The 68,932-nt window shown below is 46.1% G+C and overlaps 4 protein-coding genes across 5 annotated transcripts in view; 2 read left to right on the top strand and 2 right to left on the bottom strand.

Moving 5' to 3' along the window:
* The window catches only part of LOC106592921 (calmodulin-regulated spectrin-associated protein 3), a 26,644-nt gene extending 26,016 nt beyond the window's left edge, over positions 1-628 (top strand). For both annotated transcript variants that reach the window (XM_045710039.2, XM_045710036.2), the window contains one exon: positions 1-628. This exon is cut by the window's left edge and continues 914 nt beyond it. The gene's annotated coding sequence lies outside the window, so the exon portion shown is untranslated.
* A 12,141-nt stretch (positions 629-12,769) lies between these two features.
* LOC106592691 (uncharacterized) lies at positions 12,770-29,850 on the top strand. The gene is made up of 9 exons (XM_045710023.2): positions 12,770-13,462; positions 19,357-19,439; positions 21,395-21,551; positions 22,083-22,244; positions 22,401-22,517; positions 23,420-23,563; positions 24,679-24,862; positions 27,541-29,376; positions 29,689-29,850. Exons 1-9 carry the CDS (start codon positions 12,953-12,955, stop codon positions 29,727-29,729), a joined length of 3,234 nt encoding a protein of 1,077 aa, XP_045565979.2. The 5' UTR covers positions 12,770-12,952; the 3' UTR covers positions 29,730-29,850.
* Positions 29,851-32,392: 2,542 nt separating this feature from the next.
* Positions 32,393-40,380, bottom strand: LOC106594696 (heme-binding protein 1). Its single transcript, XM_045710019.2, has 7 exons — positions 40,241-40,380; positions 38,970-39,032; positions 38,803-38,884; positions 38,411-38,531; positions 37,756-37,895; positions 35,151-35,314; positions 32,393-34,748 (listed from the first exon to the last, which is right to left on the bottom strand). Coding segments are annotated over exons 1-7 (987 nt in total). The 5' UTR covers positions 40,243-40,380; the 3' UTR covers positions 32,393-34,333.
* A 9,864-nt stretch (positions 40,381-50,244) lies between these two features.
* LOC106592812 (protein GPR108) overlaps positions 50,245-68,932 on the bottom strand; it is a 21,282-nt gene continuing 2,594 nt past the window's right edge. Inside the window, exons 4-18 of the mRNA XM_082967261.1 lie at positions 68,516-68,601; positions 68,328-68,407; positions 64,615-64,991; positions 64,329-64,391; positions 64,018-64,119; positions 63,741-63,874; positions 61,193-61,268; positions 60,921-60,994; positions 60,243-60,360; positions 53,771-53,901; positions 51,281-51,324; positions 51,065-51,114; positions 50,800-50,883; positions 50,551-50,672; positions 50,245-50,444 (exon numbers count right to left, since the gene is read on the bottom strand). Of these exons, the coding sequence (XP_082823387.1) occupies positions 50,369-50,444; positions 50,551-50,672; positions 50,800-50,883; positions 51,065-51,114; positions 51,281-51,324; positions 53,771-53,901; positions 60,243-60,360; positions 60,921-60,994; positions 61,193-61,268; positions 63,741-63,874; positions 64,018-64,119; positions 64,329-64,391; positions 64,615-64,991; positions 68,328-68,407; positions 68,516-68,601 (1,617 nt within the window). The 3' untranslated portion in view covers positions 50,245-50,368. The remainder of the gene's footprint in view (positions 50,445-50,550; positions 50,673-50,799; positions 50,884-51,064; positions 51,115-51,280; positions 51,325-53,770; positions 53,902-60,242; positions 60,361-60,920; positions 60,995-61,192; positions 61,269-63,740; positions 63,875-64,017; positions 64,120-64,328; positions 64,392-64,614; positions 64,992-68,327; positions 68,408-68,515; positions 68,602-68,932) is intronic.

The following is a 68,932-nucleotide window of genomic DNA, read 5'->3' as shown; positions in this document are numbered from 1 at the left end:
CACGAGATGTGTGTTCACCAAATAGCACAAAATCAAAGATTGTACATAGTTGTGACGGACGGGCCATCGCTGGCAGACTAAGGCCTAGATTCAATCCGATTCTGCGCTATAGCTCGACTGAAATTTAAAAGCACTGTTCCCGCATTCGCCGAGACTGCATTCTCGATAAACGCAGAACATGTTGGCCAAATCGGAAATTACCTTTAAATTTCAATCACGCTATATGGTGGATGGATGTTCTGCGCTATGGATTGAATCTATCCCTAGCCTGCCATAACTGATTTGTACAAAGACGCTGCAGCATGGACATGTGGCCTCACGGTGCTTGACTTGGGCAGGAGCTCACCGGAACTGAGTACCAAACGGCACCTCAAATGTTCTACTGCTTGACTTCCTGTACCTCTTACAGAATATTAGCTCTAAACTATTGCAGAGTTCCTGCACCTAAATATAAACAGTACCGATACTCAAATTGAGTACTGGCACCTATTTCAGTCCAAGTCAAGCACTGGTTCTTATGGGTTGTCAGCCAATAGAAATGTAAAACCCTGAAAGTTAAAGGTCAGGGGACAGGGGTTATGACCCACCCACGGTACAGTAGGGTTAATAAAGTAGATGTGTTTTAAAACCTGACTCTGTCAATCTGAACTAAACAGTCGTCTGAACCAAACTAACTGGTGTGCTTCTTACCTCCTCTGAACCTGATGAACTGGTCTGGTCTTACCTCTCTCTCTCTCTGTCTCTCTCGCTCCCTCCCTAACACCATGTCTCCATCTCTCTCTGTCTCTCTTTCTGTCTCTCTCGCTCCCTCCCTAACACCATGTCTCCATCTCTCTCTGTCTCTCTCTCTGTCTCTCCCTCTCCCTCCCTAACACCCTTTCTTCATCTCTCTTTCTCTCCTTTCTCTCTCTCTCGCTCTCTCTCCCTCCCTAACACCATGTCTCCATCTCTCTCTCTCCTCTCTCTCGCTCGCTCGCTCACAAACTCTCTTTCCCCTCCCATCCTCCCTGTCTTATTTCATCAACAGTGTTTCTCTCTCTCTTATTTGAGGGTTATATCATTATGATAATCACAACCCAACTGCATATAGTTGAATTATACTATATATAATGTCACTGTAAATGCCCTGCGGCAGCTAACTGACTGAGAAGACCTCAAGTAGTATTTACTAAACAACATAGAAAAGAAATGTAGAGAGGAACTACTGTATAGAATAAATAAATATACCGAAATATATGTACATTCTACTAGAGTATGTATAGTGGTAGTTATAATATATGTACATTCTACTAGGGTATAGTGGTAGTTATAATATAGGTACATTCTACTAGAGTATAGTGGTAGTTATAATATATGTACATTCTACTAAGGTATAGTGGTAGTTATATATACATTCTACTAAGGTATAGTGGTAGTTATAATATATGTACATTCTACTAGGGTATAGTGGTAGTTATAATATATGTACATTCTACTAGGGTATAGTGGTAGTTATAATATATGTACATTCTACTAGGGTATAGTGGTAGTTATAATATATGTACATTCTACTAGAGTATGTATAGTAGTAGTTATAATATATGTACATTCTACTAGGGTATAGTGGTAGTTATAATATATGTACATTCTACTAGGGTATAGTGGTAGTTATACTATATATACATTCTACTAGAGTATAGTGGTAGTTATAATATATGTACATTCTACTAAGGTATAGTGGTAGTTATAATATATGTACATTCTACTAGGGTATAGTGGTAGTTATACTATATATACATTCTACTAGAGTATAGTGGTAGTTATAATATATGTACATTCTACTAAGGTATAGTGGTAGTTATAATATATGTACATTCTACTAAGGTATAGTAGTAGTTATAATATATGTACATTCTACAAGGGTATAGTGATAGTTATAATATATATACATTCTACTAGGGTATAGTGGTAGTTATACTATATATACATTCTACTAGAGTATGTATAGTGGTAGTTATAATATATGTACATTCTACTAGAGTATGTATAGTGGTAGTTATAATATATGTTCATTCTACTAGGGTATAGTGGTAGTTATAATATATGTACATTCTACTAGGGTATAGTGGTAGTTATAATATATGTACATTCTACAAGGGTATAGTGATAGTTATAATATATATACATTCTACTAGGGTATAGTGGTAGTTATACTATATATACATTCTACTAGAGTATGTATAGTGGTAGTTATAATATATGTACATTCTACTAGAGTATGTATAGTGGTAGTTATAATATATGTACATTCTACTAGGGTATAGTGGTAGTTATACTATATATACATTCTACTAGAGTATGTATAGTGGTAGTTATAATATATGTACATTCTACTAGAGTATGTATAGTGGTAGTTATAATATATGTACATTCTACTAGGGTATAGTGGTAGTTATAATATATGTACATTCTACTAGGGTATAGTGGTAGTTATAATATATATACATTCTACTAGGGTATAGTGGTAGTTATAATATATGTACATTCTACTAGAGTATGTATAGTGGTAGTTATAATATATGTACATTCTACTAGGGTATAGTGGTAGTTATAATATATGTACATTCTACTAGGGTGTAGTGGTAGTTATAATATATGTACATTCTACTAGGGTATAGTGGTAGTTATAATATATATACATTCTACTAGGGTATAGTGGTAGTTATAATATATATACATTCTACTAGGGTATAGTGTGTAGTTATAATATATGTACATTCTACTAGGGTCCTCAAACTCAACTCTGGACCTCTTAGCCAGTTCCACTGCATTGTTTCATTGTTCCCCTTTAATGAGGGACGGGTTTAGACCTGGGACACCAGGTGGGTGTAGTTAATGATCAGAACAGAAACCCAGCCGGCTCCGGACCTCGTAGGGTCACAGTGGAAATGCCTGTACTAGGATATGTATCGTGATAGAGTTATGTCTGTGTTCTGTAGGTTAAACAGGGAGTGGTATATTTATATAATTGAGATGCAACACACAAACGCATACAAACAAACACACAACATGCACGCACGTACACACAACATGCACTTTTTTTCTTTCTGAAAGATGGACACACATACGTGTGCACAAAGGCTTTCTCTTGGGTGCACACAGACACAAACACACAGACACAAACACACAGACACAAATACAACACACAGACACAAACACACAGACACAAACACACACACACACACACACACACACACACACACACACACACACACACACACACACACACACACACACACACACACACACACACGGTGTTGTTAGTGATTCCTGCTGTGTAATTGCTTTAGCCATGTGAATGGAGAATAAAGGGTGTGATGAGAGATCTGATGACACCCTGATAAACACTCATTATTACCCAAGATGCACCACTTCACTGTCTTACAATACATCATCCCTCCCCCCCCCCTCTCTCTCTCTCTCTCTCTCTCTCTCTCTCTCTCTCTCTCTCTCTCTCTCTCTCTCTCTCTTCTGTCTCTGTTTCTCTCCCCCGTCCCCTTTCTCTCTCTGCCTCTACCTGTTTCTCTCTCTCTGGCTCTCTCTCCCTGTTAGGGAGGAGCTAGGGGACATAGGAGGTAGGGAAAGTAGACATAGGCTAGGAGGTAGGGTAAGTAGACAGGCTAGGAGCTAGGGGACATAGGAGCTAGGGTAAGTAGACAGGCTAGGAGCTAGGGGACATAGGAGCTAGGGTAAGGAGACATAGGCTAGGAGCTAGGGGACATAGGAGGTAGGGTAAGTAGACAGGCTAGGAGCTAGGGGACATAGGAGCTAGAGTAAGGAGACAGGCTAGGAGCTAGGTGACATAGGAGCTAGGGTAAGGAGACATCGTCTAGGAGCTAGGGGACGTAGGGAAAGTAGACATAGGCTAGGAGCTAGGGGACATAGGAGGTAGGGTAAGTAGACAGGCTAGGAGCTAGGGGACATAGGAGGTAGGGTAAGTAGACAGGCTAGGAGCTAGGGGACATAGGAGCTAGAGTAAGGAGACAGGCTAGGAGCTAGGGGACATAGGAGCTAAGGTAAGGAGACATAGGCTAGGAGCTAGGGGACATAGAAGCTAGGGTAAGGAGACAGGCTAGGAGCAAGTGGACATAGGAGCTAGGGTAAGGAGATGTAGGCTAGGAGCTAGGGGACATAGAAGGCTAGGAGCTTGGGTAAGGAGACATAGGCTAGGGGACATAGGAGCTAGGAGCTAGGGTAAGGAGACAGGCTAGGAGCTAGGGGACATAGAAGGCTAGGGGCTAGGGTAAGGAGACATAGGCTAGGAGCTAGTGGACATAGAAGGCTAGGCGCTAGGGTAAGGAGATAGGCTAGGAGCTAGGGGACATAGAAGGCTAGGAGCTGGGGTAAGGAGACACAGGCTAGGAGCTAGGGGATATAGAAGGCTAGGAGCTAGGGTAAGGAGATGTAGGTTAGGAGCTAGGATAAGGAGATACAGACTAGGAGCTAGGGGATATAGAAGGTTAGTAGCTAGGATAAGGAGACAAATGCTAGGCAGACAGATTGTACACTGTGTTCTAGTACTACTCCTCCAGCAGTCCTCCCATCACAGGGTTGGGCTTGGGCTGGGGAAAACCACACAGGACGAACATAAACATTAGATTAACCATTAGACACCACACAACGTGGGCCGCTGCCAGCCATTGTCTCAGAGGTGAGAAGAAGAACGTCAGATAGGCGTTTAACAAATGAAGTTATTATAAAACTCCATTGCTTGTTGTTATCAAAATGATTCTACAGTTGTAGGCCCTGTGTGTTTAACCATACAGTATTTCACAAAAGTGAGTACACCCCTCACATTTTTGTAAATATTTGAGTATATCTTTTCATGTGACAACACTGAAGAAATGACACTTTGCTACAATTTAAAGTAGTGAGTGTACAGCTTGTATAACAGTGTAAATTTGCTGTCCCCTCAAAATAACTCAACACACAGCCATTAATGTCTAAACCGCTGGCAACAAAAGTGAGTACACCCCTAAGTGAAAATGTCCAAATTGGGCCCAATTAGCCATTTTCCCTCCCTGGTGTCATGTGACTCGTTAGTGTTACAAGGTCTCAGGTGTGAATGGGGAGCAGGTGTGTTAAATTTTGTGTCATCGCTCTCACACTCCCTCATACTGACTGGTCACTGGAAGTTCAACATGGCACCTCATGGCAAAGAACTCTCTGAGGATCTGAAAAAAAGAATTGTTGCTCTACATAAAGATGGCCTGGGCTATAAGAAGATTGCCAAGACCCTGAAACTGAGCTGCAGCATGGTGGCCAAGACCATACAGCGGTTTAACAGGACAGGTTCCACTCAGAACAGGCCTCGCCATGGTCGACCAAAGAAGTTGAGTGCACGTGCTCAGCGTCATATCCAGAGGTTGTCTTTGGGAAATAGACGTATGAGTGCTGCCAGCATTGCTGCAGAGGTTGAAGGGGTGGGGGGGGGTCAGCCTGTCAGTGCTTAGACCATACACTGCATGAAATTGGTCTGCATGGCTGTCATCCCAGAAGGAAGCCTCTTCTAAAGATGATGCACAAGAAAGCCCGCAAACAGTTTGCTGAAGACAAGCAGACTAAGGACATGGATTACTGGAACCATGTCCTGTGGTCTGATGACACCAAGATAAACGTATTTGGTTCAGATGGTGTCAAGCGTGTGTGGCGGAACCAGGTGAGGAGTACAAAGACAAGTGTGTCTTGCCTACAGTCAAGCATGGTGGTGGGAGTGTCATGGTCTGGGGCTGCATGAGTGCTGCCGGCACTGGGGAGCTACAGTTCATTGAGGGAACCATGAATGCCAACATGTACTGTGACATACTGAAGCAGAGCATGATCCCCTCCCTTCGGAGACTGGGCCACAGGGCAGTATTCCAACATGATAATGACCCCAAACACACCTCCAAGACGACCACTGCCTTGCTAAAGAAGCTGAGGGTAAAGGTGATGGACTGACCAAGCATGTCTCCAGACCTAAACCCTATTGAGCATCTGTGGGGCATCCTCAAACGGAAGGTGGAGGAGTGCAAGATCTCTAACATCCACCAGCTCCGTGATGTCATCATGGAGGAGTGGAAGAGGACTCCAGTGGCAACCTGTGAAGCTCTGGTGAACTCCATGCCCAAGAGGGTTAAGGCAGTGCTGGAAAATGATGGTGGCCACACAAAATATTGACACTTTGGGCCCAATTTGGATATTTTCACTTAGGGGTGTATTCAGTTTTGTTGCCAGCGGTTTAGACATTAATGGCTGTGTGTTGAGTTATTTTGAGGGGACAGCAAATTTACAATGTTATACAAGCTGTACACTCACTACTTTACATTGTAGCAAAGTGTCATTTCTTCAGTGTTTTCACATGAAAAGATATACTCAAATATTTACAAATGTGAGGGGTGTACTAACTTTTGTGAGATACTGTATGTGTAAAAGTTCTTTGCTTAGGTGTACACATACACGTTTTATATCTCCATAGTTACACAAGCTTTAAATACGTTTTATATCTCTACAGTTACATTACTTTTATATCTCCATAGTTGCATAAGCTTTAAATACGTTTTATATCGCCACAGTTACACAAGCTTTAAATACGTTTTATATCGCCACAGTTACACAAGCTTTAAATACGTTTTATATCGCCACAGTTACACAAGCTTTAAATACGTTTTATATCGCCACAGTTACACAAGCTTTAAATACGTTTTATATCTCCACAGTTACACAAGCTTTAAATACGTTTTATATCTCCACAGTTACACAAGCTTTAAATACGTTTTATATCGCCACAGTTACACAAGCTTTAAATACGTTTTATATCGCCACAGTTACACAAGCTTTAAATACGTTTTATATCGCCACAGTTACACAAGCTTTAAATACGTTTTATATCTCCACAGTTACACAAGCTTTAAATACGTTTTATATCTCCACAGTTACACAAGCTTTAAATACGTTTTATATCGCCACAGTTACACAAGCTTTAAATACGTTTTATATCTCCGCAGTTACACAAGCTTTAAATACGTTTTATATCTCCACAGTTACACAAGCTTTAAATACGTTTTATATCGCCACAGTTACACAAGCTTTAAATATGTTTTATATCGCCACAGTTACACAAGCTTTATATACGTTTTTATTCTCCAAATTACTACACACTTTCCCACTCAAGGTGTTGTGTCCCCCTCCCCCTTCTTAATCTCCCACACCACCCACCCTCTCCCCCTCCTTAATAATAAGGCCTATAATTGTACCCAGGACTCCCGGGGCGACAGATGAGCAGAACACCTGAGCATCCTGACAGGTTCAATCACGACACCCTGACTGCTGTGCCAAGAGTCAATGTCTTTCTTTATCTCGCCGTTTCTCTCTCTATTCTCCCACTATCATTCTCTCTTTATCTCTTTCTCTCTATCTCCTCACTTTCTTCTCTCCCCCTTTCTCTCTCCGTTCTCCCACTATCATTCTCTCTTTCTCTCTATCTCCTCACTTTCTTCTCTCTCACACACTCTCCCCCTTTCTCTCTCCATTCTCCCACTATCATTCTCTCTTTCTCTCTATCTCCTCACTTTCTTCTCTCTCACACACTCTCCCCCTTTCTCTCTCCATTCTCCCACTATCATTCTCTCTTTATCTCTTTCTCTCTATCTCCTCACTCTCTTCTCTCTCACACACTCTCCCCCTTTCTCTCTCCATTCTCCCACTATCATTCTCTCTTTCTCTCAATCTCCTCACTCTCTTCTCTCTCACACACTCTCCCCATTTCTCTCTCCAGTGTCTCCCTCACCACTCTTCCTCTCTCCAACAATCCATAAATCAATCTTAAATGTGTATCAAAAGTTTAGGCACAGGGCTCGCGGTTGGGAGGCCTTGAGCTGTGCACTGCGCACACGGACAACACTTCAAATAAACCTATCTTTGATATGTGCATTTAAACCATTCCTTCCCTTCGAAGCTACATGTAAATGTCGTTATGCTTCATTTGATTACTTTCGCTGTGATGAACAACAACAACAACACCCTACCCCTTTGGTCTTGGTAAAGAAATGCAACCGGGCCACTTTTTTTGCACACCGCTGCAGGCAGTGTGAATGTGCTGGCTGCAAACCGTGGGATCGCAAAAGGAGAGAATCGAAGAAGGGATTTGTCCTGAAGGGTGTCTTCTCTATTCTGTTTATTTGTTTTTATTACTTTTAATTTGTGAAGATCAAAATCTGTTGCAAACTTTTGGAATCAGTCAGAAAGTCTAAAAGAGAGGCCATCATCTGGGAGGATTTTGATTGGGTTACATAAATTCAAGTGTGGCTTCCATTGAATCACTTTCTGTGCCATGCATCTGTCATTATGTTGGGTGTTAAATCAACAATCAATCACAAACTGTCATGATCATCACTTACACAAACTGGCACACCCAATGGTTAACACAAACTGACTGACACACACACCCAATGGTACACACAAACTGGCTGACACACACACCCAATGGTACACACACACACGCACGCACACACAAATTCAGAATTTTCGCTTAATGAGAAGCGCCCTAATGGACTGTTATGTAAAAGTAATAGAAAAACACTTGTAAATATTTCCCAAATGGCACCCTATTCCCTACATAGTACACTACTTTACCCTAATATACATCCCTAATGGCACCCTATTCTCTACATAGTGCACCAGGCCAAAAAGATCACCAAGGACAACAACCACCCGAGCCACTGCCTGTTCACCCCGCTATCATCCAGAAGGCAAGGTCAGTACAGGTGCATCAAAGCGGGACCGAGAGACTGAAAAACAGCTTCTATCTCAAGGCCATCAGACTGTTAAATAGCCATCACTAACATTGACTGGCTGCTGCCAACATACTGACTCAAATCTCCAGCCACTTTAATAATTAAAAATTGGATGTAATAAATGTACCACTACTCACTTTAAACTATGCCACTTTATATAATGTTTACATAGCCTCATCTCATATGTATATACTGTACTCTATACCATCTACTGCATCTTGCCACCTTGATGTAATTAAATGTATCACTAGCCACTTCAAACAATGCCACTTTATATAAATCAATCAAATCAAATGTATTTTTATATAGCCCTTCGTACATCAGCTGATATTCTCAAAGTGCTGTACAGAAACCCAGCCTAAAACCCCAAACAGCAAGCAAAGCATGTGAAAGAAGCACGGTGGCTAGGAAAAACTCCCTAGGAAAAACTCCCTAGAAAGGCCAAAAACCTAGGAAGAAACCTAGAGAGGAACCAGGCTATGAGGGGTGGCCAGTCCTCTTCTGGCTGTGCAGGGTGGATATTATAACAGAACATGGTCAAGATGTTAAAATGTTAAAATGTTCATAAATGACCAGCATGGTCAAATAATAATAATCATAGTAGTTGTCGAGGGTGCAACAAGCACGTCCGGTGAACAGGTCAGGGTTCCATAGCCGCAGGCAGAACAGTTGAAACTGGAGCAGCAGCACGGCCAGGTGGACTGGGGACAGCAAGGAGTCATCATACCAGGTAGTCCTGAGGCATGGTCCTAGGGCTCAGGTCCTCCGAGAGAAAGACAGAAAGAGAGAAAGAGAGAATTAGAGAGAGCATATTTAAATACACACAGGACACCGGATAAGACAAGAGAAATACTCCAGATGTAACAGACTGACCCTAGCCCCCCGACACATAAACTACTGCAGCATAAATACTGGAGGCTGAGACAGGAGGGATCAGAAGACACTGTGGCCCCATCCGATGATACCCCCGGACAGGGCCAAACAGGCAGGATATAACCCCACCCACTTTGCCAAAGCACAGCCCCCACACCACTAGAGGGATGTCTCCAACCACCAACTTACCGTCCTAAGACAAGGCCGAGTATAGCCCACAACGATCTCCGCCATGGCACAACCCAAGGGGGGGGGCGCCAACCCAGACAGGAAGACCACGTCAGTGACTCAACCCACTCAAGTGACGCACCCCTCCCATGGACGGCATGGAAGAACACCAGTAGGCCAGTGACTCAGCCCCTGTAAAAGGGTTAGAGGCAGAGAATCCCAGTGGAAAGAGGGGAACCGGCAAGGCAGAGACAGCAAGGGCGGTTCGTTGCTCCAGCCTTTCCGTTCACCTTCACACTCCTGGGCCAGACTATACTTAATCATAGGACCTACTGAAGAGATAAGTCTTCAGTAAAGACTTAAAGGTTGAGACTGAGTCTGCGTCTCTCACATTGGTAGGCAGACCATTCCATAAAAATGGAGCTCTATAGGAGAAAGCCCTACCTCCAGCCGTTTGCTTAGAAATTCTAGGGACAATTAGGAGGCCTGCGTCTTGTGACCGTAGCGTACGTGTAGGTATGTACGGCAGGACCAAATCAGAAAGATAGGTAGGAGCAAGCCCATGTAATGCTTTGTAGGTTAGCAGTAAAACCTTGAAATCAGCCCTTGCCTTAACGGAAGCCAGTGTAGGGAGGCTAGCACTGGAGTAATATGATCAAATTTTTTGGTTCTAGTCAGGATTCTAGCAGCCGTATTTAGCACTAACTGAAGTTTATTTAGTGCTTTATCCGGGTAGCCGGAAAGTAGAGCATTGCAGTAGTCCAGCCTAGAAGTAACAAAAGCATGGATTAATTTTTCTGCGTCATTTTTGGACAGAAAATTTCTGATTTTTGCAATGTTACGTAGATGGAAAAAAGCTGTCCTTGAAACAGTCTTGATATGTTCTTCAAAAGAGAGATCAGGGTCCAGAGTAACGCCGAGGTCCTTCACAGTTTTATTTGAGACGACTGTACAACCATCCAGATTAATTGTCAGATTCAACAGAAGATCTCTTTGTTTCTTGGGACCTAGAACAAGCATCTCTGTTTTGTCCGAGTTTAAAAGTAGAAAGTTTGCAGCCATCCACTTCTTTATGTCTGAAACACAGGCTTCTAGCGAGGGCAATTTTGGGGCTTCACCATGTTTCATTGAAATGTACAGCTGTGTGTCGTCCGCATAGCAGTGAAATTTAACATTATGTTTTCGAATGACATCCCCAAGAGGTAAAATATATAGTGAAAACAATAGTGGTCCTAAAACGGAACCTTGAGGAACACCGAAATTTACAATTGATTTGTCAGAGGACAAACCATTCACAGAGACAAACTGATATCTTTCCGACAGATAAGATCTAAACCAGGCCAGAACTTGTCCATGTAGACCAATTTGGGTTTCCAATCTCTCCAAAAGAATGTGGTGATCGATGGTATCAAAAGCGGCACTAAGATCTAGGAGCACGAGGACAGATGCAGAGCCTCGGTCTGACGTCATTAAAAGGTCATTTACCACCTTCACAAGTGCAGTCTCAGTGCTATGATGGGGTCGAAAAACCAGACTGAAGCGTTTAGTATACATTGTTTGTCTTCAGGAAGGCAGTGAGTTGCTGTGCAACAGCTTTTTCTAAAATTTTTGAGAGGAATGGAAGATTCTATATTTGCCGATAGTTTTTTATAATTTCTGGATCAAGATTCGGCTTTTTCAAGAGAGGCTTTATTACTGCCACTTTTAGTGAGCTTGGTACACATCCGGTGGATAGAGAGCCGTTTATTATGTTCAACATAGGAGGGCCAAGCACAGGAAGCAGCTCTTTCAGTAGTTTAGTTGGAATAGGGTCCAGTATGCAGCTTGAGGGTTTGGAGGCCATGATTATTTTCATCATTGCGTCAAGAGATATAGTACTAAAACACTTTAGTATCTCCCTTGATCCTAGGTCCTGGCAGAGTTGTGTAGACTCAGGACAATGGAGCTTTGGAGGAATACCCAGATTTAAAGAGGAGTCTGTAATTTGCTTTCTAATGATCATGATCTTTTCCTCAAAGAAGTTCATAAATTTATATAATGTTCTCATACCCTACATTACTCATCTCATATGTAAATACTGTACTCTATACGATCAACTGCATCTTGCCTATGCCGTTCGGGCATCACTCATCCATATATATTTATATGTACATATTCTTATTCATTCCTTTACACTTGTGTGTATAAGGTAGTTGTTGTGAAATTGTGAGATTACTTGCTAGATATTACTGCATGGTCGGAACTAGAAGCACAAGCATTTCACTACACTCGCATTAACATCTGCTAACCATGTGTATGTGACAAATAACATTTGATTTGATTTGACTTTACCCTAAGATACATCCCTAATGGCACCCTATTCCCTACATAGTGCACTACTTTACCTTAAGATACATCCCTAATGGCACCCTATTCCCTACATAATGCACTACTTTACCTTAAGATACATCCCTAATTGCACCCTATTCCCTACATAATGCACTACTTTACCTTAAGATACATCCCTAATGGCACCCTATTCCCTACATAGTGCACTACTTTACCTTAAGATACATCCCTAATGGCACCCTATTCCCTACATAATGCACTACTTTCCAGTGGTGGTTAAAGTACCCAATTGTAAGTAGTACTTTAAAGTATTTTTACTTAAGTACTTTACATCCCTGCATAGTGCACTACTTTTCCACAGAGCCCTGTGGGCTGACCTGTGTGCAATGTGTGCAGTGCCACGCCCTTAGCCACGTGACAGTCACATTAATACACAGTTCACCTCCCTGTACCTTCAGCTCCACCCAAAAGATCAAGGAACATTGGCCCGGGGCTGGGGGGTTCGGCTACCAGTGGCCAATTGCGCTTTACCGGGGCGTGGAGAGCAAGCCAGTGCCGCTGTATATATATATCCATCACTTAATACTCTGGATATTAACACTTGAAGCTCGGTGACAGTAGCCGCGGTCACAGGCTCTCTCAGCCGCTTCAGACCCTCGCCACCTCAGCAGCAGCAGCAAAAGCAGCAGTAGCAGTAGAGGACAGAAGACTGAAAGATAGGCAGTCTCTTTCTCTCGGCTAGGCCGTAGTCACTGTTGGAGTCGTGATCGATGAGTCTGTCCGGGAAGCAGCGGTTCTCCGCCAACTCTTTCTCCGGGTTCGGGAGCCAGAAGATGGCATTGTCCTCCGCCGGGGGGTCGTCAATGCGCTCCAGCTTCAGGAGCAGAATGGGCATTGGGGCCGGAGGAGGAGGCGCTAGTCTGGGCTTCGGGAAGGGCTTTGGAGATGGTGGAGGAGGAGGGTTCAGGATGTCATCCTCCAGCCACATGGCAGGTCTGGGGAGTGGGATGTTCGGTGGCGGTGGAGGCGGTGGAGGCGGTGGAGGAGGAGGTTTCGGGTACGGTGGAGGTGTTGAGGACACGTCGCTCGGCTTCGCCGGTAACGAGAAGCAGCACATGCACAACCTGAATGACCGCCTGGCAACCTACATGGAGAAGGTTCGCCAGCTGGAGGCCACCAACCACCAGCTGGAGGAGAAGCTGAAGACCTTCACCTTCAACAAGGTGGAGGCGCACGACCTGACCATCTACGATGCAACACTCAAACCACTCATGGAGCAGGTAGGGTTAAAACTATCTCTCTCCGTCTCTCTCCCTGAGCGAGCTTGCCATTTGTAAAAGTTGTGCGTAAAAGCGCACAAGAACTATCCCACTGGGCACACACTGGTTCAATCAACTTTGTTCCCACATCATTTCATTGAAATTACGTTGAACCAATGTGGGACAGACGTTGAATTGACATACAGTATGTGCCCAGTGGGAGCCTACTGCTAAATGTCTTGGGATGTTTTTGCTAAAATAATATCCAGTATTGTAGATGATCTTATCTATATTTGCAATAATCATATATGTTATTGATTGCATTATGGGCTATGTTGTTGAGTGCGTTATGGGCTATGTTATTGAGTGCATTATGGGCTATGTTGTTGAGTACATTATGGGGTATGTTATTAAGAACATTGTGGGGTATGTTATTGAGTACATTATGGTTATTGAGTACATTATGAGGTATGTTATTAAGAACATTGTGGGGTATGTTATTGAGTGCATTATGGGCTATATTATTGAGTGCATTATGGGCTATGTTATTGAGTACATTATGGGGTATGTTATTAAGAACATTGTGGGGTATGTTATTGAGTACATTATGGTTATTGAGTACATTATGAGGTATGTTATTAAGAACATTGTGGGGTATGTTATTGAGTGCATTATGGGCTATATTATTGAGTGCATTATGGGGTATGTTATTGAGTACATTATGGGGTATGTTATTGAGTACATTATGGTTATTGAGTACATTATGAGGTATGTTATTGAGAACATTGTGGGGTATGTTATTGAGTGATTTATGGGGTATGTTATTGAGTACATTATGGTTATTGAGTACATTATGAGGTACGGTTATTGAGTACATTATGGGGTATGTTATTGAGAACATTATGGGGTATGTTATTGAGTACATTATGGGTATGTTATTGAGTACATTATGGTTATTGAGTACATTATGAGGTATGTTATTGAGAACATTGTGGGGTATGATATTGAGTACATTATGGTTATTGAGTACATTATGAGGTACGGTTATTGAGTACATTATGGGGTATGTTATTGAGAACATTGTGGGGTATGTTATTGAGTGATTTATGGGGTATGTTATTGAGTACATTATGGTTATTGAGTACATTATGAGGTACGGTTATTGAGTACATTATGGGGTATGTTATTGAGAACATTATGGGGTATGTTATTGAGTACATTATGGGGTATGTTATTGAGTACATCTATGGTGTATGTCGAGTGCATTATGGGGTGTGTTATTGAGAGCATTATGGGGTATGTTATTGAGTGCATTATGGGTATGTTGTTGAGTACATTATGGGTTGATTGAGTACATTATGGGGTGTGTTATTGAGAGCATTATGGGGTATGTTATTGAGTGCATTATGGGGTATGTTATTGAGTACATTAAGGGGTATGTTATTGAGTGCATTATGGGGTATGTTATTGAGTGCATTATGGGGTATGTTATTGAGTGGATTATAGGGTATGTAATTGAGTACATTATGGGGTATGTAATTGAGTACTCTATGGGGTATGTTACTGAGTGCATCATGGGGTATGTTACTGAGTGCATCATGGGGTATGTTACTGAGTGCATCATGGGGTATGTTGTTGAGTACATTATGAGGTATGTTATTGAGAACATTATGGGGTATGTTATTGAGTGCATTATGGGGTATGTTATTGAGTGCATTATGGGGTATGTTATTAAGTACATTATGGGATATGTTATTAAGTACATTATGGGGTATGTTATTGAATGCATTATGGGGTATGTTATTGAGTGCATTATGGGGTATGTTGTTGAGTGCATTATGGGGTATGTTGTTGAGTGCATTATGGGGTATGTTGTTGAGTGCATTATGGGGTATGTTGTTGAGTGCATTATGGGGTATGTTGTTGAGTGCATTATGGGGTATGTTATTGAGTACATTATGGTTATTGAGTACATTATGAGGTATGATATCGAGAACATTATGGGGTATGTTGTTGAGTGCATTATGGGGTATGTTATTGAGTACATTATGGTTATTGAGTACATTATGATGTATGTTATTGAGAACATTATGGGGTATGTTATTGAGTGCGTTATGGGGTATGTTATTGAGTGCATTATGGGGTATGTAATTGAGTACTCTATGGGGTATGTTACTGAGTGCATCATGGGGTATGTTACTGAGTGCATCATGGGGTATGTTACTGAGTGCATTATGGGGTATGTTGTTGATTGCATTACGGGGTATGTTGTTGAGTGCATTATGGAGTATGTTGTTGAGTGCATTATGGGGTATGTTATTGAGTGCATTATGGGGTATGTTGTTGAGTGCATTATGGGGTATGTTATTGAGTACATTATGGTTATTGAGTACATTATGAGGTATGTTATTGAGAACATTATGGGGTATGTTATTGAGTGCGTTATGGGGTATGTTATTGAGTGCATTATGGGGTATGTTGTTGAGTGCATTATGGGGTATGTTGTTGAGTGCATTATGGGGTATGTTGTTGAGTGCATTATGGGGTATGTTGTTGAGTGCATTATGGGGTATGTTGTTGAGTGCATTATGGGGTATGTTATTGAGTACATTATGGTTATTGAGTACATTATGAGGTATGATATCGAGAACATTATGGGGTATGTTGTTGAGTGCATTATGGGGTATGTTATTGAGTACATTATGGTTATTGAGTACATTATGAGGTATGTTATTGAGAACATTATGGGGTATGTTATTGAGTGCGTTATGGGGTATGTTATTGAGTGCATTATGGGGTATGTAATTGAGTACTCTATGGGGTATGTTACTGAGTGCATCATGGGGTATGTTGTTGAGTGCATTATGGGGTATGTTGTTGAGTGCATTATGGAGTATGTTGTTGAGTGCATTATGAGGTATGTTATTGAGTGCATTATGGGGTATGTAATTGAGTACTCTATGGGGTATGTTACTGAGTGCATCATGGGGTATGTTACTGAGTGCATCATGGGGTGTGTTACTGAGTGCATTACGGGGTATGTTGTTGATTGCATTACGGGGTATGTTGTTGAGTGCATTATGGAGTATGTTGTTGAGTGCATTATGGGGTATGTTATTGAGTGCATTATGGGGTATGTTGTTGAGTGCATTATGGGGTATGTTGTTGAGTGCATTATGGGGTATGTTGTTGAGTGCATTATGGGGTATGTTATTGAGTACATTATGAGGTATGATATTGAGAACATTATGGGGTATGTTGTTGAGTGCATTATGGGGTATGTTATTGAGTACAATATGGTTATTGAGTACATTATGAGGTATGTTATTGAGAACATTATGGGGTATGTTATTGAGTGCATTATGGGGTATGTAATTGAGTACTCTATGGGGTATGTTACTGAGTGCATCATGGGGTATGTTACTGAGTGCATCATGGGGTATGTTACTGAGTGCATTATGGGGTATGTTGTTGATTGCATTACGGGGTATGTTGTTGAGTGCATTATGGAGTATGTTGTTGAGTGCATTATGGGGTATGTTATTGAGTGCATTATGGGGTATGTTGTTGAGTGCATTATGGGGTATGTTGTTGAGTGCATTATGGGGTATGTTGTTGAGTGCATTATGGGGTATGTTATTGAGTACATTATGACGTATGATATTGAGAACATTATGGGGTATGTTGTTGAGTGCATTATGGGGTATGTTATTGAGTACATTATGGTTATTGAGTACATTATGAGGTATGTTATTGAGAACATTATGGGGTATGTTATTGAGTGCGTTATGGGGTATGTTATTGAGTGCATTATGGGGTATGTAATTGAGTACTCTATGGGGTATGTTACTGAGTGCATCATGGGGTATGTTACTGAGTGCATTATGGGGTATGTTGTTGAGTGCATTATGGGGTATGTTGTTGAGTACATTATGAGGTATGTTATTGAGTGCATTATGGGGTGTTGAGGAGTGCATTATGGGGTATGTTATTGAGTACATTATGGGGTATGTTATTGAGTACATTAGGGTTATTGAGTACGTTATGAGGTATGCTATTGAGTGCATTATGGGGTATGTTGTTGAGTGCATTATGGGGTATGTTGTTGAGTGCATTATGGGGTATTTTGTTGAGTGCAATATGGTTATTGAGTACATTATGAGGTATGTTATTGAGAACATTGTGGGGTATGTTATTGAGTGATTTATGGGGTATGTTATTGAGTACATTATGGTTATTGAGTACATTATGAGGTACGGTTATTGAGTACATTATGGGGTATGTTATTGAGAACATTATGGGGTATGTTATTGAGTACATTATGGGGTATGTTATTGAGTACATTATGGGTATGTTATTGAGTACATTATGGTTATTGAGTACATTATGAGGTATGTTATTGAGAACATTGTGGGGTATGATATTGAGTACATTATGGTTATAGAGTACATTATGAGGTGTGTTATTGAGAACATTATGGGGTATGTTATTGAGTACATTAAGAGGTATGATATTGAGAACATTATGGGGTATGTTGTTGAGTGCATTATGGGGTATGTTATTGAGTACATTATGGTTATTGAGTACATTATGAGGTATGTTATTGAGAACATTATGGGGTATGTTATTGAGTGCGTTATGGGGTATGTTATTGAGTGCATTATGGGATATGTAATTGAGTACTCTATGGGGTATGTTACTGAGTGCATCATGGGGTATGTTACTGAGTGCATTATGGGGTATGTTACTGAGTGCATTATGGGGTATGTTACTGAGTGCATTATGGGGTATGTTACTGAGTGCATCATGGGGTATGTTGTTGAGTGCATTATGGGGTATGTTGTTGAGTGCATTATGGGGTATGTTGTTGAGTGCATTATGGAGTATGTTGTTGAGTGCATTATGGAGTATGTTGTTGAGTGCATTATGGGATATGTTATTGAGTGCATTATGGGGTATGTTGTTGAGTGCATTATGGGGTATGTTGTTGAGTGCATTATGGGGTATGTTGTTGAGTGCATTATGGGGTATGTTATTGAGTACATTATGAGGTATGATATTGAGAACATTATGAGGTATGTTATTGAGAACATTATGGGGTATTTTATTGAGTGCGTTATGGGGTATGTTATTGAGTGCATTATGGGGTATGTAATTGAGTACTCTATGGGGTATGTTACTGAGTGCATCATGGGGTATGTTACCGAGTGCATTATGGGGTATGTTGTTGAGTGCATTATGGGGTATGTTGTTGAGTGCATTATGGAGTATGTTGTTGAGTGCATTATGAGGTATGTTATTGAGTGCATTATGGGGTATGTTGTTGAGTGCATTATGGGGTATGTTGTTGAGTGCATTATGGGGTATGTTGTTGAGTGCATTATGGGGTATGTTGTTGAGTGCATTATGGGGTATGTTATTGAGTACATTATGGGGTATGTTATTGAGTACATTAGGGTTATTGAGTACGTTATGAGGTATGCTATTGAGTGCATTATGGGGTATGTTGTTGAGTGCATTATGGGGTATTTTGTTGAGTGCATTATGGGGTATTTTGTTGAGTACATTATGGGGTATGATGTTGAGTACATTATGGGGTATGTTGTTGAGTACATTATGGGGTATGTTGTTGAGTGCATTATGGGGTATGTTGTTGAGTACATTATGGGGTATGTTATTGAGTACATCATTTGAATACCTTACTACATGCCCTAAAAACGTCTTTGGAAGTTATTTCTCAAAAAATGACATGATATTTTTGAAAAGCATCATAATTTTTTTAATGAATTGGGACACACACCACACACACACACACACACACACACACACACACACACACACACACACACACACACACACACACACACACACACACACACACACACACAGTGTCTGACTCCTGTCTCTGTCTGCAGCTCATGGGTTTCCTGATACAGAACACTCATATTGCTGTGGAGATCGACAACGCCAAGCTGACCGCTGACGACTTCAGAGTCAAGTAGGATGGATGGATGAATGATTGGATGGATGGATGGATGGATGAATGATTGGATGGATGGATGGATGATTGGATGGATGATTGGATGGATGGATAAATGGATGGATGGATGAATACTTTAGTGTCCTTGGCAACATTTTGAGTAGATTGTCATGGAAACTTGATTGAATTATTTTCTTCATTAAGGTATCTCATTGATACATAGTGGACATATCCTGAACAGGTTTTAAGTCCTGGAGGAGAATGTTTATTTATGCATCACTCCCACACAGTTGTTACCTATATAATTAATCAACAATATATATACTATGTCTCAATGAAGTAGGTACCAGTTGTTACCTATATAATTAATCAACAATATATACACTGTCTCAATGAAGTAGATACCAGTTGTTACATATATAATTAATCAACAATATGCACACTGTCTCAATTAAGTAGATACCAGTTGTTACCTATATAATTAATCAACAATATATACACAACAATATATACACTGTCTCAATGAAGTAGGTACCTATAAAACCAGTTTTACCCTATAGAATTAATCAACAATATATACACTATGTCTCAATGAAGTAGATACCAATAAAGAAAATAATTCAATCAGCTGTAGCCTTTAGATAGTCCAAACAACTCAATTCATTACTTAATCCTCATCTTCTCCTACAGACCAAGTCTATTGGGCAATTTGTTGTCAGGAAATGGCAAGGACGTGAATTAGAAGACACAGCTGTTAGCCTGGTACCAGTCTGTTTGTGCTAACATTCCACTCATTTTTACGTCCTGTCACATTCCAAACAGGGAGTGGCAAGGAGTGGAACGATAGCACTAACAGACAGGTGCCCAGGCTAACAGCTTTGGTTCGGGAGATGAAATGCTCACCGTTATCATAGGCTACTTCTATAGGGTCTTTCCTTGTAGTTGGAACCCCACTGATTTTCTTAATTATCTATCACTCTCAGATTACAAAACATATATTTCTTATAACAAAACCATGGCAGTTATCGAATTCACCTGACCCGGTGTTGAAATAATAGAACTAGAATGATTCTGTTTCTATGGTTGAAATGCTCACTGTGTGTAGCGTGTAGGCTATGAACTAATTATATTGGTCCTTATCTTGCAGTTGTCAATCAATCACAGTCATTTCTTAAACAACCTCTTAAGGATCTGCCCCTTTTTTCAATTTTCACCTAAAATGACATACCCAAATCTAATTGCCTGTAGCTCAGGACCTGAAGCAAGCATATGCATATTCTTAATAACATTTGAAAGGAAACACTTTGAAGTTTGTGGAAATGTTAAATTAATGTAGGAGAATATAAAACATTAGATCTGGCAAAAGATAGTACAAAGAAAAAAACATGCGTTTTTTGTATTATTTTTTTGTACCATCATCTTTGAAACGCAAGAGAAAAGCCATAATGTATTATTCCAGCCCAGGCGCAATTTAGATTTTGGCCAGTAGATGGCAGCAGTGCATGCGCAACCTTTTAGACTGACCCAATGAACCCTTGCATTTCTGTTCAAAATGTTGCATCAAGACTGCCCAAATGTGCCTAATTGGTTTATTAATACAAAATACAAGTTCATAATTGTGCACTCTCAAACAATAGCATGGTATTCTTTCACTGTAATAGCTACTGTAAATTGGACAGTGCAGTTAGATTAATAAGAATGTAAGATTTCTGCCCATATCAGATATGTCTATGTCCTGGGATATGTTCTTGTTACTTACAACCTCATGCTAATCACATTAGCCTACGTTAGCTCAACCGTCCCGCGGGGGGACCCACCAATCCTGTAGAGTTAAAGCCCTTTTTACATCAGCAGTTGTCACAAAAGGGCTTTACAGATACCTAGCCTAAAACCCCACAGAGCTAACGGATCTGTCACTCAACTCTCTGGGCCTGTTATTATGCTGTCATCTTTATTCATTGTATTTCTGCCAGGTGGGAGAATGAGCTGTCTTCGCGCCAGTGTGTGGAGGGGGACATTGGGGGTCTAAGGAACCTGCAGCGGGAGTTTGAGATGAACATCACAGCCATGATGCAGGACTTGCAGGGGTACGAGAACGAACGGGTCTCCATGGCGAAGAGCCATGAAGAGGTGAGGGCACACCTGTCTTGGTCTCTTTTTCTCTCGCTCTCTCTTTCTCTGTTTCTCTCTCTGTCTATCTCTCTCTCCCTCTCTGTTTCTCTCTCTGTCCATCTCTCTCTCCCTCTCTGTTTCTCTCTCTGTCCATCTCTCTCTCTCTCTCTGTTTCTCTCTCTGTCTATCTCTCTCTCCCTTTCTGTTTCTCTCTCTGTCCATCTCTCTCTCCCTCTCTGTTTCTCTCTCTGTCCATCTCTCTCTCTCTCTGTTTCTCTCTCTGTCCATCTCTCTCTCCCTCTCTGTTTCTCTCTCTGTCCATCTCTCTCTCCCTCTCTGTTTCTCTCTCTGTCCATCTCTCTCTCTCTCTCTGTTTCTCTCTCTGTCCATCTCTCTCTCCCTCTCTGTTTCTCTCTCTGTCCATCTCTCTCTCCCTCTCTGTTTCTCTCTCTGTCCATCTCTCTCTCCCGCTGTGTTTCTCTCAGTCTATCTCTCTCTTCCTCTGTGTTTCTCTCTCACCCTCTGACCCCTAACCTGTGACCTCTCTAGGAGCTGTTGTCCATGCGTGGGGGGATGACAGGCCAGGTGAACGTGGATGTCCAGGCTGCTAAGAGCCAGGACCTGTCTCTGATGCTGGCTGAAGTCAGGTCGGAGTACGAGGCGGCCGTGGAGAAAAACCGCAGACAGGCCGAGGCCTGGTACATGAAACAGGTCTGTTACCACGCCAACGCAGGCACGACCGCAGGCCAACATTAAAACATGTATCAGAGGTGTGTGTGTGTGTGTGTGTGTGTGTGTGTGTGCGTGCGTGCGTGCGTGCGTGTGTGTGTGTGTGACATGTGTCTCTCTGTGTGGTGTGTGTATCAGGTGGAGATGAAGCAGGCAGAGTCGGCGGTGCTGATCACGACGACCACGTCGGAGATGACAGAGTTACGGAACCGCTACCAGACCCTACAGATGGAATACCAGGGACTACGTATGGGGGTGGGTCACACACACACACACACACACACACACACACACACACACACCCTACAGATGGAATATCAGGGACTACGTATGGAGGTGGGTCACACACACACACACACACACACACACACACACACACACACACACACACACACACACACACACACACACACACACCCTACAGATGGAATACCAGGGACTACGTATGGGGGTGGGTCTCACACACACACACACACACACACACACACACACACACACACACACACACACACACACACACACACACACACACACACACACACCCTACAGATGGAATACCAGGGACTACGTATGGGGGTGGGTCACACACACACACACACACACACACACACACACACACACACACACACACACACACACGCACACACACACACCCTACAGATGGAATACCAGGGACTACGTATGGAGGTGGGTCACACACACACACACACACACACACACACACACCCTACAGATGGAATACCAGGGACTACGTATGGGGGTGGGTCACACACACACACACACACACACACACACACACACACACACACACACACACACACACACACACACACACACACACACACACACACACACACACACACACACACACACACACACTATACAAACCCTACAGATGGAATACCAGGGACTACGTATGGGGGTGGGTCTCACACACACACACACACACACACACACACACACACACACACACACACACACACACACTATACAAACCCTACCATGCCCACTCACTCACTATACCCCCCAATTGTCCCCACTTCAAATCCCTTCCAATCATGCTAAATGTGTGTGTCTTCCGTGTGTGTATGTGCACCTGTGTGTGTGTTTCCTTCGTGTCTCTCTCTCTGTTTGTCCCCCACCCTGCCCTCCTCCAGATGGCTAACCTAGAGGCCAGGCTGTTGGAGGTTCACTCCCAGTTCCAGCAACGTCTGTCTGGGTATAGTGGCAAGGTGATGGGCCTGGAGGGAGAACTGACCTCTATAAGGGCCAGCACCACTGAGCAGAGCCAGGACTATCAGGTACAGTAACCATACCTCTATACTGAATCACTCAAAATCACTGATTAGGGATTCAATCCAAGGCGCGTTACAGAGTAGCGTTACAGAGGAGCGTTACAGAACAGCGTTACAGAACAGTGTTACAGAGCAGTGTTACAGAGCAGCGTTACAGAGTAGCGTTACAGAGCAGCGTTACAGAGCAGCGTTACAGAACAGCGTTACAGAACAGTGTTACAGAGCAGTGTTACAGAGCAGCGTTACAGAGCAGCGTTACAGAGTAGCGTTACAGAGCAGCGTTACAGAGCAGCGTTACAGAGTAGCGTTACAGAGCAGCGTTACAGAGCAGCGTTACAGAGCAGCGTTACAGAACAGCGTTACAGAGTAGCGTTACAGTGCAGCGTTACAGAGCAGCGTTACAGAGCGGCGTTACAGAGCGGCGTTACAGAGCGGCGTTACAGAGGGGCGTTACAGAGCGGCGTTACAGAGCGGCGTTACAGAGCGGCGTTACAGAACGGCGTTACAGAGGGGCGTTACAGAGCGGCGTTACAGAGCAGCGTTACAGAGCAGCGTTACAGACAGCTCACAATGCGTAATTTCTCCAGCATTCACGGATATCGCATTCATGGTAAGCGCTGCGAATGCCGACTCAATCATAAATTACCTTTCCACTTCTCTCCCTCGCTCCCTCTCTCCCCCTTCCCTCTCTCTACCACCCTCTCTCTCCCCTCTCTCCCCCTCTCTCTCTACCACTCTCTCTCCCTCCCCTCTCTCCCCCCTCTCTCTCTACCACCCTCTCTCCCCCTCTCTCCCCCTTCCCTCTCTCTACCACCCTCTCTCTACCACCCTCTCTCCCCCCTCTCTCCCCCTCTCTCCCTCCCCTCTCTCCCCCTATCTTTCTACCACCCTCTCTCCCCCTTCCCTCTCTCTACCACCCTCTCTCTCTCCCCTCTCTCCCCCTCTCTCCCCCTCTCTCTCTACCACCCTCTCTCTATACCACCCTCCCTCCCTCCTCTCTCTCTACCACCCTCTCTCCCTCCTTTCCCCCTCTTTCTTTCTCTCTCTCCCTCTACCCACCCCCCGCTCTCTACCTCCCCTCTCTCGCTCTCTACCTCCCCCTCTCTCACTCGCTCTCCCAGATCCTTCTGAACATCAAGAGTCGTCTAGAAATGGAGATCCAGCAGTATAAGCATCTGCTGGAGGGAGCCGGCCTGGGAGGGGGCATGATCTCTGGAGGGGCTGACCTGGGAGGGGGCATGATCTCTGGAGGGGCTGACCTGGGAGGAGGAATGGTGGTCTCTGGAGGGGCCAGGAGGTCGGCAGGTAAAACTTGTTAGTTAGGATCACTCTCAGCCCATGCATGAAAGGCTGATCTTTCAAGAGTCTGTAAAATACAAAAATACACAAAGAAAACATTTGAAGTACAAAGTTATGGAATCACAGCTCTTATCATTTACATTTTAGTCATTTAGCAGACGCTCTTATCCAGAGCGACTTACAGTAGTGAATACATATATTTCATTGTCATTTCATGCATTTTTTTTTGTACTGGCCCCCTGTGGGAATCGAACCCACAACCCTGGCGTTGCACACACCATGCTCTACCAACTGAGCCACAGGGAAGGCTTATCAAGTATTGAGTACGACAGTATGAGTCATAAAACCCAGAAATGGTTCCAATCGTTTTTTCACCATTCATTTTTCCATCTGGGATTTTGGAACTACTTTTATTCAAGGTCTGTGTCTGGTGTAGGCTTACACTGGTGTGACGTGTTGATAACCTGGTCTGTGTCTGGTGTAGGCTTACACTGGCGTGAAGTTCTGATTACCGCACAAATCTCTCCCGCCGGACAAGGTAACTTTTGTCAACAATTAGCATGTCCAATTTTTTGGAGTAAATTTAGGCAAATATATTGGTAAAACTCACACTGTCCGAGAGAATTACACGGCTATCAAAACATCACGACAAGGTACAGTGCATTCGGAAAGTATTCAGACCCCTTGACTTTTTTTCAGATTTTGTTACGTTATATCCTAATTCTTAAAATTGATTAAATCGTTTTTTTCCCTCATGAATATACACACAATACCCCATAATGACAATGCATTGTAGCAAAAAAATACAAAATATAAAACGGAAACATCACATTTACATAAATATTCAGATCCTTTACTCAGTACTTTGTTGAAGCACCTTTGGCAGAGATTACAGCCTAGAGTCTTCCTGGGTATGACGCTATAACCGTGGCACACCTGTATTTGGGGAATTTCTCCCATTCTTCTCTGCAGATCCTCTAAAGCTCTGTCAGGTTGGATGGAAAGCGTCGCTGCACAGCTATTTTCAGGTCTCTCCAGAGATGTTCTATCGGGTTCAAGTCTGCGCTCTGGCTGGGCCACTCAAAGACATTCAGAGACTTGTTCCGAAGCCACTCCTGTGTTGTCTTGGCTGTGTGCTAAGGGTCGTTGCTTAGGGTACTGAGCGCTCTGGAGCAGGTTTTCATCAAGGGTCTCTCTGTACTTTGCTCCGTTCATCTTTCCCTCGATCCTGACTAGTCTACCAGTCCCTGTTGCTGAAAAACATCCCCACAGCATGATGCTGCCACCACCATGCTTCACTGTAGGAATGGTGCCAGGTTTCCTCCAGCGTGACGCTTGGCATTCAGGCCAAAGAGTTCAATCTTGGTTTCATCCGACCAGAGAATCTTGTTTGTCATGTTCTGAGAGTCCTTTAGTTGCCTCTTGGAAAAATCCAAGCGGGCTGTCATGTGACTTTTACTAAGGAGTGTCTTCCGTCTGGCCACTCTACAATAAAGGCCTGATTGATGGAGTGCTGCAGAGATGGCAGTCCTTCTGGAAGGTTCTCCACAGAGGAACTCTGGTGCTCTGTCAGAGTGACGATCAGGTTCTTGGTCACCTCTCTGACCAAGGCCCTTCTCCCCCGATTGCTCAGTTTGGCCAGGCGGCCAGCTCTAGGAAGAGTCTTGGTGGTTCCAAACTTCTTCCATTTAAGAATGATGGAGGCCACTGTGTTCTTGGGGACCTTCAATGCTGCAGAAATTCCCCAGATCTGTGCCTCGACACAATCCTGTCTCGGAGCTCTACGGACAATTCCTTTGACCTCATGACTTGGTTTTTGCTCTGACATGCACTGTCAACTTTGGGACCTTATATACACAGGTGTGTGCCTTTCCCAATCATGTCCAATCAATTGAATTTACCGCAGGTGGACTCCAATCAAGTTGTAGAAACATCTCAAGGATAATCAATGGAAACAGGATGCACCTGAACTCAATTTTGAGTCTCATAGCAAAGGGTCTGAATACTTATGTAAATAAAGTATTTCTGTTTTTAAATTTTTAATACATTTGCAAACATTTCTAAAAACCTGTTTTCGCTTTGTCATTATGGGGTATTGGGTGTAGATTGAGGAAAAACATTTATTTAATCAATTTTATAATTAGGCTGTAACGTAACAAATGTGGAAAAAAGGAAGGGGTCTGAATGCTTTCCGAATCACAGTAACCTACACCAAACACACGCTTCATTTGAAGTGTTTGTAAAATTCACGACGTGAAATATTAATGGCATGAAAAATCATTGGAACCATTTCTGGTGTTCAATCGTAAATTACCTCTCCATTTCTCTCCCTCGCTCCCTCTCTTCCCCTTCCCTTCCCTCTCCTCTCCCCCTCTCTCTACCTCCCTCCCCTCTCTCTACCACACTCTCTCCCCCGCTCTCTCTACCACCCTCCTCTCCCCCTCTCTCTCTACCACCCTCTCTCCCCCTCTCTCTCTCTACCATCCTCTCTCCCCCTCTCTCTCTACCACCCTCTCTCTCTACCACCCTTTCTCCACCCTCTCTCTACCACCCTCTCTCCCTCTCTCTCTCTACCACCATTTCTGGTGTTTTTATGGGTAATATGACTCGTCCACTGGGGTGGACTATTGCTTTATATGTACATGTTTTAAACGTCTTATTAACACGTTTGTCTATGTACTCAGGTAAGACTGTTGTGACCAGAACCACTGTGCTGGAGGTGAAATCCTCGGGAGGAGGAGTGGGGACGGGAGGAAGTTCCATGCATTCCACTAGCTCTACCTCCAGCAGTTCTGGGGGCGGGGCAGCCATGATGTCATCAGGAGGCGCCGCAATGGTGTCCGGTGGGGGACCAGCCATGATGTCATCAGGAAGCCCCGCGGTGGTGTCCGGCGGCGGATCAGCCACAGCGCCATCAGGAGGAGGCACGGCGCGATTAGGAGGAGGTACGGCGCCATCAGCAGGCGGCACGGCGCCATCAGGAGGAGGCACGGCGCCATCAGGAGTAGGCACGGCGCCATCAGGAGGAGGCACGGCGCCATCAGCAGGAGGCACGGCGCCATCAGCAGGAGGCACGGCGCCATCAGGAGGAGGCACGGCGCCATCAGGAGGAGGCACGGCGCCATCAGCAGGCGGCACGGTGCCATCAGCAGGCGGCACGGCGCCATCAGCTGGCGGCACGGCGCCATCAGGAGGAGGCACGGCGCCATCAGGAGGAGTCACGGCGCCATCAGGAGGAGGCACGGGGCCATCAGGAGGAGGCACGGCGCCATCAGGAGGAGGCACGGCGCCATCAGCTGGCGGCACGGTGCCATCAGGAGGCACGGCGCCATCAGCAGGCGGCACGGCGCCATCAGCTGGCGGCACGGCGCCATCAGGAGGAGGCACGGCGCCATCAGGAGGAGTCACGGCGCCATCAGGAGGAGGCACGGCGCCATCAGGAGGAGGCACGGCGCCATCAGGAGGAGGCACGGCGCCATCAGCAGGAGGCACGGCGCCATCAGCAGGCGGCACGGCGCCATCAGGAGGCGGCACGGCGCCATCAGCAGGCGGCACGGCGCCAGCAGCAGGAGGCACGGCGCCAGCAGCAGGCGGCACGGCGCCATCAGGAGGAGGCACGGCGCCATCAGCAGGAGGCACGGCGCCATCAGCAGGGGGCACGGCGCCATCATCAGGAGGCGGCACGGCGCCATCAGGAGGCGGCACGGCGCCATCAGGAGGCGGCACGGCGCCATCAGCAGGCGGCACGGCGCCATCAGCAGGCGGCACGGCGCCATCAGCAGGCGGCACGGCGCCAGCAGCAGGCGGCACGGCGCCAGCAGCAGGCGGCACGGCGCCATCAGGAGGCGGCACGGCGCCATCAGCAGGCGGCACGGCGCCAGCAGCAGGAGGCACGGCGCCAGCAGCAGGCGGCACGGCGCCATCAGGAGGAGGCACGGCGCCATCAGCAGGAGGCACGGCGCCATCAGCAGGGGGCACGGCGCCATCAGCAGGTGGCACGGCGCCATCAGGAGGCGGCACGGCGCCATCATCAGGAGGCGGCACGGCGCCATCAGGAGGCGGCACGGCGCCATCAGGAGGCGGCACGGCGCCATCAGCAGGCGGCACGGCGCCATCAGCAGGCGGCACGGCGCCATCAGCAGGAGGCACGGCGCCAGCAGCAGGAGGCACGGCGCCATCAGGAGGCACGGCGCCATCAGCAGCCGGCACTGCGCCATCAGCAGCCGGCACGGCGCCATCAGGAGGAGGCACGGCGCCATCAGCAGCCGGCACGGCGCCATCAGCAGCCGGCACGATGCCATCAGGCGGAGGCGTCGCAATGGTGTCCGGCGGTGGACCAGCTCTCATGTCATCAGGAGGCGTCGCGATAGTGTCCGGTGGGGGACCAGCCACGGTGTCATCAGGAGGTGCCGCGACGGTGTCCGGCGGAGGTTCCATCATGATGTCATCGGGCGGGGGCATGACCGTGTCCGGTAGCAACTCGTCTTCCACCAGCTTGTCGACCAGCTCCACCATGGAAGGTGAACATAGAGATATAATAACTAGACCAGCTCCACCATGGAAGGTGAACATAGAGATATAATAACTAGACCAGCTCCAACATGGAAGGTGAGCATAGAGATATAATAACTAGACCAGCTCCACCATGGAAGGTGAGCATAGAGATATAATAACTAGACCAGCTCCACCATGGAAGGTGAACATAGAGATATAATAACTAGACCAGCTCCACCATGGAAGGTGAGGATAGAGATATTACAACATTGAAAAAAAGATTTTGCTACTCAATGTCTCTCTCTCTCTCTCTCTCTCTCCGTCTCTCTCTCTCTCAGGTAAAGTCTCTACTGGTGATATTACCAAAGTTCCCGTATAGTGATTCCCTCCACGTCACAACACTCTCCAGGACCACGGAACCCCATACCCCCCCCCCTGGGTATACAGGAAATAATTAAGTTCAAAAAGTGGATGAACCAATTGTAGACTAACACACACACACACACCACACACACACACACACACACACACACACACACACACACACACACACACACACACACACACACACACACACACACACACACACACACACACACACACACACACACACACACACACACACACACACACACACACACACACACACACACACACACACACACACACACACGACGTGTAGCCTCTCTCTTCTACTAACACACAGCTCACCTGGCAGAACACACACAGTCCACATTCTGACCTGAACATCATGACCTGTAGCCTCTCTCTCTTCTGTTTTATTTAAATTACATTTGACGTTTCCATTTATAATAAAAACCTGACCCTACAATGAGATGTTTTTGTTTGTGTTTTACTGAGTATTTCATTGTTTAAGATGACGCTGCATTGATCGTGTGCTAAATCAAAGGATTATGATCTATGATACATGTCTTTTAGATTAGAATGAATGGAATTCAATGGGCAGGGGAACCTGATCCTAGCAGGGGTGGAAATCCCGGGGGGGACGGGGGGGACACGACCCCCCCCATCCTGTGAAAAATATGATTTGTCCCTCCCAATATATCACTGAAACATTACTATGTAATTTAAATAATATTAATAATACGCAATGAAAGCAATTGTGCTGATTATAGACACTTAATAGCGCGTTTTTAAGTTTCAAAAGATTGCGACCCTCCCACCCTTTGCCTCACAATGGTTTGATCCACTGCCAGTTCCTTAGTTGGCAAGGTAACAGAGGGGTCGTATCCACTGTCTGAAAGGCACTCAATGAACGTAACTGACGTGAGGTTAATCCAGTCAATCGCACACACACACTAGCTGAATATGCAGACCTAGCGCGCAAATATTAACTATTAAGCTAGCTAGTACCTATTCCATTTATGTGGCCTCGTCAAAGATGGAATCTTTGCTATAGTCAATTTATTCCAAGATCAGCATGCAGATGATGTAAGTTAGTGCTTCAAAGTCCCTGTGAAAAGGTTAGCGATAAACTGGAGTTCAAACTGAACAGAACTACACTCTCTTCTACCATTGTCTTAAATATATTTAATGGTCTCGTTGCAAAGCTAAATTGTCGCAAGGGAACTTTTATTTATTTATTTTATTTCACCTTTATTTAACCCGGGTAGCAAAGATTATAGCAAACACCACTGAAACGGAATTGTTGCTCGCTAGCTTTGCAAATTCAGCTATTGTTGGAAGCCAGCCAATATGAAATAAACTATTAAAATTACAAAAGGTTGCAGCATATGTTGTGTAAATGGTGAACTCATACAGCTGTCAACTCTTGTCATTTTAATCCGTTTCACATTTGCTAGCTACCTTTTAGATCTAAGCCCAAATAGAATGATAAAAGATAAGATGATAGAAGCCCATCTCCTACTGTAAATAACCTACACACTGTGTGTGTGTAGCCAGCCAGCCAGCCAGCCAGGTAGAAAAATGGCAGAAAAATAAAAGACGGACATCAGAGTATTTTTCAGTACACCAAAACGCAAAGTAAGAACCCTAGTAGCCTAATATCTCAAAGTCTAGTTGATAAAATGTTCATAAGAAAGAAATGAAATCCTAATGGAAATGTTTCACAATGATGTCATTAGGCAGAGCAGGCAACAGATGGCACACAGACAGCAGAGTTGGGGACAGATATGCAGGGACAGACTGGCAGAGACAGGGAGTCTCAGGTAAGTTTGTTGAGTCTTTGTTTGGCAACATTATGAAATGTTCTCAATTTTTTTTACTTGTAAAATAGGAGCATAATTGGAAAATGCCATGGATACCCCCACTCTCAACTTAAACTGGTGACTGAACTAAGATTTGTTAAAGGCAATGGTATTGCTGTTGTGATTAGTTGTGTAGTTAGGAGTACGGCAAACACCTTATTTCTTTGGTTCCTCAATATACATTTACCATATTACAATGTAGGCTATGTGTTACAGCACTACTTTTGGTGTCCCCCTCTGGAATTGCTCTTGAGAAAATTTCATGTAATTGTCCCCTCCAAAGTTGATATCAGATTTTCGCCCCTGGATCCTAGATCAGCACTCTGACACGCTTCATGAAGCCCAGGAGTAGAGGCGTAATCTGGGGCTGAGAAACTAGCTTTGTGGGCTGTTTTCACAGATTAGATTAATCCAGGAGTAGGTTTAATCCTGACTAGGGTTAATTGAGTCAAAATGTGGTTGAATGAACAGCAACTGACCTCAGTCTATATGCTCCCTCCTGATCTTTTATTTTGATTTAACTAGGCAAGTCAGTTAAGAACAAATTCTTATTCACAACGACGGCCTACCTCGGCCAAACCCGGACAACGCTGGGCCAATTGTGCGCCGCCCGATGGGACTCCCAATCACGGCCGGATGTGATGCAGCCTGGATCTGTGACTTTACATTTGGAAACTGGTGTCCCAGACACACATTAAACCTAGTCCTGGAAGAAACACCAATCTCCATTCAAAGGGTGTTGAAGCCATATAAATATATGAACCCTGGTTTAGTGAAGTCCAAATCCACACAGTAATAATTCTGACTCAGTACGTTTGTTTTAGTGGTTTATTTCGCCATCCTCAGGACTTGACAGGTATTACAACCAGACTAACAGAAACCCTCTCAGGTACATTACAGATGAAACATCAGTCTATCACTTTTAAATTGTTACATTTCGACTATTTTACTAATGATACAAGTTAAGCATTTTCACACACACCATAGAGTCATACAGACAACATGGTGAGTAATTATACACTACCGACTGATATCAAGCTGAATGTAAAGGCTGCTCGCAAACTACACAAAATACATTTATAAATAATGACAAATAAATACACAACGGAGATGACAATGAGTGGAGAACCTTCTAGTCAGTGTGACAGAAATAAAACTGTTTCTCTGTAAACAATGAATAATGATAAAGGAGAATAAAATTACCATACTGCTACAGCGCTGCCATTGGCCAGGGTGAGATCTACAGCACTGCCATTGGCCAGGGTGAGATCTACAGCACTGCCATTGGCCAGGGTGAGATCTACAGCACTGCCATTGGCCAGGGTTAGATCTACAGCGCTGCCATTGGCCAGGGTGAGATCTACAGCACTGCCATTGGCCAGGGTTAGATCTACAGCGCTGCCATTGGTCAGGGTTAGAGCTACAGCGCTGCCATTGGCCAGGGTGAGATCTACAGCGCTGCCATTGGCCAGGGTTAGATCTACAGCGCTCCCATTGGTCAGGGTTAGATCTACAGCACTGCTATTGGCCAGGGTGAGATCTACAGCACTGCCATTGGCCAGGGTTAGATCTACAGCGCTGCCATTGGTCAGGGTTAGATCTACAGCACTGCCATTGGCCAGGGTGAGATCTACAGCGCTGCCATTGGCCAGGGTTAGATCTACAGCGCTCCCATTGGTCAGGCTTAGATCTACAGCGCTGCCATTGGCCAGGGTTAGATCTTGAGTTGTTACGTAGGGCTGACTCAAACCAACACAGTTGTGATGTAGGGCTGAGTCAAACCAACACAGTTGTTATGTAGGGCTGACTCAAGCCAACACAGTTGTTATGTAGGGCTGACTCAAACCAACACAGTTGTTATGTAGGGCTGACTCAAACCAACACAGTTGTTATGTAGGGCTGACTCAAACCAACACAGTTGTTATGTAGGGCTGACTCAAACCAACACAGTTGTTATGTAGGGCTGACTCAAACCAACACAGTTGTTATGTAGGGCTGACTCAAACCAACACAGTTGTTATGTAGGGCTGACATTCATTATGGAAAGAGGGATATGGTAAGCAGCTCCAAGTCTGTTGTTGATTGGTCGATTGATTAATTAATTGATATGATACATGGATAACAGGTCAGTGTGGTAACATGGATAACAGGTCAGTGTGGTAACGTGGATAACAGGTCAGTGTGGTAACGTGGATAACAGGTCAGTGTGGTAACGTGGATAACAGGTCAGTGTGGTAACGTGGATAACAGGTCAGTGTGGTAACGTGGATAACAGGTCAGTGTGGTAACGTGGATAACAGGTCAGTGTGGTAACGTGGATAACAGATCAGTGTGGTAACGTGGATAACAGATCAGTGTGGTAACGTGGATAACAGATCAGTGTGGTAACATGGATAACAGATCAGTGTGGTAACATGGATAACAGGTCAGTGTGGTAACATGGATAACAGGTCAGTGTGGTAACATGGATAACAGATCAGTGTGGTAACATGGATAACAGATCAGTGTGGTAACATGGATAACAGGTCAGCGTGGTAACATGGAGAGCAGGTGAGCGGCAGGTGAATAAAGCTAATATGTGTAGTAACAATATGACACCAGTAGGGGGCGGTGGTGTATTACAGTAAATACTGAGGCAAGGGCCCAATCCCAAATGGACATCTAACTGAAGGAGCTCAATCACCGAAGGAGCTCAATCACCACAGCAGCCCTCCGTACCCCTCTACTGTTCAGGGTCATATATAATATTCCAGGGCTAGGCCAGGTTGAGGTCAGTGGGGTCGGCTACAGAGTTATCAGAAGGGGTGTCCTCCAGGGAGGCCTCGACAGTGTTGTTCCAGGGGCCGTCCACCTGGGGGTCAGAGCTGTTGGCCGAGGGGCTCTCCCCGACCACCGGGCCCTGAGAGGGGGTCACCTCGGGGGCCTGGGAGGGGGTGGGTGGCCGGTTGGCTGGGAGATCTGAGGGGGAGTCAGCGATGGTGCTGGAGGGGATGTGTGTGGCATTGGGTGTGTGTGAGGTGTTGGGTGTGTGTGTGGCGTTGGGTGTGGCGTTGGGTGTGTGTGTGGGGGTAGGTGTGTGTGGTGGGGTTGGTTCCTGGGGGTCAGAGCAGACGGCCTCTCCCTCAGCTACGTACCACACCTCATTGTGTCTGTTCAGCAGCTTCAGAGGACTGGAGAGAAACACAGGAAAGAATCAACACACACACACACACACACACACACACACACACAGACACAGACACAGACACAGACAGAGAGAGAGAGCGAGACAGAGAGAGAGAGTTCATATAGCAATTGGGATAGATAGAGACAGACAGAGACAGAAACACAGGACAGAATGAATACTAAGAGGGAGAGAGAGAGGGGTGTGTATGTGTATTTATGAGATCATAGTGTGTGTGTGTGTATCTGAGATTAGTCTGTGTGTGTGTGTATCTGAGATTAGTCTGTGTGTGTGTTTGTGTATCTGAGATTAGTTTGTGTGTGTGCGTGTGTGTGTATCTGAGATTAGTTTGTGTGTGTGTGTGTACATGCAAAAATGTGTTTGTGCATATGTGTGTGTCCAGGCCTACCTGTCGTAACCCACTCCATAGTGGTAGGTGTGGTTGTAGTCAGCCTGGACTCTGACCAGCTCCTTGGTCAGTAGGTGAGCATGAAGCCTGGAGGTCACTGATAACATCCAGCCTCCGTAGCTACGCACGTACACATCCATAGAGGGCATCTCAGTAAAGTAGAGCTAGAGAGAAACATCCCAACAACAATAACACATTATAACATCACTGATAACATCCGGCCTAGATTAGTTCCCACAGACATAATGACATGGCACAATTCCTTAGAATTCAAGTCATTATCCCCTCTGATAGAAATAACTCCAGAACCATAGAGCATTATCCCCACAGATATATAGATCGTAGAGCATTATCCCCACAGATATATAGATCATTATCCCCACAGATATATATATATCATAGAGCATTATCCTCACAGATATATAGATCATAGCACAATATTCCCACAGATATATAGATCATAGAACATTATGCCCACAGATATATAGATCATAGAACATTATCCCCACAGATATATAGATCATAGAACAATATCCCCACAGATATATAGGTCATAGAACATTATCACCACAGACAGATAGATCATTATCCCCACAGATATATAGATCATAGAACATTATCCCCACAGATATATAGATCATTATCTCCACAGATATATAGATCATAGAGCATTATCCCCACAGATTTATAGATCATAGAACAATATCTCCACCCATTTTTCCCTCAGAACAGCCACAATTTGTTGGGGCATGGACTCTACAAAGTGTCAAAAGCGTTCCACAGGGATGCTGGCCTATGATGATTCCAATACTTCCCATGCTTGATACACACGGGAAACTGTTGAGCGTGAAAAACCCAGCAGCGTTGCAGTTCTTGACACAAACCGGTGTGCCTGGCACCTACTACCATACCCTGTTCAAAGGCACTTAAATATTTTGTATGTAACATCTCATTCCAAAATTATGGGCATTAATATGAAGTTGGTCCCCCCCTTTGCTGCTATAACAGCCTCCACTCTTCTGGGAAGGCTTTCCACTAGATGTTGGAACATTGCGGGGACTTGCTTCCATTCAACCACAAGAGTATTAGTGAGGTCGGGTACTGATGTTGGGCGACTAGGCCTGGCTCACAGTCGGCATTCCAATTCATCCCAAAGGTGTCCGATGGGGTTGAGGTCAGGGCTCTGTGCAGGCCAGTCAAGTTCTTCCACATCGATCTCTATGGCCCTCGCTTGTGCACAGGGGCATTGTCATGCTGAAACAGGAAAGGGCCTTCCCCAAACTGTTGCCACAAAGTTGGAAACACAGAATAGTCTAGAATGTCATTGTATGCTGTAGCATTAACATTTCCCTTCACTGGAACAAAGGGGCCTAGCCCGAACCACAAAAAACAGCCCCAAACCCTTATTCCTCCTCCACCAAACTTTACAGTTGGCGCTATGCATAGGGGCAGGTAGCGTATTCATGGGAACCGCCAAACCCAGATTTGTCCGTCAGACTGCCAGATGGTGAAGCATGATTCATCACTCCAGAGAATGCGTTTCCACTGCTCCAGAGTCCAATGATGGCGAGCTTTACAAATCAAATTGAATTTTATTGGTCACATACACATGGTTAGCAGATGTTATTGCGGGTGTAGCGGAATGCTTATGCTTCTAGTTCCGACAGTGCAGCAATATCTAATAAGTAATATCTAACAATTCCACAACAATACCTAATACACACACATCTAAAGGGATGGAATAAGAATATATACATATGTATTTATATGCACACCACTCCAGTCGACGCTTGGCATTGCACATGGTGATGTTAGGCTTGTGTGCAGCTGCTCAGCCATGGAAACCCATTTCATGAAGCTCCCAATGAACAATGCCCCTTGTGCTGACGTTGCTTCCAGAGGCAGTTTGTAACTCAGTAGTGAGTGTTGCAACTGAGGACAGATAATTTTTCCACGCTTCAGCACTCGGTGGTCCCGTTCTGTGAGCTTGTGTGGTCTACCACTTCGCAGCTTTGCCGTTTTTGCTCCTAGACGTTTCCACTTCACAATAACAGCACTTCCAGTTGACCGTGGCAGCTCTAGCAGGGCAGAAATTTGACGAATTGACTCCTATGACGGTGCCACGTTGAAAGTCACTGAGCTCGTCAGTACGGGCCATTCTACCGCCAATGTTTGTGTATGGACATCGCATGGCTGTGTGCTCGATTTTATACACCTGTCAGCAACGGGTGTGGCTGAAACAGCCGAATCGACTAATTTGAAGGGGTGTCCACATACTTTTGTAGCACTGCAGACCGGTCCCAGCTCCATAGCTGTCTACTGTACAGCAGAAGAGAACATCTTGATTCATCATCTGTTGAGAACATCACTGTGTATACCTGCGTAGTGTAACGCTAGGAACGCCAAGTTCCTGGGTTCAAATCCCGCAGGGGGTCGGACACACTCACATGCTAGAAATATATATAAATATACACACACTCACTACTACTGTAATACACTACTACTGGATAAACACCTCTGCTAAAATGGCAAACATCATAATATTAACTGTGTGATGTGTTCGTTCCACCTGTTTCTGATTGGAGGGTTGACCAGCCAGACTCACCTTGTCATTTGTGGGTGTGGGAGGCCTCTCCTGATAGGCTGCTGGAAGCAGGAAACTAAGGGTGTAGATGGCTGGTTCCCACATCCTGGTCTCCTCAGGGATCCTCACCAGGACTGGGGCAGTCATCTCCATCTGGAGACCTGTGGGACACGCAGACATGTTCACACGCAGACACGCAGACACGCAGACACGCAGACATGTCCACACGCAGACATGTCCACACGCAGACACACAGACACGCAGACATGTCCACACGCAGACATGTCCACACACAGACACGCAGACATGTCCACACGCAGACATGCAGACACGCAGACACGCAGACATGTCCACACGCAGACACAGAGACACACAGACAGGTGTCCACACGCAGACACGCAGACACGCAGACATGTCCACACGCAGACACACAGACATGTCCACACGCAGACACGCAGACATGTCCACACAGATGTACACACATATCCATTTAGAGGTGTATAGTATTCAGACACACAGTGCATTGTGTAGAGGTACAATGTCCTAGAATGGGTAAATTCAGACACACAGGACTAAACACTCTCTCTCTTACCTCTGTTGTTGTCTCCAGTGATGTACTGGAACAGTCTCTTACCTCTGTTGTTGTCTCCAGTGATGTACTGGAACAGTCTCTTACCTCTGTTGTTGTCTCCAGTGATGTACTGGAACAGTCTCCTGAAGGCCATGGCTGCTCCCACCCCCATGAAGTAGGCCTCCGCATCCGTAGACACCCAACGAGTAGGACTGTAGTGACGGACCTGACAAACACACACACAAATATTATTGAAGGAGACGTTTTTAACATGTAGGTGCAGGTATCCGTCTATCTCTGTGTGTGTGTGTGTGTATGTGTGTGTGTGTGTGTGTGTGTGTGTGTGTGTGTGTGTGTGTGTGTGTGTGTGTGTGTGTGTGTATGTGTGAGATGGTGGGTGTGTGTGTATGTGATGGTGTGTGTATGTGTGTGCATGTGTGTGTGATGGTGTGTGTGTGTGTGTGATGGTGCGTGTGATGGTGTGTGTGTCCACTCGCCTCATATTCATCTGTTTTGCACACCAGCTCATACTCCAGACATTCCTTTGACTCGGAGCAGAAACTGGAGTTGTTGCTGGGGCTAGAGGACAGAAGATACAATGAGACACTATTAACACACACACACACAGTAAAGGTGTGTCATTGAAAATGAGAGATTGTCTTACCCGACGCCGCCTTCAACTGAAACCATTAGAGCCACCAGCACCACCAGCCCTGGGAACAACTCCCTGAGGACGGACACACACACACACACACACACACACACACACACACACACACACACACACACACACACACACACACACACACACACACACACACACACACACCATCACACACACAACACACACACACACACCATCACACACACACACACCATCACACACACACACACACACACACACACACACACACACACACACACACACACACACACACACACACACACACACACACACACACACACACACACACACACACACACACACACACACACACACACACACACACACTTGTTCATATCCACTGTCTAGTGGTGTGTGTGTGTGAGTTGGTGTGTGTGATGGTGTGATGGTGTGTGTGTGTGTGTGTGTGTGTGTGGTGTGTGTGTGTGTGTGTGTGATGGTGTGTGTGTGTGTGTTGTGTGTGTGATGGTGTGTGTGTGATGGTGTGTGTGCGTGTGCGTGTGTGTGATGGTGTTTTCTGCAGAGGTACAATGGGGCACATTATCCTCTGAGAGGGAGAGAGAGAGCAGGGAGGGGTGTGTGAGAGAGAAAGAGAGAGAGATAAATAGGGAGAGAGATTTTGCTGCATCGTCATACTCTCTCTGCACTAGTCCCAGCATCAGCAGCAGGACAGGCGATCTGAGGTCACGGTGGAAAAGATAATGATGCCAATGGTCTTAACTAGATCCTTATCAACCACTGACCTACTGCAGGGCAGAAACAATCCCGTTACTCAACTCAGCTAACAGCCGTTATTTAACGGTTGGAAGCGAGCCAACGGTGGCGTTTCAATGCGGAAGACACACTGTGCTTGCCTTTCCTCCGCCAGGACCCGGTTAATATTGATGCAGCGGACCGAAACATGAGAGGGGGTGGCTCAGAAACAGACTCTCCCACCCTCTGTCTCTCTCTCGCTCTCTTTCTACCGCTCTCTCTCCGTGAGATGCGCAAGCAATGCGTCATTTTGCTGCTCAGGTCAATGTCACACCCACTTTACACTTTCTTTCTCCTATTTTGTTATACAACTACAAAAATGATTTCAAAAACCTTACCCATAGAATTACTCTCGTCCCACACACACGTTGAAGTAAAACAAATAAACCTAACAAAAATGGTCCCATTTGCTTTAAGAAAACAATATGCAATAATGAAAACGCACTTGCCCAACATAGTCCACTAAACAGCAGCAAACATGCAGTATGAGAACTCACATTGTGACGAGGAGTGTCCTGTCCCGTGTCCGTTATCCGCCGGTGAAATATGACTAGGCTACTGCGTGCTTTGTGCGCTCTGGAGGACGACGACAGTCACCCAGCTAGATCAGCAGTAGCTTTATAGTCTACTGCAGCTCGCGCTGCTTACGACACCACAGCCAGGTCTGGGCTGGCCCACTAACGGCCGACCGGAGGGGCGCAGGTGTGTCTGTGTGTGTTAATAATGCATCGGCGTGGGGTTAGCCGCGGGAAGTAGTTTAAGGGATGCAGAATGAATGCATATTTTTGGCTGCACTGAAGACATCAATACTGGTCCGCTGATACTGAACTAGTGAAGGTCCAGTGCAATCCTTTAGTGAATAACATTTAACTAAATGTATTTGAGTGTTTACCAGCATTTGTAACTTGAGTCTGATAATTATCTGTACAAAACAGTTAATCTGATAATACTTGTGAAATATAAAAAATGATTGCTTAACTCTTGTGTTGTTTTAAGGGTAAAAAATGACCCCCAGTATGTTCAACAGCAAAGAAAACCCCCTAAATGATCTTTTTTCAACTTGAAATTTGATGACTTTTCCTAGAGTGACCCCAACAGAAGAAGTGAAACATCGCCTTTGTTCATATTTCCATTAAAGCTGGACACCACCAGGGTATAAAGATTGTCTTAGGGTCATTTCACCCTGAGGAAGGCACCGTGATGCCCAAACATTGGTAAATACCCATTCAATTGCTGGGAGTTTATATATGGAGTGTGCGACTTTCTTTTTGACCCGGCAGTTATAAACTAATTCATACATCACAAAACCACACACAAAACCACACACACACACACACACACACACACACACACACACACACACACACACACACACACACACACACACACACACACACACACACATATTGAGAAATTGAGATTAAGTGTGCTACTGATTGAACTCAGCCAGCAGCTCCTGAAGAGGAAGATCCCCATGGTTGACACAGTTAGAAAGAACAAGCCTGATCTCCCCCTTGCACTCCTCGCAACAAGGGGGAGAGAGGCCTTCTCATCAAAGTTTGCCTTCACCCCCACCGCCACTCTAGTTTCTTACCTCCCAAAGAGGAACAAGAATGTGGTCCTCCTGAGCACACTGCACAAAACGGCTAAGATCAGTGATCGTGAGGACAGGAAGCCAGTCATTATCCTGGACTACAACCACAACAAAGGAGGTGTGGACAACCTGGACAAGGTGATTGGAACTTACAGCTGCAGGAGGATGACTGCCCGCTGGCCCCTGGTCATCTTCCATAACATCATTGATGTGTCCTCATACAATGCCTTTGTGATATGGAACAAGATCAACCCTACCTGGATGCCTGAAAAGCGGAACAAGATGAGGGTGTTCCTGGAGCAGCTGGGAAAGGCACTTGTAACCCCACACATTCAAAGAAGGGAGCGCCTCCCCCGCACAGCAGCCTCTGCAGCACTTGTGAAAGCTGTTCAGCTGAATCTTGTCCTGATCCACCTGAGGCTGCAGCTGGGGCAGGCAAGAGGAGGAGATGCCAATTCTGCCCCGCAAAGAAGGACTGTAAAACAAATACTATGTGCTGCACATGTGAGAAATATACTGCTTAAAAAAATAAAGGGAACACTTAAACAACACAATGTAACTCCAAGTCAATCACACTTCTGTGAAATCAAACTGTCCAGTTAGGAAGCAACACTGATTGACAATACATTTCACATGCTGTTGTGCAAATGGAATAGACAACAGGTGGAAATTATAGGCAATTAGCAAGACACCCCCAATAAAGGAGTGGTTCTGCAGGTGGTGACCACAGACCACTTCTCAGTTCCTATGCTCCCTGGCTGATGTTTTGGTCACTTTTGAATGCTGGCGGTGCTTTCACTGTAGTGGTAACATGAGACGGAGTCTACAACCCACACAAGTGGCTCAGGTAGTGCAGCTCATCCGGGATGGCACATCAATGCGAGCTGTGGCAAGAAGGTTTGCTGTGTCTGTCAGCGTAGTGTTCAGAGCATGGAGGCGCTACCAGGAGACAGGCCAGTACATCAGGAGACGTGGAGGAGGCCGTAGGAGGGCAACAACCCAGCAGCAGGACCGCTACCTCCGCCTTTGTGCAAGGAGGAGCACTACCAGAGCCCTGCAAAATGACCTCCAGCAGGCCACAAATGTGCATGTGTCTGCTCAAACGGTGAGAAACAGACTCCATGAGGGTGGTAAGAGGGCCCGACGTCCACAGGTGGGGGTTGTGCTTACAGCCCAACACCGTGCAGGACGTTTGGCATTTGCCAGAGAACACCAAGGTTGGCAAATTCGCCACTGGCGCCCTGTGCTCTTCACAGATGAAAGCAGGTTCACACTGAGCACATGTGACAGACGTGACAGTCTGGAGATGCGGTGAACGTTCTGCTGCCTGCAACATCCTCCAGCATGACCGGTTTGGCGGTGGGTCAGTCATGGTGTGGGGTGGCATTTCTTTGGGGGGCCACACAGCCCTCCATGTGCTCACCAGAGGTAGCCTGACTGCCATTAGGTACCGAGATGAGATCCTCAGACCCCTTGTGAGACCATATGCTGGTGCGGTTGGCCCTGGGTTCCTCCTAATGCAAGACAATGCTAGACCTCATGTGGCTGGAGTGTGTCAGCAGTTCCTGCAAGAGGAAGGCATTGATGCTATGGACTGGCCCGCCCGTTCCCCAGACCTGAATCCAATTGAGCACATCTGGGACATCATGTCTTGCTCCATCCACCAACGCCACGTTGCACCACAGACTGTCCAGGAGTTGGCGGATGCTTTAGTCCAGGTCTGGGAGGAGATCCCTCAGGAGACCATCCGCCACCTCATCAGGAGCATGCCCAGGCGTTGTAGGGAGGTCATACAGGCACGTGGAGGCCACACACACTACTGAGCCTCATTTTGACTTGTTTTAAGGACATTACATCAAAGTTGGATCAGCCTGTAGTGTGGTTTTCCACTTTAATTTTGAGTGTGACTCCAAATCCAGACCTCCATGGGTTGACCAATTGGATTTCCATTGATTATTTTTGTGTGATTTTGTTGTCAGCACATTCAACTATGTAAAGATAAAAGTATTTAATAAGATTATTTCTTTCATTCAGATCTAGGATGTGTTATTTTAGTGTTCCCTTTATTTTTTTGAGCAGTGTACATCTGCAAAGTCCATGCACACACACTTGCATACTGTCCTGCATGTGCCAATTAGAGATGATTGATTTATGTTCTTCACCCTTTTGTTTTGTATCTATTATCTTATTTTATTCTTATTTATTTATTGTTGTTGTTTATACACCTTGTGGGTGGGGGCAATGGTTAAAAAAATGGGAGAAGACTAGTATTTTGTAGTCGAATTCTTCATTGTACAGTATATAAGAATATATCACTATGTTGACAAAAAAATGCAAGACTTATTGTTTCCCTTCAATAAAATGCATTCAAAACTACTTTCTGCACATTTCTGCTACTTTCTTAGGCTATACAAGTGCTATCTCTTGCTAAAAAATGAATTTTACACCTATGCAGTACCGTTAGCAATAACAATAATAATAAACCTCTACTTTAGTAAAGAAAACAACTATGACAGGTGTGTTGTAATAAAAACGAGTGGTGTCCACTGATTAAATGCAGTCTTTCTGCATTGTGAAGAGAGAAAACCCAGATATTCACAAAGTTTGTGATGAATGACAGGTTGTTTCTTCATGCAGAATAGATTTGGGGTTTAAAATTCCATTAAGCTGCTTTATTTTAGGGGTTAAGTGACGGCGGGTCATTTTTGACCCTTAGGAGTATACAGAATGTTAAGACTACACAAGGATTAATATATGTTTCCCAGTTTCTTGAAATACTTCGCAAATGCAATGTGAAAGCTGAAACGGTTTATTCATTCCTTTTCCATTTTAGCAGACACGCTTATCCAGAGCAACTTACAACAGTGAGTGCATACATTTTCATACTGGTCCCGCATAGGAGTCAAACCTACAACCCTAGTGTTGCAAGCACCATGCTCTACCACCTGAGTCACATCATGGCATCACATCACAAACCTCTTGATGTCTCAATGTAGTCAATTACTGTAGTGGTCATTGTTTTTCTACATGCTGATAGAAAGCCTACAGGTATAGATCCAGATGACCTGCCTATGTACAATATCAAATCAAATCAAATGTATTTATATAGCCCTTCTTACATTAGCTGATATATCAAAGTGCTGTACAGAAACCCAGCCTAAAACCAGTCATGTACATTCACATTAAGTGGTTTGTAAGGATGGTAAATTAATACGTGAACAAAAACTGGTTGTTTTCCATGTTATTTAATTTGATGTGGATGTTTTGTGTCTTTGTCCATAACTTTGCACCATTTGATGTAAATGTTTGAGGACAGCGTTTTGTTCTTTCTAGATTCCATTAGAATGACATCACAGAGAAAGAGGCAGGGCAACAACTCTTACAATTCCAACTATTGAATCCTGATTCTGTTCCTAATTATACAACTACCTTTTTTTGACAAAGCTAAGACGCTGATTTTTTGTTGTCTATATCAGTCCACTTATACTAGTAAAGGCCCAGTGCACTGCTTTTGTGAGAATTTTTTTTCTCCAAAAATAATAATTGTTTCTATTAATTCACATTTTTAATTCTGATTTTTCAGGGGGTGCTGCAGCCCCCTCAGCACCCCTACTTCCCGCAGCTCTGGGCGTGGCCAGGGGTGCCTAGAGCTGCATAAATATGCTGGTTTCGGCAAGCAGTTACTGTACGCCCAGCCAGACAGCGCCCCAGTTACAGTATGCCCAGCTAGACAGCACCCCAGTTACAGTACGCTCAGCCAGACAGCACCCCAGTTACAGTATGCCCAGCTAGACAGCACCCCAGTTACAGTATGCCCAGCTAGACAGCACCCCAGTTACAGTACACTCAGCCAGACAGCACCCCAGTTACAGTATGCCCAGCTAGACAGCGCCCCAGTTACAGTATGCCCAGCCAGACAGCGCCCCAGTTACAGTATGCCTAGCTAGACAGCACCCTAGTTAAAGTATGCCCAGCTAGACATCACCCTAGTTACAGTACGCCCAGCCAGACGCGCCCTAGTTACAGTACGCCCAGCCAGACAGCGCCCCAGTTACAGTACGCCCAGCCAGACAGCGCCCCAGTTACAGTACGCCCAGCCAGACAGCGCCCCAGTTACAGTATGCCCAGCTAGACAGCGCCCTAGTTACAGTACGCCCAGCCAGACAGCACCCCAGTTACAGTATGCCCAGCTAGACAGTGCCCTAGTTACAGTATGCCCAGCCAGACAGCGCCCCAGTTACAGTATGCCCAGCTAGACAGCGCCCTAGTTACAGTATGCCCAGCCAGACAGCGCCCTAGTTACAGTATGCCCAGCCAGACAGCGCCCCAGTTACAGTATGCCCAGCTAGACAGCGCCCTAGTTACAGTATGCCCAGCCAGACAGCGCCCCAGTTACAGTATGCCCAGCTAGACAGCACCCCAGTTACAGTATGCCCAGCTAGACAGCACCCCAGTTACAGTATGCCCAGCTAGACAGTGCCCCAGTTACAGTATGCCCAGCTAGACAGCACCCCAGTTACAGTATGCCCAGCTAGACAGTGCCCCAGTTACAGTATGCCCAGCTAGACAGTGCCCCAGGAACAGATGACAGGCTGGCATCAATATTCAGATCACCAGAGACACTTCTTCAGTGGTAGGCTAAAGGTGACAGTTTAAAAAAGACTTTTCTTTGATATGTTTTGAATGTTTTAAATCAAATGCCACCACTTTCCTTCTGCCCTTTTCCGTGTTAAACGACCCTTTCCTTCTGCGCTTTTCCCTGTGTGAAACAACCCTTTCCTTCTGCCCTTTTCCCTGTGAAACAACCCTTTCCTTCTGCCCTTTTCCCTGTGTGAAACAACCCTTTCCTTCTGCGCTTTTCCCTGTGTGAAACAACCCTTTCCTTCTGCCCTTTTCCCTGTGTGAAACAACCCTTTCCTTCTGCCCTTTTCCCTGTGTGAAACAACCCTTTCCTTCTGCCCTTTTCCCTGTGTGAAACAACCCTTTCCTTCTGCGCTTTTCCGTGTGACACGGCCTGTCCTACATGTCTTAATGGTCTTGGGTGAGCTATATTGGGCCTTCTTTTTAAAGCCCAAAGCCCAGTCTTGACCCTGACCCACAGCTTTGCATAACATTCTTAAATCTGTTGACATACAGGTGTGTGTGTATTAGTGGAGAGTATACACTGAGTGTACAAAACATTAAGAACACCTTCCAAATATTGAGTTGCACCTCCTTTTATCCTCAGAACAGCCTCAATTTGTTATGGGGCATGAACTCTACAAAGGTGCCTAATGCGTTGCACAGGTATGCTGGACCACGTTGACTCCACCGCTTCCCACAGTTGTGTCAAGTTGGCTGGATGTCCATGCTTGATACACAAGGGAAACTGTTGAGCATGAAAAACCCAGCAGCGTTGCAGTTCTTGGCACAAACAGGGGCACGTGGCACCTACCACCATACCTCGGTCAAAGGCACTTCAATCTTTTATCTTGACCATTCACCCTCTGAATGACACACATACACAATCCATGTCTCAAGGCTTAAAAATCCTTCTTCGACCTGTCTCCTTCCCCTTCATCTACACTGATTGAAGTGGATTTAGCAAGTGACATCAATAAGGGATCATAGCTTTCACCTGGTCAGTCTATGTCATGAAAAGAACAGGTTTTCTTAATGTTTTGTATACTCACTGTATAGATATGCTATATTAAAGCAGGTTGTAGATTAGGCTATAGGGGCTCGCTCGGTCTCTCCCACATGTTCCAAAGGTCAGCTTTATTTAACCATGTGACATCCGTCATACTGTTAGACATTACATCGTTGGTTAGCAGGTTTTAGTTTAAAACCGTAGACGCACAACAAACCCTGGAACAGATCCATTCAACTCCTCCCTCTGTGTCACAAATGGCATCCTTTCCCCTTTATAGTGCACTACTTAAGGGATAGGGTTCAACCCATAGGGCTATGGTCAAATGAAGAGCACTATATAGGGGATAGGGTGCCATTTGGGATGTAAATTAGGTATACTTGTGACATGTTGCTATTAGCAACAACTCCACTGATGTACAGTCCATGTCTGATCAGATCTTTAGAGTTAGAGCAGGAAACGTACTTAGAGGCTACTTGTCCCCTTCATAAGCAATACTTAAGGGCCTATGTCATCCCTGTGGAGGATCCATAGCCCAATCCCAGATCAACAGGTCTGTAATGATTGGATAGTTTCAAATACCTGCTGGAAGGCTGTGGGGGTTGTTGTGATTGGGTCGGTACATGTCATATTGGAATAGAATCAAGATGATGCATGTACCTATGAAGCCCACATGCACCGCTTATGAAGCCCTCATGCACTGCTTATGAAGGTGCTATGTACTGCTGGTGAAGGTGCTATGCACTGCTTATGTTGCCACCAACGATAATAAAATCATCCTCTCAGTCTTTTGTCAATATCAATATTTACAAACTCGTGATCTGTTAAATAATGTCAATAATAACAACACAGTAAAACCAAAAACAGACTAAATACAAACATCAGCCGCTCAGTAAAAAGCATTTCATGAAAATCTGAGAAACAAAATAAAAATTCATCCCCAGTCTATGATTCTGACAAACACAAAGTCAAATACATCAGATTCCTTCAATCCCAGTCCTGGAAACCCACAGACTGTGCAGGGTTTTGTGCCAGCCTAACACACCTCAATCAACTTATCAAAAGGGCTTGATGATTGGATGATTGATGGAATCAGGTGCTGAGATGGAACCAGGATTAAAGAAAAGTGAAATAAACAATATCTTGATATACATTCAAACATATGAATCATCTATATTGACAAGAACAGAACAGAAGATATGGAGATGCTAATCAAATGATGAAGATTGATTGAACAGTGGACCTGTCACTATCCTGACCAGGGTTCTGATAACTTCCCCCAAATACCCACATAGATGCTGCTTTCACTGGGGGTGGGTCAGTCTATCAGTGGGGGTGTCCGTTCTCTGGACCAGGGGTGAGACAGTCAGAACCTGTCAGGGCCACGGTGGGTGTCTGTTCTCTGGTCCAGGGGTGAGACAGTGAGAACCTGTCAGGGCCACGGTGGGTGTCTGTTCTCTGGTCCAGGGGTGAGACAGTCAGAACCTGTCAGGGCCACGGTGGGTGTCTGTTCTCTGGTCCAGGGGTGAGACAGTCAGAACCTGTCAGGGCCACGGTGGGTGTCTGTTCTCTGGTCCAGGGGTGAGACAGTCAGAACCTGTCAGGGCCACGGTGGGGGTGTCTGTTCTCTGGTCCAGGGGTGAGACAGTCAGAACCTGTCAGGGCCACGGTGGGTGTCTGTTCTCTGGTCCAGGGGTGAGACAGTCAGAACCTGTCAGGGCCACGGTGGGTGTCTGTTCTCTGGTCCAGGGGTGAGACAGTCAGAACCTGTCAGGGCCACGGTGGGGGTGTCTGTTCTCTGGTCCAGGGGTGAGACAGTCAGAACCTGTCAGGGCCACGGTGGGTGTCTGTTCTCTGGTCCAGGGGTGAGACAGTCAGAACCTGTCAGGGCCACGGTGGGTGTCTGTTCTCTGGTCCAGGGGTGAGACAGTCAGAACCTGTCAGGGCCACGGTGGGTGTCTGTTCTCTGGTCCAGGGGTGAGACAGTCAGAACCTGTCAGGGCCACGGTGGGTGTCTGTTCTCTGGTCCAGGGGTGAGACAGTCAGAACCTGTCAGGGCCACGGTGGGTGTCTGTTCTCTGGTCCAGGGGTGAGACAGTCAGAACCTGTCAGGGCCACGGTGGGTGTCCGTTCTCTGGTCCAGGGGTGAGACAGTCAGAACCTGTCAGGGCCACGGTGGGTGTCTGTTCTCTGGTCCAGGGGTGAGACAGTCAGAACCTGTCAGGGCCACGGTGGGGGTGTCTGTTCTCTGGTCCAGGGGTGAGACAATTAAAATAGACTAATTAATCAGTTGAATCAGCTGTTCTTTATTGATAACTAGAATTAAATCAACTATATAAAAAAATGATTAGTTGAAACAGGTGTTTTACTGCAGGGCCAGAGCAAAAGCCTGCACCCATACCAGCTCCTTCAGAGGAAGGTTGGATAACCCCTGTTCGACAGACGTCTCAAACTGCATCTCCAATTGGAAGAAACACACAACAGCCAAAACACGCATCAAAATACAGCCAAAGTAGTCCAACAGAACAGAAGTACCACTTAAATAGACAGAGGCTGCGTAGTGTAGTGCACTACATCAGGAACAGGGTTCCAAACCACACCCTGTGTAGTGCACTACATCAAGAACAGGGTTCCAAACCACACCCTGTGTAGTGCACTACATCAGGAACAGGGTTGCAAACCACACCCTGTGTAGTGCACTACATCAGGAACAGGGTTGCAAACCACACCCTGTGTAGTGCACTACATCAGGAACAGGGTTCCAAACCACACCCTGTGTAGTGCACTACATCAGGAATAGGGTGCCAGTTGGGACACATTAAAACAGAACAAGATACTCTGAATATAAAATATACCAATCACACATCTGGAAAATGATCATCTTTGGAGTCTCGCTTCCTCCGTTCTCCAGAGAGAAGAAAAGGAGAGGGAAAGGGAGTGAGAGAGAGAGAGAGAGAGATCATTAGAGGTCCATTCTATCCCAGACCAGACCATTCCATTCATCCATCGATGAGGGGGGGGTGGAAGAGTTCTCCCTGGAATGAACCATTATGACACCAGGCAGGGGTGCAGAGCCTCCAGAAAGTCTCCAGATAAATGAGAGAGAGAAGGTCCAACGACAACTAAAGTCTGTCATCCTTTGTCTTGTTGCATAGCGAGGCAGTGGTTGCTTTAGTAACAGCCACCCAGTTTCAGATCGAGGAGTGGTTTTTTTTGGGGGGGGGGGGGGGGGGGGGGGGAGTGGTGAAGGAGGAGTGTTTTTTTTTGGGGGGGGGGGGGGGGGGGGGGGTAAAGGGTGTGCCTTGGTCCGTTTCAGTCCCCGTTTCTCTCCAACGCTGAGGGGTTATATGGGTGTTTAGAACACCCCCCTCTTGCCAAACACACACACTCTCACAAGGTAGACTATTTCTGGCGCTCTCGACCATTAGATGTCTTCTTGACTTTAGAGATGCCCTCCAACATGCCGGACTCCGTCACCCTGCAGAGAGAAGAGGGAGAAAGAGAGGGTTAGTTTAATACTGAACACATCACATGTTTAAACATCCCCAGATGCTACCTCACAAAAAAACAACACTGTCTCTTACACTTCATCCATCTCCACGTCCTCCTCATCCAGGGGCAGCTGGAGGTAGGGGTTGTTGGAAGCCGGGCGGAACTTATACCCCGTCAACACAAAGAAGATCAGAGTAGACACCTCCACTAGGAACTACAGGAGGGAGGGGTAAAGAGGGAAAATAAAACATGCAGACAATCTCGAAAAACAATGAAGAAATGGCTATCGTCAGTGTCAGAGTTTCACAGTGTGACATCATCAGAAGTGGACAGTGTCTCACCTCGTAACACCACTGCCACTGGAAAGGCACCGTCACCTTCAGCAGGATGGCTATGATCCTCGTGAAGTAGATATAACACACTATCTACAGATCGAGAGATGGAGGGAGGGATGGAGGAGGGAGAGAGGGAGGGAGAGAGAGAGGAGAGAGAGAGAAGGAGAGAGAGATTACCTATCCTGACATCTTTCAGAACTTTCACAGAAAAATAAGTTCGAATTCAAAATATCTACGAGGAAGAGAGACAGACAGACACAGGTCTCCTCACCATGACATAGTAATGTCTGAATAGCTTGAGCTTCTCCAGGTTCATGGCAGCTGAGGGAAACAAAGAGAGGCAGACAGTATTACTACAGGGGAACTACAGTATTACTACAGGGGAACTCAGCACCAACTACAAGGTTGAAACTATATTTGACTAAGCTATAGTTATTAACCACTGCTAATTGTCCATGAAATGTATCCCTCCCTGTAGATGGCTCACCTTTCCCATCAGTGCTGGAAGCCTCTTGTAGGTGACGAATAGACCTGCAAACACAAACACACACACACATTATCCTCTGATGGCCCGTCAGGGAGGAAGGAGCCCCCTTCTCAAACCCAACAGTAATATTCTCCAACAAGGCAGCTGCATTGTCTTTTACATAAAATTCATGTTAGAATGTTCTAGTCACCCAAGTTATAGACTGTTTTCTCTGCTAGCGCACAGCAAGCGGTACCGGAGCGCCAAGTCTAGGACCAAAAGGCTCCTCAACAGCTTCTACCCCCAAGCCATAAGACTGCTGAACAATTAATAAAATTGTCACCGGACAATTTACATCGACACCCCCCCCCTCCCTTTTGTAGACTGCTGCTACTCGCCTGTACCCCTACACACTGACTCGGTACCGGTGCCCCCTGTATATAGCCTCATTATTCTTATGTTACTTTTTATTTTAGTCTACTTGGTACATGTTTTCTTAACTCTTCTTGAACTGCACTGTTGGTTAACCTTTTAGGGCTAGGGGGCAGTATTGTCCCTTTCGGATGAAATACGTGCCCATATTAAACTGCCTCCTACTCAAACTCAGAAGCTAGGATATGCATATTATTAGTAGATTTGGATAGAAAACACTCTAAAGTTTCCAAAACTGTTTGAATGATGTCTGTGAGTATAACAGAACTCATATGGCAGGCAAAAACCTGAGAAGATTCCAAGCAAGAAATGAACATCTGGTTCCTGTAGTTCTCAAGTCCTTGCCTTTCTAACACACAGTGAGTTAGGACTCAAATAGCACTTCCTAAGGCTTCCACTAGATGTCAACAGTCTTAGAAAGTTGTTTGAGCCTTTTGCGGTAAACACAGACCGAAGGAGAACGCTGGTAAGCAGGTGCCCTGAAAATCCATTGAGTTCAAAGGGCGCGTTCATGTGAAGAAGTCCCTTGTGTTCTAAACCATTTTTCAAGGCAATGCAAACGTCCGGTTGGAATATTACTGAAGTTTCACGTTCTCAAGGCCCTAAAGATTGATGCTATACAACGTTTGACATGTTTGAACGAAAGTAAATATAACTTTTTCTTGACTTTCTGTCGTCACATTTCCCTCGCGTGCCTACATTTTGAGTAGCCTACAGAACGCGCGAACAACAAGGAGCTATTTGGACATAAATGATGAACTTTATCGAACAAAACAACATTTATTGTGGACCTGGGAAATCCTGGAAGTGCCTTCTGATCAAGATTGTTAAAGGTAAGTGAATATTTATAATGCTATTTATGCGTTTAGATGACTCCAAGATGGCCGGTGTCTATAATTGCCTGCTGTTTTTTTCTGAGCACAGTACTGATTATTGCAAAGCGTGCTCTCCCAGTAAAGTTATTTTGAAATCTGTCGATGCGATTGCATTCAAGAGATGATAATCTGTAAATCTTTGAATAACAGTTTAATATTTGATCAACGTTTCTAGTGAGTAATTTTGTAATTTGTTGTGCTGATTCACCGGAATTTTTGGAGGCAAAATATTTTCTGAACATCACCGCCATTGTAAAATGCTGTTTTTGGATATAAATATGAACTTGATAGAACAAAAAATGCATGTATTGTCTAACAATGTCCTAGGAGTGTCATCTGATGAAGATTGTCAAAGGTTAGTGCATAATTTTAGCTGGTTTTCTGCTTTTGGTAACGCCTGTCCTTGTATTGAAAATGGCTGTGTGTAATGTTTTGTCTATGTACTGTCCTAACAAAATCTAACTTTATGCTTTCGCCGTAAAGCCTTTTTGAAATCGGACGACGTGGTTAGATTAAGGAGATGTTTATCTTTCAAATGGTGTAAAATAGTTGTATGTTTGAGAAATTTCAATTATGACGTTGTTTTCAAATTTGGCGCTCTGATATTTCACTGGCTGTTGATAGTGTGTACCGTGGGTGGGACGCTAGCGTCCCAAGTAGCCCATAGAAGTTAAGGGCTTCTAAGTAAGCATTTCACGGTAAGGTCTACACTTGTTGTATTCGGCGCATGTGACAAATACATTTTGCTCTGATCTAAGTAGTTGTCTATGGGAAAGCAGATGAAACACTTCAGCATCTGAATCCTGAGTCGACACGCCACCCGAATCACTACGCCACCCGAATCCTGAGTCACTACGCCACCCGAATCCTGAGTCACTACGCCACCTGCTTGACATACGCCACTCTGAGTCGACTTCCCCATCGGCTTTAAACAGGGCATCCAGCTTACACCCAGGAGGCAGCCCGGAGCAAACTTCACAGCCAGCTGAAACTAACATTAAACCCTAATACTGACCATACAACAGGGAAGAGGATGAGGTCAACCAGGAACAACACCTCCTCCTGACAGTACACTGACCATATAACAGGGAAGAGGATGAGGTCAACCAGGAACAACACCACCTCCTAACAGTATACTGACCATATAACAGGGAAGAGGATGAGGTCAACCAGGAACAACACCACCTCCTAACAGTATACTGACCATATAACAGGGAAGAGGATAGCTCCACAGCAGATGAGGTCAACCAGGAACAGAACCTCCTTCCACAGGGCGTACTCACTAGAGCCCTCCTCTGTAGACTCTATTATGATGTAGGCTACATTGGCCAGAACCTGGGAGAGGGGGGGGGGGGAGAGAGAGAGAGTGAGAGTCAAACTGGTGGAAGTTTGCCAGAGATTAAGAAGAAAACATCACTAAATCTATCTCTGTCAGATCATTGGTTAACGAGACGACTGTCACTTCCGCACACCCCGCCCCCAGGTGTACATGTAGAGGGATGATGATATAACCCCCCCCCACAGGAGGACATGTAGAGGGATGATGAGATGTTCTTGTCTATTGATGTTCTGTATCACGTTTCAAGTTGTGTGTGGACCCCATTAAGAGTAGCTACTGCTTTTGCTCCAGCTAATGGGGATCCTAATAAAATACCAACCCCCCCCCCAGGTGTACCTGTAGAGGGATGACGATATAACCCCCCCCCCCCCCCCCCCAGGTGTACCTGTAGAGGGATGACGATATAACCCCCCCAGGTGTACCTGTAGAGGGATGACGATATAACCCCCCCCCCCCCCCCCAGGTGTACCTGCAGAGGGATGACGATATAACCCCCCCCCCCCCCCAGGTGTACCTGCAGAGGGATGACGATATAACCCCCCCCCCAGGTGTACCTGCAGAGGGAAGACGATATAACCCCCCCCCCCAGGTGTACCTGTAGAGGGATGACGATATAACCCCCCCCCAGGTGTACCTGCAGAGGGATGACGATATAACACCCCCCCCCCCCCCCCCAGGTGTACCTGCAGAGGGAAGACGATATAACCCCCCCCCCCCTAGGTGTACCTGTAGAGGGATGACGATATAACCCCCCACCCCCCCAGGTGTACCTGTAGAGGGATGACAATATAACCCCCCCCCCCCAGGTGTACCTGTAGAGGGATGACGATATAACCCCCCCCCCAGGTGTACCTGTAGAGGGATGAAGATATAACACCCCCCCCCCCCCCCAGGTGTACCTGTAGAGGGATGACGATATAACCCCCCCCCCCCAGGTGTACCTGTAGAGGGATGACGATATAACCCCCCCCCCCCCCCCAGGTGTACCTGTAGAGGGATGACGATATAACCCCCCCCCCCCCCCCCCCAGGTGTACCTGTAGAGGGATGACGATATAACCCCCCCCCCCCCCCCCAGGTGTACCTGTAGAGGGATGACGATATAACCCCCCCCCCCCCCAGGTGTACCTGTAGAGGGATGACGATATAACCCCCCCCCCAGGTGTACCTGTAGAGGGATGACGATATAACCCCCCCCCCCAGGTGTACCTGTAGAGGGATGACGATATAACCCCCCCCCCCCCCAGGTGTACCTGTAGAGGGATGACGATATAACCCCCCCCCCCCCCCAGGTGTACCTGTAGAGGGATGACGATATAACCCCCCCCCCCCCCCCCCAGGTGTACCTGTAGAGGGATGACGATATAACACCCCCCCCCCCCAGGTGTACCTGTAGAGGGATGACGATATAATCCCCCCCCCAGGTGTACCTGTAGAGGGATGACGATATAATCCCCCCCCAGGTGTACCTGTAGAGGGATGACGATATAACCCCCCCCCCCCCCAGGTGTACCTGTAGAGGGATGACGATATAACACCCCCCCCCCCAGGTGTACCTGTAGAGGGATGACGATATAACACCCCCCCCCAGGTGTACCTGTAGAGGGATGACGATATAACACCCCCCCCCCCCCCCCCCAGGTGTACCTGTAGAGGGATGACGATATAACCCCCCCCCCCCCAGGTGTACCTGTAGAGGGATGACGATATAACCCCCCCCCCCCCCCCCCCCCCAGGTGTACCTGTAGAGGGATGACGATATAACCCCCCCCCCCCCCAGGTGTACCTGTAGAGGGATGACGATATAACCCCCCCCCCCCAGGTGTACCTGTAGAGGGATGACGATATAACCCACCCCCAGGTGTACCTGTAGAGGGATGACGATATAACCCCCCCCCCCCCCCAGGTGTACCTGTAGAGGGATGACGATATAACCCCCCCCCCCCCCAGGTGTACCTGTAGAGGGATGACGATATAACCCCCCCCCCCCCCCAGGTGTACCTGTAGAGGGATGACGATATAACCCCCCCCCCCCCCCCAGGTGTACCTGTAGAGGGATGACGATATAACCCCCCCCCCCCAGGTGTACCTGTAGAGGGATGACGATATAACCCCCCCCCCAGGTGTACCTGTAGAGGGATGACGATATAACCCCCCCCCCAGGTGTACCTGTAGAGGGATGACGATATAACACCCCCCCCCCCCCAGGTGTACCTGTAGAGGGATGACGATATAATCCCCCCCCAGGTGTACCTGTAGAGGGATGACGATATAATCCCCCCCCAGGTGTACCTGTAGAGGGATGACGATATAACCCCCCCCCCCCCAGGTGTACCTGTAGAGGGATGACGATATAACACCCCCCCCCCCAGGTGTACCTGTAGAGGGATGACGATATAACACCCCCCCCCCAGGTGTACCTGTAGAGGGATGACGATATAACACCCCCCCCCCCCCCCCCCAGGTGTACCTGTAGAGGGATGACGATATAACCCCCCCCCCCCCAGGTGTACCTGTAGAGGGATGACGATATAACCCCCCCCCCCCCCCCCCCCCCAGGTGTACCTGTAGAGGGATGACGATATAACCCCCCCCCCCCCAGGTGTACCTGTAGAGGGATGACGATATAACCCCCCCCCCCAGGTGTACCTGTAGAGGGATGACGATATAACCCACCCCCAGGTGTACCTGTAGAGGGATGACGATATAACCCCCCCCCCCCCAGGTGTACCTGTAGAGGGATGACGATATAACCCCCCCCCCCCCCAGGTGTACCTGTAGAGGGATGACGATATAACCCCCCCCCCCCCCCAGGTGTACCTGTAGAGGGATGACGATATAACCCCCCCCCCCCCCCAGGTGTACCTGTAGAGGGATGACGATATAACCCCCCCCCCCAGGTGTACCTGTAGAGGGATGACGATATAACCCCCCCCCCAGGTGTACCTGTAGAGGGATGACGATATAACCCCCCCCCCAGGTGTACCTGTAGAGGGATGACGATATAACACCCCCCCCCCCCCAGGTGTACATGTAGAGGGATGACGATATAATCCCCCCCCAGGTGTACCTGTAGAGGGATGACGATATAATCCCCCCCCAGGTGTACCTGTAGAGGGATGACGATATAACCCCCCCCCCCCCAGGTGTACCTGTAGAGGGATGACGATATAACACCCCCCCCCCAGGTGTACCTGTAGAGGGATGACGATATAACACCCCCCCCCCAGGTGTACCTGTAGAGGGATGACGATATAACAACCCCCCCCCCCCCCCCCCAGGTGTACCTGTAGAGGGATGACGATATAACCCCCCCCCCCCAGGTGTACCTGTAGAGGGATGACGATATAACCCCCCCCCCCCCCCCCCCCCCAGGTGTACCTGTAGAGGGATGACGATATAACCCCCCCCCCCCCAGGTGTACCTGTAGAGGGATGACGATATAACCCCCCCCCCCAGGTGTACCTGTAGAGGGATGACGATATAACCCACCCCCAGGTGTACCTGTAGAGGGATGACGATATAACCCCCCCCCCCCCCCAGGTGTACCTGTAGAGGGATGACGATATAACCCCCCCCCCCAGGTGTACCTGTAGAGGGATGACAATATTAACCCCCCCCCCCCCCCAGGTGTACCTGTAGAGGGATGACGATATAAACCCCCCCCCCCCCCCCCCCCGGTGTACCTGTAGAGGGATGACGATATAACCCCCCCCCCCTCCCCCAGGTGTACCTGTAGAGGGATGACGATATAACTCCCCCAGGTGTACCTGTAGAGGGATGACGATAGAACCCCCCCCCCCGGTGTACCTGTAGAGGGATGACGATAGAACCCCCCCCCCCGGTGTACCTGTAGAGGGATGACGATATAACCCCCCCACGGGTGTACCTGTAGAGGGATGACGATATAACCCCCCCCCCCAGGTGTACCTGTAGAGGGATGACGATATAACCCCCCCCCCCCCCCCCCGGTGTACCTGTAGAGGGATGACGATAGAACCCCCCCCCAGGTGTACCTGTAGAGGGATGACGATATAACCCCCCCCCTCCCCCAGGTGTACCTGTAGAGGGATGACGATATAACCCCCCCAGGTGTACCTGTAGAGGGATGACGATATAACCCCCCACGGGTGTACCTGTAGAGGGATGACGATATAACCCCCCCCCCCAGGTGTACCTGTAGAGGGATGACGATATAACCCCCCCAGGTGTACCTGTAGAGGGATGACGATATAACCCCCCCAGGTGTACCTGTAGAGGGATGACGATATAACCCCCCCAGGTGTACCTGTAGAGGGATGACGATATAACCCCCCCCCCAGGTGTACCTGTAGAGGGATGACGATATAACCCCCCCCCCAGGTGTACCTGTAGAGGGATGACGATATAACCCCCCCCCAGGTGTACCTGTAGAGGGATGACGATATAAGCCCCCCCCAGGTGTACCTGTAGAGGGATGACGATATAACCCCCCCCCCCCCCCAGGTGTACCTGTAGAGGGATGACGATATAACCCCCCCCAGGTGTACCTGTAGAGGGATGACGATATAACCCCCCCAGGTGTACCTGTAGAGGGATGACGATATAAGCCCCCCCAGGTGTACCTGTAGAGGGATGACGATATAACCCCCCCCCCAGGTGTACCTGTAGAGGGATGACGATATAAGCCCCCCCCAGGTGTACCTGTAGAGGGATGACGATATAACCCCCCCCCCCCCCCAGGTGTACCTGTAGAGGGATGACGATATAACCCCCCCAGGTGTACCTGTAGAGGGATGACGATATAAGCCCCCCCCAGGTGTACCTGTAGAGGGATGACGATATAACCCCCCCCCCCCCCCCAGGTGTACCTGTAGAGGGATGACGATATAACCCCCCCCGGTGTACCTGTAGAGGGATGACGATATAACCCCCCCCTCCCCCAGGTGTACCTGTAGAGGGATGACGATATAACTCCCCCAGGTGTACCTGTAGAGGGATGACGATATAACTCCCCCAGGTGTACCTGTAGAGGGATGACGATATAACCCCCCCAGGTGTACCTGTAGAGGGATGACGATATAACCCCCCACGGGTGTACCTGTAGAGGGATGACGATATAACCCCCCCCCCCCGGTGTACCTGTAGAGGGATGACGATATAACCCCCCCCTCCCCCAGGTGTACCTGTAGAGGGATGACGATATAACCCCCCCAGGTGTACCTGTAGAGGGATGACGATATAACCCCCCCAGGTGTACCTGTAGAGGGATGACGATATAATCCCCCCCCCCAGGTGTACCTGTAGAGGGATGACGATATAATCCCCCCCCCCAGGTGTACCTGTAGAGGGATGACGATATAACCCCCCCCCCCCAGGTGTACCTGTAGAGGGATGACGATATAACCCCCCCAGGTGTACCTGTAGAGGGATGACGATATAAGCCCCCCCAGGTGTACCTGTAGAGGGATGACGATATAAGCCCCCCCAGGTGTACCTGTAGAGGGATGACGATATAACCCCCCCCCCCCCCCCAGGTGTACCTGTAGAGGGATGACGATATAACCCCCCCAGGTGTACCTGTAGAGGGATGATGATATAACCCCCCCAGGTGTACCTGTAGAGGGATGACGATATAACCCCCCACCCCCCCAGGTGTACCTGTAGAGGGATGACGATATAAGCCCCCACCCCCAGGTGTACCTGTGGAGGGATGACGATATAACCCCCCCCCCCCCCCAGGTGTACCTGTAGAGGGATGACGATATAACCCCCCCAGGTGTACCTGTAGAGGGATGACGATATAACCCCCCCAGGTGTACCTGTAGAGGGATGACGATATAACCCCCCCAGGTGTACCTGTAGAGGGATGACGATATAACCCCCCCAGGTGTACCTGTAGAGGGATGACGATATAACCCCCCCCCCCCCCCAGGTGTACCTGTAGAGGGATGACGATATAACCCCCCCCCCCAGGTGTACCTGTAGAGGGATGACGATATAACCCCCCCCCCCAGGTGTACCTGTAGAGGGATGACGATATAACCCCCCCAGGTGTACCTGTAGAGGGATGACGATATAACCCCCCCAGGTGTACCTGTAGAGGGATGACGATATAACCCCCCCAGGTGTACCTGTAGAGGGATGACGATATAACCCCCCCCAGGTGTACCTGTAGAGGGATGACGATATAACCCCCCCCAGGTGTACCTGTAGAGGGATGACGATATAACCCCCCAGGTGTACCTGTAGAGGGATGACGATATAACCCCCCAGGTGTACCTGTAGTGGGATGATGATATAACCCCCCCCCCCAGGTGTACCTGTAGAGGGATGATGATATAACCCCCCAGGTGTACCTGTAGAGGGATGACGATCATGAAGATCTTCTTCTCCTTGTCTGACAGGATGTATTTAACGAAGGCCCAGCCAGTACCAATCAACGCCAGAGTGATGAACAGCAGAGCCCCCTTCAACCTGCACGCAACACGTTATTACGCACAACACACACGTTATTACGCACAACACACACGTTACTACGCACAACACACACGTTACTACGCACAACACACACGTTACTACGCACAACACACACGTTACTACGCACAGCACACACGTTACTACGCACAGCACACACGTTACTACGCACAACACACACAAACAAACGTAACAGACACACACACACATCAAAACGTACACACTGATCAGAAACATACACATCAAAACTGCTTTACTCATTTCATATGTATATACTGTATTTCAGTCAATGCCACTCCGACATTGCTCGTCCTAATATTTCAAAATGCCATTACTTTTAGATGTGTATATTGTTGTGTATTGTTAGATACTACTGCACTGTTGGAGCTAGGAACACAAGCATTTCACTACACCTGCAATAACTTCTGCTGAACATGTGTATGTGACCGATAAAATGTGATATTATACATACACTATGACACACACCCATTTTATATACACAGATGTATCATCCCCCCCTCCAGAAATATCACCCAGAATGAAATAGAAGTCAGACTGACAGGTGAGTAATGTAGTACATGACAGCCCATCCTTCTATGGGGTGTCCCTCTGTGTTGATGAAGTGGTAGTTGATCTGAGAGAGAGGAGAGAAAGATCAACATTTTATAGGATATTCCATTTTACATCAAAAGGCAATTATAATTTAGTGGGGTCGGTTAGGTGGAGGATGTATGTGGAGGTCCGTGTGTGTGGGTTGCTCTGTGGGTTGCGCTCTGTGTGTGTGGAGGTCAGTATGTATGTGTGTGTCTACATGTGTGTCTGTTGTACTCACACTGTGAAAGACCAGGGAGATGGACTTGGTGAAGGCCAGAGCTGCCATCAGCCAGTGGATCTTAAACACACTGTACCTACAGGAGAGGAGAAAGGAGTGGAAGAGAGGACGAGAGAGACAGGAGAAGATAGAGGAGAAGAGGGAGCGAGGAAGAGAGAGGATAGCAGAGGAAGAGAGAACCAGAGAGAGAAGAGAGAGGATAGCAGAGGAAGAGAGATCAAGAGAGATCAAGAGAGGAGAGAATAGCCGAGGATCAGATGGGTTATAAACTGTTTACTGGGAGCGTTCCTATGTGTACCGGTGCTTCATCAGTGTGTAGACCCAGAACAATGTCTGCTACACGGTTTCCGGCTGATAAAATGTATTAATTAATATCCCATCAAAATAAAATTGTAGCCGGCCAAATTGTCCAGGGCTGCCCATCGTACACCCTGCAGCACCATACCCTTCTCTCACTGCCTTATGAGCTGCTGAGAGACCGAGACAGAGACTAGGCTACTGTTGATTGTGCAGATAGAGGCCTCTTTCATTGCAGTAAAACGAACAGTAGAGACTAGGCCTATAGAGAACAGCCTACAAGAAGAGTAGATACTAGGCCTATAGAGAACAGCCTACAAGAAGAGCAGATACTAGGCCTATAGAGAACAGCCTAGGAGAAGAGCAGATACTAGGCCTATAGAGAACAGCCTAGGAGAAGAGTAGATACTAGGCCTATAGAGAACAGCCTAGAAGAGTAGACACTAGGCCTATAGAGAACAGACTAGGAGAATAGACACTAGACCTATAGAGAACAGACTAGGAGAAGAGTAGGCCTATAGAGAACAGCCTAGGAGAAGCATAGGCCTATAGAGAACAGCCTACAAGAAGAGTAGATATTAGGCCTATAGAGAACAGCCTACAAGAAGAGTAGATACTAGGCCTATAGAGAACAGCCTACAAGAGTAGAGAGTAGGCCTAGAGTGAACAGCCTAGGAGAAGAGTAGATACTAGGCCTAGAGTGAACAGCCTACAAGAAGAGTAGCGAGTAGGTCTTTTGAGAACAGCCTTCATGGGTAATGTACTCCACATAAATAAGTTTACTATGCAACTCGCTCTTCAGGTAGGATGTAATCTTGAAAATTGAATGTATTTTTTTCATATTTATAATTTGTTTCATCATTAGTGTTACTACTGTAGGCCTATTATACATTTATTATTTATGTTGTAAAATCAATATCATTAGTGTTAATACTGTAGGCCTATTATATATTTATTATTATTTATGTTGTAAAATAAATATCATTAGCCTATTGCTCCTATTTGTTGGATACAGTAGACACTAGCCTTTCTTGGTAATTGCTGCAATATAGCCTGTTTCAAACTTTTGTGAAGGTTTAAACCATTTTTGCAAGCGTTTTGTTTCATTCTTTTGAGCCATTTTCTTTGGCCAAATTAAGTTCCAACTAATGTTGTGTTTGCCACAATATAATAATCCTGTTCGTATTTTCCCTATAAAACAATGGCTTGACTTTTGATATTACCCTAATAAAGTTTACAACTTTTGAAAAAGGTTTGTTGTTGCTACTAGCCTCCTATACTGCAGGCCTATGATATGAGGGCGGCGTGGGAGGCCTATGATATGAAGGCGGCGTGGGAGGCCTATGATATGAAGGCGGCGTGGGAGGCCTATGATATGAAGGCGGCGTGGGAGGCCTATGATATGAAGGCGGCGTGCGAGGCCTATGATATGAAGGCGGCGTGCGAGGCCTATGATATGAAGGCGGCGTGCGAGGCCTATGATATGAAGGCGGCGTGGGAGGCCTATGATATGAAGGCGGCGTGCGAGGCCTATGATATGAAGGCGGCGTGCGAGGCCTATGATATGAAGGCGGCGTGCGAGGCCTATGATATGAAGGCGGCGTGCGAGGCCTATGATATGAAGGCGGCGTGCGAGGCCTATGATATGAAGGCAGTGTGCACCAGTGCTCCAGACTGACAGTTGTACTTGAGGTGAGGAAGAATGTTTTAGTAACCAAAGTTACTCCTATAATTTAACAATATAATACTGATCATAATAAAAAAAATGTATATACTCTGACCGAAGATTAACGAATTAGCCTTCTCCTGTACACCTATATGTAATAATAAATCATAATAGTGTTTCTTCTGTACACCTATATGTAATAATAAATCATAATAGTTTGTGGGGTGGTTGTATTTACTTGTGGGCATTTCTTGTACAAGAGTGTAATGGCAATGTGTTTCTTCATATCGACTCCCCCCCCCGACACACCCACAGGGGTGTGGTCTCCCTGGTCACGGCCAGGGAGACCATTGTCCAGCACCCCTGGAGCAAATGGGGATAAGTGCTTTGCTTAAGGGCACAGCGACAGATTTTTAACGTTGTCGGTTGTGGGATTCAAACAAGCAACCTTTCGGTAAGTGGCCAAAACGCACTAACCTTGAAGCTACCTGCCGCCCCCGTTTAGCAGACACAGTAGCCTATCTGACAAGGATAAAGAAATGCATGTCGGTGTCGTAGCATGCCGCCGTGTGTGTGTGTGTGTACCTGTGCTTCAGCAGTGTGTAAACCCAAACCATGGCTATAATGAAGAAAACTCCAGCCATGAAGATGTATAGACGAGGGAGAGGGATCTCTGCTGCTGACAGGTAACCTCCTGGGTTCTTCTCCGTCACCTCCACCTGGACACACACACACACACACACACACACACACACACACACACACACACACACACACACACACACACACACACACACACACACGTAATCAGAAAATGCTAAGAAATGTAAACACTAACAAGGTAATACAGAACACCACTCACGTTGAGAGTGTAGGGGCGGTTGGTGCCTGGCAGAATGTTCTCACAGTAGTGGAAGTTGAGGTTGTACAGGCCCTCATCCAACTGGCCAATCACCATGTGGAACTGTGGAGAGGGAGGGACCACGGTCAGCTGTCACTCAAATAAACACCCAGCAGTGTGAAGGTTGAACAATGTGTGGAAGACTAAAAGCTGTGGAAAGGTTGGAGAATTATTTGACAATGTCTGTAAAAAGGTTGTTTTAAGGTTTTGCGGAAGATGTTTGAAGGCATTTAAACATTGTGTAAAGGTTGTGTAAAGGTTAGTGGACTCACGCTGAAGCTGTAGGAGCCGTTGATTTTCTGCACATCCAGAGTCAGCCCGTTGATCCGCCCCACCTGGAGAAGCATACAGTCAGAAGTTACACACATAGACACACACAGAGAGAGAGAGAGCGACACACACAGACAGACAGACAGACAGACAGAGAGAGAGAGAGAGAGAGAGAGAGAGAGAGAGACACACACACACACACACACACAGAGAGACACAGAGAGAGCGACATACACACAAAGAGAGAGAGCGCGAGAGAGACACACACAGAGACACACAGAGACACACCTGCTTGGTAGGTTTTTTTGTCTCAATTTTGTCCAAATGCGCCTTTACTTCTTCCTCCTTGGGTTCTGGCTTCTTTTCCTCCTTCGTCCCCTCCTCTTTCAGCACTGTATCTTTCTTATTTTCCTCCTTCGTCCCCTCCTCTTTCAGCACTGTATCTTTCTTATTTTCCTCCTTCGTCCCCTCCTCTTTCAGCACTGTATCTTTCTTATTTTCCTCCTTCGTCCCCTCCTCTTTCAGCACTGTATCTTTCTTATTTTCCTCCTTCGTCCCCTCCTCTTTCAGCACTGTATCTTTCTTTTCTTCCTCCACATTACTCTTCTGTACGGTCCTTTTCAAGTCCTCAGAGTCATTGAGAGCCGCTCTTCTTCTCCTGGAACCTGAACACACAGCCAATCAGAAGACAGCACATAATGATGATGGATGCAACGTGCATAAACTAACCTTGATACTCTGCAGTCAGGTTATATAATGACAACACTACAGGTTATATAAAACTACTCTGTAGTCAGGTTATAGAAAGACAACACTACTCTGTAGTCATGTTATATAATGACAACACTACAGGTTATATAATAACACTACTCTGTAGTCAGGTTATATAATGACAACACTACAGGTTATACAAAGACATTACTCTGTAGTCAGGTTATATAATGACAACACTACAGGTTATATAACACTACTCTGTAGTCAGGTTATAGAAAGACAACACTACTCTGTAGTCATGTTATATAATGACAACACTACAGGTTATATAATAACCCTACTCTGTAGTCAGGTTATATAATGACAACACTACAGGTTATACAAAGACACTACTCTGTAGTCAGGTTATAGAAAGACAACACTACAGGTTATATAATAACACTACTCTGTAGTCAGGTTATACAATGACAACACTACAGGTTATACAAATACATTACTCTGTAGTCAGGTTATATATAAAGACAACACTACAGGTTATATAATAACGCTACTCTGTAGTCAGGTTATATAATGACAACACTACAGGTTATATAATAACACTACTCTGTAGTCAGGTTATATAATGACAACACTACAGGTTATATAATAACGCTACTCTGTAGTCAGGTTATATAATGACAACACTACAGGTTATACAAAGACATTACTCTGTAGTCAGGTTATATAATGACAACACTACTCCGTAGTCAGGTTACATATAATGACAACACTACTCTGTAGTCAGGTTATATACACTGCTCAAAAAAATAAAGGAACACTTAAACAACACAATGTAACTCCAAGTCAATCACACTTCTGTGAAATCAAACTGTCCACTTAGGAAGCAACACTGATTGACAACAAATTTCACATGCTGTTGTGCAAATGGAATAGACAACAGGTGGAAATGATAGGCAATTAGCAAGACACCCCCAATAAAGGAGTGGTTCTGCAGGTGGTAACCACAGACCACTTCTCAGTTCCTATGGTTCCTGGCTGATGTTTTGGTCACTTTTGAATGCTGGCGGTGCTTTCACTCTAGTGGTAGCATGAGACGGAGTCTACAACCCACAGAAGTGGCTCAGGTAGTGCAGCTCATCCAGGATGGCACATCAATGCGAGCTGTAGCAAGAAGGTTTGCTGTGTCTGTCAGCGTAGTGTCCAGAGCATGGAGGCGCTACCAGGAGACAGGCCAGTACATCAGGAGACGTGGAGGGCAACAACCCAGCAGCAGGACCGCTACCTCCAACTTTGTGCAAGGAGGAGCAAGAAGAGCACTGCCAGAGGCCTGCAAAATGACCTCCAGCAGGCCACAAATGTGCATGTGTCTGCTCAAACGGTCAGAAACAGACTCCATGAGGGTGGTATGAGGGCCCGACGTCCACAGGTGGGGGTTGTGCTTACAGCCCAAAGCCGTGCAGGACGTTTGGCATTTGCCAGAGAACACCAAGATTGGCAAATTCGCCACGGGTGCCCTGTGCTCTTCACAGATGAAAGCAGGTTCACACTGAGCACGTGACAGACGTGACAGAGTCTGGAGACGCCATGGAGAACGTTCTGCTGCCTGCAACATCCTCCAGCATGACCGGTTTGGCGGTGGGTCAGTCATGGTGTGGGGTGGCATTTCTTTGGGGGGCCGCACAGCCCTCCATGTGCTCGCCAGAGGTAGCCTGACTGCCATTAGGTACCGAGATGAGATCCTCAGACCCCTTGTGAGACCATATGCTGGTGCAGTTGGCCTTGGGTTCCTCCTAATGCAAGACAATGCTAGACCTCATGTGGCTGGAGTGTGTCAGCAGTTCCTGCAAGAGGAAGGCATTGATGCTATGGACTGGCCCGCCCATTCCCCAGACCTGAATCCAATTGAGCCCATCTGGGACATCATGTCTCGCTCCATCCACCAACGCCACGTTGCACCACAGACTGTCCAGGAGTTGGCGGATGCTTTAGTCCTGGTCTAGGAGGAGGATCCCTCAGGAGACCATCCGCCACCTCATCAGGAGCATGCCCAGGCGTTGTAGGGAGGTCATACAGGCACGTGGAGGCCACACACACTACTGAGCCTCATTTTGACTTGTTTTAAGGACATTACATCAAAGTTGGATCAGCCTGTAGTGTGGTTTTCCACTTTAATTTTGAGTGTGACTCCAAATCCAGAACTCCATGGGTTGATAAATTGGATTTCCATTGATTATTTTTGTGTTATTTTGTTGTCAGCACATTCAACTATGTAAAGAAAAAAGTATTTAATAAGATTATTTCATTCATTCAGATCTAGGATGTGTTATTTTAGTGTTCCCTTTATTTTTTGGAGCAGTGTATAAAGACAACACTGCAGGTTATATAAAGACAACACTACTCTGTGGTCAGGTTATATGACAACACTACAGGTTATATATAAAGACAACACTACTCTGTAGTCAGGTTACATATAAAGACAACACTACTCTGTAGTCAGGTTACATATAAAGACAACACTACTCTGAAGTACTTTTTGGGTTGGGGTCCCCCTGGAGTTCAGGCCTACCAGACAGCATACGAACACATCTTAAGTCTTTCCTTCAATCATTATTTATGGCAAAATGTGTAGAACAGCATGAAATTAACTCATGGATTCTTGAAAGTCGAGACAAACTGAATTTTTATAGTTGGGAAAAAATGCGTTACGTTACATTGAGAAATGTTATAAGGGAAAACATTTGCTTTGGGAATTTTCCTAATACTTTCAATATTATTCATTTCCATTTTGGTTCTATTCCTGGGAATACTCTTTTTTGGTGCAAAGGATCCCAATTTCAAACGCTCCCAATAAAATGTTTAAAATTCCAAAAACTTGCAATAATGAATATTAACTGACAAAATATTGTATGTAGTTTCTTGCAATAACCCTAAAGAATATTTCTCTCAAAACTGATTGCTAAAAGATTTGTCCAGAGATTTAGTCAACTCCATCAGATCAGTCTAAAATCTTAAATGAATCAGGAATGCGCAGGGGCAGCTATACCATAAGGACCCTGTTTTTAATGACCTCAGTTCATGTAGAGCAGCAAGACCACTCATGGTCTGTAAAGTTCATCATGTTCTGTACACTCAGTGTATATATATATATTTCAAATTCATATTAAGACAAATATTTGTGGGGAAAAAAGTTGAGATTGTCCCATCTTTCAAACAACAGTTCTCTCTGCACCATGGCAACAACCCCCCCATATACCTCCCTGTATTGAAGGGAGATATATAGTGCTGACCTGAGTCTTTAGTGAGTGTCTTGTCTGTCTTCAGCTGGGTCAAGACACTGTCCTGGTCTCCATAAGACTTCACATTGACTCTACAGAAGAGAGGAGAACACACAGTTAGTTTTTGACACACACATGTATTCACTAGGCACAAAAAACCCCAGCTGATCTCTCTCACACACACAGACAGAAAACCGTACCTGAGGATGTTGGTGTCAATGAGGAAGAGGAAGAGGGGCTCAACACTGCTTTGTTTGCTGAGCGGACACACCCCCGTTTCCTCCGCCTGGAGAACAAACATTACAACATTACTACACAACCTTTTACAACCTTACCACAACCTTTTAGAAACATTACATTAGGCCTATATGAATCCTACCTTTGAAGCACATCAAGAACAGCAGACCCTTTTCCTTTCTTCCTGTGCCAATCAAATTTGCCTAGACCTACCGTCAAGTTACCAGGTTGCTAGGTAACATGACTGAACAACATTGTTTGTTATCAAAACAATAATAAGCGACCCGGGGAAAAGTTTAAAACGCCCCGCGACATGGTTTGGGAAATTATATCAAAATCATCAGACTGGCGTGGCCTGTGTGCTCTTGGTTGTACCAGGG

The sequence above is a fragment of the Salmo salar genome, chromosome 02, assembly GCF_965601325.2.
Source record: "Salmo salar chromosome 02, fSalSal1, whole genome shotgun sequence".
NCBI lineage: Eukaryota > Metazoa > Chordata > Actinopteri > Salmoniformes > Salmonidae > Salmo > Salmo salar.
Note: the sequence above shows the minus strand (reverse complement) of the source record. Positions and strands in the feature narration are given on the sequence as shown.

Coding starts and splice junctions, on each gene's coding strand:
- LOC106592691 (XM_045710023.2), top strand. CDS start 12,953: ATGAGTCTGTCCGGGAAGCAGCGGTTCTCCGCCAACTCTTTCTCCGGG. Junction 13,463..19,356: donor TCAAACCACTCATGGAGCAG/GTAGGGTTAAAA, acceptor CTCTGTCTGCAG/CTCATGGGTTTCCTGATACA. Junction 19,440..21,394: donor GCTGACGACTTCAGAGTCAA/GTAGGATGGATG, acceptor TATTTCTGCCAG/GTGGGAGAATGAGCTGTCTT.
- LOC106594696 (XM_045710019.2), bottom strand. Junction 37,896..38,410: donor CACTGGAGACAACAACAGAG/GTAAGAGACTGT, acceptor CGTGTCCCACAG/GTCTCCAGATGGAGATGACT. Junction 35,315..37,755: donor CCACACCCACAAATGACAAG/GTGAGTCTGGCT, acceptor GTTTCTCTCTAG/CTCTACTTTACTGAGATGCC.